At 39.1% G+C, this 55,184-nt stretch overlaps 4 protein-coding genes across 5 annotated transcripts; 3 read left to right on the top strand and 1 right to left on the bottom strand.

The window, feature by feature from the left end:
- The first annotated feature begins 2,013 nt into the window (after positions 1 to 2,013).
- On the top strand, positions 2,014 to 4,263 carry LOC132149790 (chymotrypsin-like protease CTRL-1). The gene is made up of 6 exons (XM_059559188.1): positions 2,014 to 2,068; positions 2,385 to 2,405; positions 2,504 to 2,669; positions 2,906 to 3,174; positions 3,256 to 3,386; positions 3,970 to 4,263. Exons 1-6 carry the CDS (start codon positions 2,014 to 2,016, stop codon positions 4,261 to 4,263), a joined length of 936 nt encoding a protein of 311 aa, XP_059415171.1.
- A 12,240-nt stretch (positions 4,264 to 16,503) lies between these two features.
- Positions 16,504 to 22,060, top strand: LOC132149789 (uncharacterized). Its single transcript, XM_059559187.1, has 5 exons — positions 16,504 to 17,308; positions 20,516 to 20,706; positions 21,174 to 21,436; positions 21,478 to 21,731; positions 21,839 to 22,060. The coding sequence occupies exons 1-5, from the start codon at positions 16,577 to 16,579 to the stop codon at positions 22,058 to 22,060; spliced, it is 1,662 nt and encodes a 553-aa protein (XP_059415170.1). The 5' UTR covers positions 16,504 to 16,576.
- A 1,746-nt stretch (positions 22,061 to 23,806) lies between these two features.
- LOC132149703 (zinc finger protein OZF-like) lies at positions 23,807 to 26,805 on the top strand. The gene is made up of 2 exons (XM_059559112.1): positions 23,807 to 24,193; positions 24,614 to 26,805. The coding sequence occupies exons 1-2, from the start codon at positions 23,965 to 23,967 to the stop codon at positions 25,999 to 26,001; spliced, it is 1,617 nt and encodes a 538-aa protein (XP_059415095.1). The 5' UTR covers positions 23,807 to 23,964; the 3' UTR covers positions 26,002 to 26,805.
- A 12,338-nt stretch (positions 26,806 to 39,143) lies between these two features.
- LOC132149708 (zinc finger protein 239-like) lies at positions 39,144 to 41,738 on the bottom strand. 2 transcript variants are annotated; one of them, XM_059559118.1, is made up of 3 exons: positions 41,403 to 41,738; positions 40,308 to 40,495; positions 39,144 to 40,223 (listed from the first exon to the last, which is right to left on the bottom strand). In XM_059559118.1, exons 1-3 carry the CDS (start codon positions 41,554 to 41,556, stop codon positions 39,504 to 39,506), a joined length of 1,062 nt encoding a protein of 353 aa, XP_059415101.1. In that variant the 5' UTR covers positions 41,557 to 41,738; the 3' UTR covers positions 39,144 to 39,503. The 2 variants fall into 2 exon arrangements, with proteins under 2 accessions (XP_059415101.1, XP_059415100.1); XM_059559117.1 differs by having other exon boundaries at positions 39,144 to 40,495.
- Between the last annotated feature and the right edge of the window lie 13,446 nt (positions 41,739 to 55,184).

The following is a 55,184-nucleotide window of genomic DNA, read 5'->3' as shown; positions in this document are numbered from 1 at the left end:
GAAAATGTAATGACTTGCAAAGTCCAGCAGATGTTGACTCTCCAAATATTTTTTTTCTTAGCAACTTGACCCAAGTAAAGCATCGGTACAAGTATAATATAATATCTATCCTCAAAAAGACCATATGCTGTGCCAAGTACAGTAGTATACATACATCAACCAAGTGTTCTATCAAAATATAATATACAACTTATTAACCAGCACATAAGAATCAAGCAGTTTAGTCCACATTTTCTGAAGAGAATCGATCACTTATGATGAACAGATTTAATTTGGTCTTTTAGTCGCATGTAAACATTGATCAGTGAACATAAGCAGAAGCTGAACTGAGTGTGAATCATGCACAACACACATCTTCTGGAAGCTCAGACATTGGCGTAATCACTGAGGTTCATTCTCGTGTGTTATGCAGCACATCTGTGCTTCCAGAAGAGCTTGGATCTTGTGTGTTATTCAAGTTAGGTTTAGCTTCTGATCAATGTTTACACGCGAGTAATGACTAAATTAAATCTGTTCTTATGGATTAGTTTTCTGATCGCTTCATGAACTTTTTGAAGCACAACATTCTGTCATCAAGAATATCTTAATTTGTCTTCTGAAGAACAAAGTATTATGGGTGTGGGACAACATGAGGAATTGGAAAAAAGAGTAATTAAGTATAATTTTCATTTTGGGGTGAACCCTTTAAGTGATTAATACAAAACTACTGAGCAGATACTCCTTGATTAGATGGTCCACATCTTCCCGAGGTACACCATAAGGGTATTTTAGGGACGCTCTCTTTTTTGATTCACCTCGAGGCTCTTGTTGAGGGCACAAACACACACAATTAATTATTATGAAGTCCAATTTTGCATTTTTATGTCATTTTGCATCTTAGCCATGATATAATGATTGTAATGTACTGAAACATTATTATAATAAACAAACAAATGAGGGGGGAGTAGTTTATTGCTTTTTCCAAAAATGTTTGACAACTTAGGATCTGCTGTAAAGATTTTAGTATAGAGATGTATTGAAAAGAGTTTCTGTTTTGGGAGTCGAGCACATATTCTTTTTTTTATTTATTTTTATTTTTTTTATTTAACAGACAGACATACAGATCAAAATAGTGCAGTAACAAGCAATCTAGTAATTCCAGAATTGAAATAAAGTGTATAAATGTATAGGTGTGTGTGTGTAAGTGTGGGTTGGTGTGTGTGTGTGTGTGTGTGTGTGTGTGTGTGTGTGTGCGTGCGTGTGTGTGAGTGCATGCGTGCGTGTGTGTATGTGAGTGCATGCGTGTGTGTGTGTGTGTGTGTGTGTGTGTGTGTGCGTGCGTGTGTGTGTGTGTGTGTGTGAGTGAGTGCATGCGTGTGTGTGTGTGTGTGTGTGTGTGTGTGCGTGCGTGTGTGTGTGTGCGTGCGTGTGTGTGTGTGTGTGAGTGCATGCGTGCGTGTGTGTGAGTGCATGCTTGTGTGTGTGAGTGCATGCGTGCGTGTGTGTGTGTGAGTGCATGCGTGTGTGTGTGTGTGTGTGTGAGTGCATGCGTGTGTGTGTGTGCGTGTGTGTGAGTGCATGCGTGCGTGTGTGTGAGTGCATGCGTGTGTGTGTGAGTGCATGCGTGCGTGTGTGTGAGTGCATGCGTGTGTGTGTGAGTGCATGCGTGCGTGTGTGTGTGTGAGTGCATGCGTGTGTGTGTGCGTGTGTGCGTGTGTGTGAGTGCATGCGTGCGTGTGTGTGAGTGCATGCGTGTGTGTGTGAGTGCATGCGTGCGTGTGTGTGTGTGTGAGTGCATGCGTGTGTGTGTGTGCTTCTGATTGGAACATGTCCCACCCACATCCACAAAAGACACAAAAGACACCTATGAAGAGTTCAAGATAAGCTTTTTTTCTGAAAAATAATATAATTCAGTGATGATGGGAGTGGTGTGGGCAGAGAACTCTTGATAAATGCAGTGGTTCTTGTTTTCCATCTGATCAGAAAGCTGAGAGTCAAGAACAGACCAGTCAGATCACAGAGCAGAGCAGAAGGATGAAGTTCAACAGCGCTTTGAGTATTACTGGAGTCACACTTCTCTACATTACAGGTGAGAGCTTAGAAAAACCTATTCAACATGACAAAATTAGATCTACATTTAATAATATGTTTCATTTGTTTATTACCTGACAAGCCATTTATTTCCTAAAGATCTTTTAAACACTTAACAGTTTTATATCTCTCATGACTGTAAAAACCATTTAGTTAACAGCCCCATTATTCAGCTGAAGGGTGTTATCTTGTTTTCATGCCGTTATGCACCTGTGCAGATGAACAGGTGAAATAGTGTGTGTGAGCTACACAAACCAGTTCATCAGCTCTGTCTGGATGATTGTCTGCTGACTTTGTCTGTGTCTTTCACACAGGTTCACTCAGCCAGTTAGATGGTAAGTCGTCTCATAATGACACTAAATCTCACAGAATGTGTCTTTTATGTATGTGGCACTATAAGAAGGAAATGTCATATCTGTCTTTCTGTCATCAGTATGTGGTCGAGCCCCTCTCAATAACAGGATTTTCGGAGGAGGGAATGCGACGGCAGGTTCTTGGCCGTGGCAGGTCAGCATACATGTCGTTGGGTTTGGACATAACTGTGGCGGGACTCTCATCAATAAAGACTGGGTGTTATCTGCAGCACACTGCTTCCAGAGGTATGAAGTTTAGTGCTTCAATAAAGATTAAAGTCCCCTGTAGGGAAATCAAGTTTTGTTTATGAATGAATGAATGAAAGAGGCAAAAAGAGGCATTTATTTATGAGGCATAAATTATTTTCATGACATTTAAATATGTAAGCTTTAAAATTATACAATTTTGACTACAGAGGGACTTTAATATACATTTGTAGATTGATAATAGTGGAATTAAAGCAGACTTTCTCTATTTACAGTGCCGGTGTGTCTAACACTGTGATGTACTTCGGTCGTCTGAGTCAATCTGGATCAAACCCTGATGAGACGTCCAGGACAGCAAGTCGAATCATCAACCATCCTGGCTATAGCGGTCCTCCTTTTGACAATGATATAGCTCTGGTCCAGCTCTCCTCCTCTGTGACTTTCTCTGATTACATCAGGCCGGTCTGTCTGGCAGCGGCTGGGAGTGTGTTTGGTGGAGGGACTGAGAGCTGGGTCACTGGATGGGGCAGACAACAGCAAGAAGGTGAGGGAACATTTACTTGCCAGTTGTACTAGAAGTCATTTTAATAAAGCCATTAAATGTGTCCTCTGGTCTGTGTCACAGGCTCAGGGTCAGATATGCTGCAGGAAGTGATGATGACAGTTGTGAACAACAGTGACAGTAATAATTCTTATGGAGGGAACATCACAAGCAATATGATTTGTGCTGGAAAGCAAGGGAAAAGTGCATGTCCGGTAAGACATCAGTCATTCGTTTGAACCATTTCAAATCCAAAGTGATTTACAAAACACCTGCAAACTTTACACTGCCAACCGTGTTGCTTCATTAAGCCCAGTCTTAGACTCATACACTATGATTAGGGATGCAACGAAATGTCGGCTGTTTGTAGTGATTTGACGTTTGCACGTATCGAGGCTTGGATTGCTTTAGAGAAATGACATCATTGATGACATCCGAAGCCTTGCATGGCAAGACTGGCTTTTTATGCTTTAATCAAGTCAAAATAATGAAATGTAGCATATTCAAACTGTATTATTCAGACTTTTCCAATCACAATGGTATTTCCCTTTCAAGAGAACTTCGAACTGCGTCCTCTAGGGGTCGCTATGGGGAACCTCTCGTTGTGTTGGAGCATACATTCAAAAACACCAACAGTACATTGGCTGGCAACAGCCCATGGCATCACTACCGTACTATAGTACAGTATACTACTAAAGGATAAATAGGCTCCGGGAGACACGTCATTTCTTTGAAGCATGCATTTCCATTTCACTGTATACTGTCACAGATATAAATGTTGAATGTGTCTCAATACAGGGAGACTCTGGAGGTCCGATGCTCATCAGGAACGGCCCCCTGTGGATTCAGTCTGGCATTGTGAGCTTTATAAGAGTCCCGTGTGATGACCCCAAACATCCCAATGGGTTCGCCAGAGTCTCTCAGTATCAGGACTGGATCAAGTCTTACACGGGCAGCAACCCGCCTGGGTTTGTTGCATTCAGTGCAGCATCCAACTCCAACTTCAGAAGTGTTTCCCACCTCCTCCTATTCCCTCTTTCTCTTACAGTCTCCATCTTTCCTTTCACCTTCTCCCTCTTTCTCACTTCCTAAGGATCTCTTGAACAGTAATCCTCAGGGTTGGCTGATGAAGGGGACAGTTCTGTTGTACATGCTCTTATAAATATGAGAAATGAGCAGTTATATTATTGTATTTGTCATTTGATCTTTATCACTCTAGAAATGTACTATTCTTCAAAAGCTCTGTTACTGACATTATGAAAGGAAACACTAATAAAGTTCAGTTAATCATGCTTCTCTGAGATTCAGGGTGTTTCTATATATATTAGAGATGGACTGATATGGATATATGCCTTGTGAATGTTTGATATTTAATGCATCCATTTCCTAACTAAATGAATGTTGACTCTGCATTATTGTCATAATCTAACTATTAACAAAATAAGCATTGTCGATCTTTAAAGCATTATGTTATGTCTACCTAGTGTAAAATTGTCCCTGGCATACTGGACATCAGTGAAGGGCCATGCTGGAGAACATATTTCTAAAGATGTATTGACTAATTTTTGGGAATATACAAAGGAAAAAGGGAGGTTTTTGGATAGAATATTAATCAATTAGCAGAAAGATATCTGACTGTGAATACTGAATGTAGTGTGTCTTCAGTATGGGACGAGATACCAGCCTTGGTTAATTCATTAAGGTAAAATTGATTTGGAAATACTAGATAAGAATAGGAACTGTGAGGAAATGGGTAATATTAAATACATGGTGAATAGAGATATACAGCAAAGATTTTATGTGAGGATGCTTATTTATACAGATGGATCAAAAGACCCAAATATAGGGCTTGCAGGAATATGAGTTTTTATCCCAGACTTGTGTCAATAACTAAAAGACTGACATCTAGGCTATCAATAAATGCTATTGAATTGGCCGCTATGATAATAGGATTGCTTCTGTGCTAACATCGTTGTCCACCCATCATTCATGTAGAGAAGACTTATTAAGTGAAATATTGACATTATTATGGCCAGTGTTGTGCAAGCTACTTCCAAACTGTAATACATTTTACAATTAAATAACTCAAACAAGTGATATAAAGGAATTAATTTGAATTAATAAATGAATAATTTAGGACAAGAAAATTCGGATTTGCCGACAACTGCTGCTGTGTCTTCTAGTGTTTGAGTCATGCGCAATTGCGCATACAGACACCTCGCGTGCATTGACTATTTGCGCCGGCGCGCAAGTGCGCATCACTGTAGAGACCTTCCGTCCCGCTTCCGCAAGATTTTGTCCCGCTTTCGCCCGCTCCCTCAAAAATATGTGTTATTTTCTCCCGCTCCCACCCGCAAACAGTCAAGTTGCGTCCCGCTCCCGCCCGCAAAATCCCGCGGGTAAACGTATAAATTATATATATATATATATATATATATATATATATATATATATATATATATATATACATTGCATATTCTGCCTGCTACTCTCTTATTTTTTCACTTGCTCCCCTGTTGAATATAAATTTAAAAAAAGAAACGGAAAATAAACAAATGTTTCGTTTTATTTGCGTTTAATTAAAAGTATGAACACGAACAAGGAACTTAGAACATAGAAATACAGTAAAAAAAGTAAGAAATATAAATAAAAATATACCTATAATAATTATATATATATATATATAGCCTATATAGCCTAATATATAATAATAATAAACCTGGATTTATTTAATGTTCAAAGGAAAAGTAGCTTATTGGGTCTGAGCAATTCCTTCAAACATTTAACCAAAAATATCATTATTCCTCAATAACAAAATAGACAATTTTTTAATCCTATTTAGCTAAATAAATAAATAAAAATAAACTGAATTGACTAAAACAAAACTGTACGACTACTTAATGTGCCAATGCAGGAATATCATGTCATTCACTGTTGAGAGCTTCAGTTTAATCCGTCTCTGCTCCAGTATGCGACCGCAAATAATCCATCCAATTTGACTTTTAAATACCTCGCTATCTCGGAATCGAATTACACATCGCTTTCTATGGTATCATCAGCATCCTCCCATTATTTTATTTTATTATAAATAAAGGTTTATTTGTTTCTAGTTATTTTATTTTTGTGAGATACTTCCACTTCGCGGGAGTCCCGCAAATAATTGTATTTTCCCGCAACCCGCACACAATAATATCTTGCCGCTCGTGCCCGCATTCACCCGTCAAATACTGCCCCGCCCCGCACTCGGTGCGCTGGGTCCCGCGGTACTCCTGCGGGAGTGCAGGTCTCTACATCACCCTAATAAATGATAAGCCATGTCACAAAAAAGGATGTATCCCTCTGGTGCTGAAAAGAGAAAGAAAAAAGGACAGAGGAGGAGAAAAAAGAACAAGTAAATGTGTCACAAAATCAGTTTTGGCTCGCGAGTAAAGCTGTTCTGAGCTCAGACACAGGGGCGCTGGACTGGGGGTAAAACCAGTACTGATTACCAGAGCCCCAAAGGAAGAGAGGGCCCTCGAAAAGTCTGGAATATATATTTTCAGGGGGGGGGGGGGGGGCGGGCATTAGGACTATGCATAGGGCCCGGGATCTTGTGCAGCGCCTCTGCTCGGACAGGTGTGTTTGCGTCGCGGATAAACGGTCCGCACTGCGCAGCTGAAACTCAGCGTGGTTTAGTTTCGCTTTCGTTTCGTTTGCCCTGTGATGTTCATCAAATGCAACAGAAGCTTCTAAGTTGAACAACGCGGTGGTCTCACCAGTGAATGTACAGTCTTCTGATATCTTCACTCATTAGCCTATTTTCCACTGGCCAGTGCGAGCCGAGGCTAATAATTAAATAAACAAAAATACCAACAACATAAACTGTGCATATTTTTACTTATTTCTTTTTTAAACAAGCTGTTTTTTCTTATTCTTCAAAATTCTATTGTACTATCTCCATATTTTACAAAAAAATATTGTTAACCACACACTCACACCCACATATATTATTTTATATGTCAAAATGGCGAGGGTGGAGTCGCGAGATGATTTCCAAAAAAAAAAAAAAAAAGTTATATATGGCATATTTTATCAATAATTGTAACAAAAGACTAAAAATAGTTGTTAAATTAAAAGCAAAAACCATGCCAAACCATCGCGAGTCGCGACCGTGCGTGCTGTGTTGTGATGGTGAATGGCACTGTGCGCAGCCGCAGACCGATCGGTATTGACATCATAACACCGCGTCCACACACCATCCCGATCGGCCTGCACACACTGCTAAAAACATTTAGTTTTTAGAAGCTATAAATATAATTAAGCAGCGATGCGGAAAATATCTGTAAATCGATCTATTGATACTGCAGCATCGATGTGCACATCCCTAGCATGAATGCTTTTTTCGATGTTTGTGATAATGCTGCTGTTACTGAATGTCTCGTGATTTGTGAGGGGAATGAATACGAACTGATATCAGTTTTGCTGCTGCGATTGTATTGATAATGTTTTTTTTTATCTTCTGCTGCAGAGATTATGGTCGTTTTTATAGCACGGTAAAGTAGGTTCGGTATTCGCTATATAATAGTTAATGTTGTTGAAGGGACATGTGTATATTCCAGCCACAGTGCAGAAAAGTAAACTATGGCCAATCATTCAAATGAATGATTTTTAAAATTGGTTGTGTATATTCATTTTATCTAAAGAAATTGTGTGCTTTATTGTAGCATACTTGTATAAAACGAGGCATTCTCGGTTCTAGGGTGAGTAGACATCCATGAATGTGTCAGAATACAGAGGATACACTTCTCTAAAGTGCCCCTTTTATGGATTTTTTTGGAAATCACCTTTCATGCAGTGTGTAATGTAGCTGTGTGTGAATGTAAACAGTCTGCAAAGTTGTACAGCTGAAAGTGCATCATAAATCAAGTTATTGGGATTTATCAATCTAACATAGAAATGATCACAGATCCTGAATATGAATGAATCAAGTTCAATCTTTGTGTATATAGCCATTTATATATAAATGCATTTCACTGTAATGTGTATTTGCCTGTGTGTACAGAACCCTGCATGAGAATGTAATGTGCATACATATGGTGAAGTTGATAATGTAATGTGCAGACATAAAGCTGCACATCCTGTCTTGACATGAGACAAAGAATATATGATGGGGCCTCTTCCTTTAAAGTATCATAAATTGATAAAATCCTGTCTGCTTGCAGGAAACAGATTGGAGGCATATACAAGCCAAAAAAAGTTAAACAATTACAGTGTGTAGGAAATGTGTGGAGCACGCACGCCTTAAAGGAAAAAAAAAACTGTATAAAAAGTAGGGGTGTCGAAATTAATAGTTGCATTGATGCATCGCAATGCGGACATGGACGATTCTGCATCGATGCAGTAATAGACCAGAAACAATTATAGCCTTCTGATGTCATTTCACATATGCACTTGTCACTCGAGTATTAAAAATACACACTCTATTTTAAAATCTGAGCTTAGCTTTTTCCTGTCGATGGCACGTGTGCACGCTAGAGACAATTGTGGCGGGGTTCATTGCACAGGATATGAGAGATAGCCAGTGTTTGGAATAACAGCGTTTAAAAGAACGGCGTTAGGTAACGACGTTATTTTTTCAGTAACGGGGTAATCTAACTAATTACTTTTCCCGTCGTTACAACGCAGTTAACGTTACTGAACGTTAAATGCGGTGCGTTACTATGCATTGATTTAATATGCAATCCGAGCGCACCCCTGACTCACACAGCGAGTGAGCAGGAGGGTTAATAACGAGATAAGCGTTATTATTATGATTGGCTAAGGCAGAGACATGTGTTTCATGGTAGCCAATCAGAGCCAGTGTTTTACACACATGCCGGCACACGCGCCAGCGGCGCCAAACACACACAGTCACACACACGCAACAGCTACACAGAGATTCGCAGCAGCAGGAGAAATGGCGAGTCAGGAGCAATCCGATGAAAAGTTGGCATTTTCAAGGTAGAGATATAAGCACTACTTCAAATTCATTGTAGTCAAAGGCAAGAACGTGCAAGTAATGTGTGACACACGCATCTACAAAGCTAGTGGCCAAAAACACTTTTCTTACAAAGATAATACTTGAAGTGCAGGATAAAACTCTGTTGACGTGCAATAAATATCGAAAGTTATGTACGAACACCTGTCTGTTCTACTTATTTCAACTGACTTGTGAAAACTGCTAAAAAAAAATACAAATTCTTTGACATATAGCAACCTTTTTTTTTTTTTTTTACAGTAACGCAAATAGTTACTTTCCCTGGTAACGAATTACTTTTATTATAGAGTAATTCAGTTACTAACTCAGTTACTTTTTGGAACAAGTAGTGAGTAACTATAACTAATTACTTTTTTAAAGTAACGTTTCCAACAGTGAAGATAGCACAACTAAACAGACTTACTTTGTGATAACTCCTTATCAATACAATATAATTCAGAAGAGGGGAACGAAGCACAAGAGAATTGAGAGACTAAATTTTTATTTTATATTTGATTTATAGGCTCTACTGTTATTGTTACCTGTATGCACCATGGGTCTGAGAGTAACATAATTTCAAATCTCTGTATCTATGTACTGTACATGTGGAAGAATTGACAATAAAGCAGACTTGACTTAAATTTAATCTATTTTTGAATAAGGCTGTAACAAAATGTAGAAAAAGTGAAATGCTGTGAATACTTTCTGGATGCACCTAAGAAGAAGGGCAGGGAAAACGAATATCTGACAAATTTTAATCCTAATACGAACTTTACTTGGAGGGGTTAAATGCAGATGGGACCCATACTTGGCCATGTCACTTTACTCACTTATTATAATGATTTGACAAAAAATGAGAAAAACTTTGTATTTGTAAGGCTCTGGTCTCTTCAAAGATAGAATTGGGAAGGGATCTGCTTCACTAACAATGTGTAAATTGGTTAAAACACTTTAGTAACTGTTTTTTTGATGTTGGATATTTTTGATAGAGTTGATTGAAGAATACAAGGAGAGTAAAGAACTGAGTGAAGTCGAGGAGAAAAATCACTTCAAAACTGGAGAAAACTCTTGAGTTGTTATCGAACCAAACAGGAAGATTTGAAAAAAGAAGAGTCATGAAATCTTGTGGAAAGAGTTTGTCATGCAAATCTACTCTTAATTTACACATGAGAGTTCACACTGGAGATAAACCGTAAAAGTGTTCACACTGTGACAAGAGATTCAGTCGTTCAGGACACCTGAAAACACACGAGAGGATCCACACTGGAGAGAAACCGTACAAGTGTTCACTCTGTGAAAAGAGATTCAATCAGTCAACAAATCTGAAAACACATGAGAGGATACACACTGGACAGAAACCTTACAAGTGTTAACACCGTGACAAGAGATTCAGTCGGTCAGGAATCATGAAAAAACATGAGAGGATCCACACTGGAGAAAAACTTACAATTGAGATCAGTGTGAAAAGAGATCTGCACTAAAAGGATAACTTACAGCACATTTGAGAGTTCATTCTGTAGAGAAACCATTCACCTGTTATCAATGGGGCAAGAGTTTCCCATGCTCAGCAAACCTTAAGGACCACATGGCCATCCACACTGGAGAGGAACAATACAAGTATTCACAATGTGGCAAGAGATCCAGTCGTTCAGGACACCTGAAAGCACACGAGAGGATCCACACTGGAGAGAAACCGTACACATGTGATCAATGTGGCAAAACATTTTTGTAGGCTTCAAACCTGAAAAAAAACACCTTGATATTCCTACAAAGGAGATGTCACATTCATGTTATTTGTGTGGAAAGAGTTTTTCAAGCCTACATAATTTGAATGAATGTAATGTTGTTACCTCATGTTTTTTTTTTTCTCTCGTAAAATTACTTTGGAAACATGTGACTTGATTTCTGATTTGATTGTAATAGTGAATGAAATGTAAATGTTAGGTTCTAGTCAAATGCTGCAACTTTCAGGATCCTGCCCACACGGTCTTGTTTCATGTTTCTGTTTATTTTGTGTCTGAGCTCAATCTGAGGCTTTGTCTTTGATGTTGTTTGCCATGTGCTTCTCTCATCCTGCCTCCCCGTTTCCCGTTACCACGCCCCGTGTTTATTCCTTGTTTGTCTGAATGTTCAAACCTGTTCCTCGTGTCTCTGATCATGTTTGTTTGAGTGTTCTCACCTGTTCCTCTTTTTTCTCTGCCTCTATATATTATTCTCATCCTCCCTCTTTCCTCTGGTGTCAGTTCATTGTGCTTACCTCTCCATGTTTGCTAGCTTGTCTAACCTTTTTGTGATGCTGAGTATTCCCTGCCTATTTGATTGATTTGTGCTGTTTTAGTCTTTTGTTTGTCACTAGACTAGTCCCGCCCTTTCGTGCAGTTTGTGCTCCTGGTCTGGTCCTTTTATCTGTCATACAGCTGGTCCTGTGCTGTTCCTGTGAGACCCTGAGTGTGGACTGACTTAGCCTCATGTTCCTGTCAGGTCATCGCTGCTAACCTCCGACCTCCATCTGTCCTTCCTTCACTGTTCACTGACTGACTGCAGTCCTGGACTGGACTCTACGAGTCTTTCCCTGCCTATTGTCTGGACCGTGTTCACTGCTCTCCTCACCTACTCTTGTCCTGTCTGCAGTTTGTCTAATAAATCTGTTAACACTCACTGTGCATTTGAGTCTTTCCTACAGATCCTTGACAGAATGAACAGACCAGCATTGGACTCATCAGAATGAGCATCAGAATCCTGCCACCTGTTAATTCCTGGGAGAGACTGGCTCGCCATCAAGGTCTGGCTAACCTTCGCCAACAGGTCTGGGAGATAGGTGCATTTACCCTGTTTTTCTGGACAATGTCAATGGGGCTTGATTATGATGATTACAACCCTTTGCTTGTGTTTTCCTGGAAATTCTGTGCATAAGATCTGTACTAGCGCCCTCTACTGTATAACAATGAAAACACAGATTCTAGGAGTATAGCTCAAATATATTTTGACTTTTTAGTATAAGTCAAGAATACTTAAATTTAATTTTAAGTATATTTCTGAGCAGTACATAAAGCCCATTTCTGAGAATTACATAAAAAGTAAACTAAAAGCATACTTTCCTATGTTTAGTTTAAATGTAGTATACTAATAGCAAACTTGAATAAACTTGTTTTTCATAAGGACTGTTATGGCCAAAGACGCCATCCACTAGCACCCCGCTCTCATGAAAACAAATTCCTCATATGTGTAAAAATGCCTATGGTTAATGTTTGTCAGTAAGGTGCATTCACTGATTCTACCTTCTCTGTTTTCTATCTCTTTTTTTTTTCAGTTGAACTGAGTTGGCTATACATGATTAGATTCATAAATAAAAAATGTATTTCTCATTTATTTCATAATTTTAACTTCATTAATTTTCACAATTATTTATTCATGTCACACACACATACCTACTAGTGCCCTTTGACTTAAATAGAAGACAAGATTGGTAATGTTATGGATATATTATCATGGAACTGTTCAGTCTATTATTGATTTCTATTTGTCTTTATCAATGGGACAATATTCATACAATACTTTAACCTAGCAATAATCTATCAGCATACTGTATATTGTAGCATGTAAATATGGAATGTACTATCGTGATAATGATATAATGACTACGTGATAATGATATAATGTAGCCTAATTAAAAAAAAAAAAAAAAAATATATATATATATATATATATATATATATATATATATATGTGTGTGTGTATGTGTGTGTGTGTGTGTGTGTGTGTGTATATATATATACTGTACAATGTTGTTTGATTACCAGTGAGAAATTTAACTTATACATCTTTTTTTTTTTCTTTCTTTCTTATAATTCTCACTCACAAAAATAATTCTCAAATACCATGCGAGTCTATAATCTCTTAAGGTCTTTTTTATTATTATTATTAGATCGGAGGAAAACAGCGCACCTGGTACACGCAGTAATGCCTCCACTCGCCGCTTCACTCCAGTCCAGCGGGTGGCGCTAAAACACATTCATTGTTCGACAAACACCATTAAACCACAGAGGAAGAACCTTAGTTTCTCCGTGGGCTTTCTGTTGTTTAGCCTTGATGCTGATTTAATACAAAAATCAGGTCAGTAAATGTTGTAATATTCTCATCCTCACAGTTGTGACTAAGTTTTGTAATAAGCAGGAATATCTGTAGGAGTATCATCTGAACTGAGATCTGCTGCTGTGGAGATGGAGTTTATTAAAGAGGAGAGCGAAGAGGACATCAGTGAACTAGAAACCTGCAGAATAAAACAAGAGGAACCAGAACCCTGCAGAATAAAACAAGAGGAACCAGAACCCTGCAGAATAAAACAAGAGGAACCAGAACCCTGCAGAATAAAACATGAAGAACCAGAACCCTGCAGAATAAAACATGAAGAACCAGAACCCTGCAGAATAAAACAAGAGGAACCAGAACCCTGCAGAATAAAACAAGAGGAACCAGAACCCTGCAGAATAAAACATGAAGAACCAGAACCCTGCAGAATAAAACATGAAGAACCAGAACCCTGCAGAATAAAACATGAAGAACCAGAAACATTGAGTATAAAACAGGAGGAACAAGGAGGTTGGTGTTTATTCTTTATAAATCTTTAACATTAGGCTAGCAAAGTTTTAATAATACTGACAGTTATAAAGTTTCAAGCAGATTTAGATTTAGTTTGATTTAATAGAAACAATCCTTAGAGATGATGAATAAGAATATAGATGGAGCAGCAAACAATAAATGTTTAATGGTTCTCTCTATTTGTTTATTTTGCCTTTATTTAACCAGGAGAGAACCTCACTGAGATTAAGAATCTCTTTTACAGGAGTGTCCTGGCTAAGATAGGCGGCCCAGTTATATTAAAACGCATATGACAAACAACAATACATCACAACAATAAGATATCAGTAAAATACAGCACTAGAAGCATTTGCAAATCATTAAATCATGTTCCACTGCGTGGAAAAGTGTTTTAAATTTACTAAAAGGCACCAACGGATTTAGCCGCAATTTCTATAAACATGGGATTTGTTTATATACTGTTTGAAAAATGATATTTTGCAGATAAATTTTCATGAAAAGTTTCAGTGATGTATAATTTATAAAACTGCATCAAAAGTAACACAATTTTGCACAGAAATTGTATTTACAGTTACACCAGGGTTCACTTTTATGTCCTTTCACATTTCTGTTTACCCCCTACAGTTACTGACAAATAAACTGATTTTGCTTTTATTTTAGAGTTTAATGAAGGAAATGAGGAGAATTTAGTAGAATTGAGTGAATCTGAGGTGAAAAAACAAATGAGTTGCTCTCAAACCAAACAAAAAGATTTGAAGAAAAGAAGAGCCAAGACATCTTTCACCTGCACTCAGTGTGGAAAGAGCTTTACAAACAAATATAAACTTAAAGTTCACAAGATAGTTCATTCAGGCAGAACAACTTAAAAGGCATGAGAAGATCCACACCGGAGAGAAACCGTATCACTGCACTGCATGTGGGAATCGTTATAATCAATCATCTGCTCTACACAGACATATAAAAAACAATCACAGAAAGTAGATCATCTTCAGATCAGCACTTTCACGTCTGATGCTGCATCCCCGTCAAATGAAACACAATAATGAATCAAGCAGTAAAACATCATCTGGATAAATCTGTCCTAACCAGACATTACAAGAGACATGACAAAGAAACATTATCTGAAGTTTCACAGTGAAGAAAGTTCATCTTCATCTTCAAATCCAGCAGATTCTACTGAGAGATTCAGATTAACTCAAAGATGGAGTTCCATCTATTGTATATATTTTTTTTCTTATAAGTTTCATATTATATTCAGTTGTCTTATAATGCATATAAGTCACTTGTAGTTTGCTTACTCTTTCATGAAGGATAGTAGAAGCTCTTTACAAACCGTTCTTGTTCAGGAAGCTGAAGAAGAGGCTGTAACACTTTTAAGCGAGACTGCTATTTATTTTTTACTTATTCTTTACTATTGTTTTTAAACAAAACTGAGTTAGTATTCCACTTAAGATGTATTTAGGAAATACAGATGCAAGAAATACTGTCATATAGCTTTGTGACTCATCTTTCCTTGCTTCTCTTGCAAGTTGGACTGAATACCTGAATCCAGTATTAAACGGGCCCTGGGGTTGAATTATGATAAACTGTAGTATTGATTAACTCTAATGTTAACAGTTCTGCTATTGGTGCTGGGGATAATTAAGGAAATACACTTACAATTTACTATTGCTACATAAAATTATGAAGCTAACTTTTTCTTGTCAACCATTTCTACATGTGATAATATCAAGACATTCATCACTGATGCATCTTTATTTTCCAATTTAGAAGCGAGATCTCTCCTGCACTTTAGGTCTGATTAATCCAATTTTATTTTCAATTGAGTTTGACATCAGAGGATTATGAAAACGAGATGTCTGAGGTAAATTATGGTGGTATTTTAGAGCAAATCTAGTGTCTTGAGGACGTGTGTGTATCTGTTAAATCCACGTGACCATAGTAATCCATTATTATAAGTTTACACCACTAATCTATATTAGAAAACTGGTATTGCTATTCCCTAGTATTCCCATACATTCAACTGAATTAAGAATACATTTTATGATTTTAATTAGAAAACCAACAAACAAGTCAGTGTTTTTATATCTGAAGTATTCCTTTACATTCTTACAGCGCAAATGTCCAGCATTTAAAAGGCTATTTGCTGAATATTGGGAATTTATCCTGCCTATTAAATAAAAATAAGTATCATATTACAGTAGCAAACATCATATTGTTATGTAAGGGAAACCGGTCAATTTAGCTCAAAGGTAAAGAGTAACAATTTTAAAGGAAATTTGGACAGAATCACTGAGACGGCCAGTGATTTACTGAATGAGCCATATAATATCAACTCTTCAATGGATATTAAGGTGAAGCACTCACCGGTCTCGAATCCCACGAAGGAGATTGGAAGGATACCAAAGAGGAGCGACAACAGTGAATGACGAGAGAGGACCAGGCCTGGGCTTTATTTTGTGTTTGGTTTTTGTTTGTGAGCGACAGTCATCCGCGAGGGACTGTCGTGCTGTTTTTTATTTTATTTTTATCATTTAAGTTTTCATTTAAATGTCCACCAATGTAACGCTTTAAAAAAACTTCATAGTATCGGGAATGAGGAGGCAGGAACTGGTGGACATTTAAATGAAAACTTAAATGATAAAAATAAAATAAAAAACAGCACGACAGTCATTCGTGCTGTATCACGGCAATTTTGCTCCGGCCGAAACCAATTACCAAACTGGTTCCGCCCGGAGCAAAATTGCCGTGATACAGAGGTGACGCGGGCGGCGGGCATTTTGTACAGCGGTGGACGAGGTCTGAGGAAAAATGGGAAAGTGCAAATTCCAACTGAAGTGGCTGGAAAACGAAAATTTCAAGACATGGTTGCAGCCTGTTAGTGGTAAAAATGATGAAGGATTTTGCGGTGTTTGCAGAAAAGCATTTAAGTTGGGGACAATGGGAATCGGCGCCGTAAAATCCCATATGCAGGGTGACGGCCACAAATCCGCGGTAAGAGCAAAACAGCAAACTACTATGTCTAGTTACTTTGGCGTGACCGACAAATCTACAAGTAATAACGTTACGACGACAACTGATGCTGTCACCACCGTTTGTGGAGCAGCTAACATTACCACAGCAAAATCGAGCGACATTCGATCAACGTTTGGCTCGAATGCGACTTTGCAGGCGGAGGTGCTCTGGTGTCTGAACACAGCTGTCCATCACCACTCTTACGCGTCCAATGAAGGTGTTTCTGAGTTGTTTCAGGCAATGTTTCCTGATTCTGAAATAGTCAAATCTTTCTCTTGTGGCAAGGACAAAACCAGCTACATTTTAAAATTTGGACTTGCCCCATACTTCAAAAATCAACTGATTACTGCAGTTAACAATGCAGGACCATTTGTCTTGATGTTTGATGAGAGTTTAAACCACTCAACAAAAAATAAACAACTAGATGTTCATGTTCGATTTTGGGAGGCTGGTTGTGTCCAGTCCCGTTATCTGGGATCACAGTTCATGGGACATTCAAAGAGTGAGGATCTACTGCACCATTTCAAAGTAAGTATAATTGTTTTTTTTATTCTTGCATTTGTCATTCTAACTGTACGTTCACACCGCCGCCGACTTGAGCTGCAAAGAAGCTCTGGCCAACAAGGACGCTTGTCAAAAAGTACGGGGAAGCTTTCGATCATGGGAGAAGAGAAGTGTCACATCATGAAATGTAAATAGAAAAAACAAGCAATGCATTCGGTAATTTAGGATATCGCACAAGATTTGTCAACACAGAAAACATTTCATCCCTGGAGTGTTTTTTTTTTTCGACATCATCGTATCGATTGATTTTGATTAATATGCGCGTGGGAGAGAGAGAGCAAGAGTCTTGCATTCAAGACGGCACTTGGGTGAGTGTGCGCGCGGCCGGCTCTCTTCCTCTCTCTCTCTCTCTCTCTCTGCTCGTTCTTATGCCCTGTCAAGCGCGCCCTGTTAAACTGACAGGATTTAAAAACACATGCAAATGATACACTTTTACTCCATGATGGTTAAACTCTGCAATTAATATTTTTTTCTCGGAAATAATGTTTTGGTAGGAACGAAAGTTTACATCGTATGTTTCTCCGGAATCCGCCAGCACGAAGGACGAATTGTTTGCTGACGTTTGCCACTGAAATGCGTCATAACTCATTACCATAAAGTTGAGCTACTTTAAACTTTCTGATTGACGCTCAAAAGGCGACGCCAATGGATTTGACGCTCCTTGCAACTGAGAGAAGCCAGCTTCCATTGAAAATGAATGACTTCCGGTAACTTTGGAAGCTCAAGTCGGCGACGGTGTGAACGTACAGTAACTCACTAGAAACTGAAAGAAAAAGATTTATGCTTCATTTTGTCATATAATTGTTTATCATTCATTTGTTTATCAATCATTTTGTCATTATAATGGTTTATAATTTGCTGTTAGGCCACAAAGCATCATCAATTCCTTAAATTAAGCATGTTTCCTCAGAATAACTTATTCTCCATACGTAAAATAAAAAAATTGGAGTTTGGACAATGCACTCTACAGGGTTAGTTCACCCAAAATGAGTCGTTATTACTCACCCTAATGTCATTCCAAACCGTATTATACATTGAAACACTTTTTTTTTCTCCGTTGTTTTTATTTGGGCATAATTTATTACTGACTATTTATTGTCTTTAATAATGTTTAAAATTTATTTTAATTTTTGAAAGTGTTGTCCAGAGGTGGAAAGAGTACAAAAATATTCAACTCAAGTAAAAGTATCATTACATTAATGAAATTTTACTTAAGTACAAGTAAAAGTACCAGTCTAAAAATCCACTCAAGTAAAAGTAAAAAGTAGCTCATTTAAAATTTACTCAGAGTAAAAATTACTTAGTTACATTTTAACAGTGGGAGGGAGTCAAAAATGGGACAGGCCAAGGGTGTCAAACTCAGTTCCTGGAGGGCCACAGTCCTGCACAGTTTAGATATAACCCTAATTAAACACACCTGATCCAGCTAATCTAATCATTTAGGTTTATTTGAAAACTACATGATATGTGTGCTGGAGCAGGGTTAGAACTAAACTCTGCAGGGCTATGGCCCTCCAGGAACTGAGTTTGACACCCCTGGGATAGGTCTATTAATCTCAAACTAGTTGTTTTTAATTAAAGGAATCCGTTATTTAGAATAATAAAACATTTGGGCTGTTACCAGGCAAATCAGTATCAACAAACTCATATTTTAATGCAGAGGAAATGCAGAAGATTCATTGGAAGTGGCATTTAGATGTATTACACTGTTTAGTGCAGGACAAGAATGCATTTAACCTGCAGTTACAAATGCATGAATAATGTTTTGATATACAAGACATAAAATGTTGAATACTCATTTGAAATGATAAGAAATTCATTATTTAAAAAAAATCAAAAGATACTTTAAATGTGAAATTAAAATGGCCAGTATGTGTCAGCAAGTCACTGTTAATAAGTGAGTCATTGCGACTGAACCGAATCATTTAAACGGTTGATTCATTCAGGAACGAAACACTGTCACGTTGCTCAGAGATGCAAAACTGTGCTTTGGTGACTGTGTTTGGAATAATTTTCTGTTGTAGAAATAGAGCTAAAAAGGCAATATGGTGTCTAAAACGCAAGTCTCTTAATTAACTTGTTTACTGAACTGATATATGTATGTATGTATGTATATATTCATGATGATTTTTGGAGGAAAAGACGGCATTCTTTGTGTGATTTTGATTTAATATATGAAATTATATAAATATGTGAATTTTCTGCCCCTATATCTTCAATTTTGTGATCATTCTAAATGCATTTTAGGAGACTGAATCACACAGTGAAAGAACGCACTATAAATGCGCGCGCACATCATTAAAACAAAAAATATGATATTATCGCAGATGATATATATATAGCACACTCCTCACCACTGTCTTTTTGGCTAATTTGTGCAAAACATCTTGCTAAAATGTCAAAGCTTCATTTTAACCACCAATGCAACGATGCAATTATTTAGCTTACCTCTACATTTTGCGAAGGGTTGATGTCTTGTCGAGATTTTATAAGCTGCTAGTTTGGTCTTCCTAGGCAAGTACAGCTTACACTGCATAATAGAGCATACATATGGCCAGGGGTTCACTTCATTTCCTTCGAGTTCAACTTCAGAATATGACGGGGTTTCGTTTTCAGCGGTGTCTGCACCACTAACGCCTGTTTTGACCGTCTGCATCTTTCTTGTGATTTTAGCGCCAGTTTGCCCTCCTGCCCATTATTTACTGCTGTAGTTTCCAGGGAGAGATTTTTTTTTTTTTTTACTCAGTAATTAATGTGTTTTAAAATGTAGCGAAGTACAATACTTTAAACAAAATATACTTAAGTAAAAGTAAAATTACAGATTTAAAAAATTACTTTAAAAAGTATTAGTACACAAAAAAGCTACTCAATTACAGTAACGCGAGTAAATGTAATTCGTTACTTTCCACCTCTGGTGTTGTCCAAGTAATAAATGGAAAGCTAAGTTGTTGTTTTTGCGCTGATCCAATCTGATTCATGACTCACAAACTGTATTATCTGAACTGTTATTTATATTTATTATATAATTATTTATATATATATATATATATATATATTTATATTTATATTTTCTTTTAATTAAAGAACATTTTCAATTACCAAACATGTCTGTAACATCTTTTCAGCATTTTTGTTGTTGGTGTCTCATCATTTATTTATTTCTGTTCTCAGAAATGTGTGCACCTACTAGACCTGAAACATCTAATTTCAATTAGTATGGATGGCCCTAACGTGAACTTTAAGTTCCTCAATAATCTCCAGCAAGAACATGGTGAACTACATGGAGGTCGGCAGCTAATTTTGGTTGGGAGCTGTGGACTGCACACGGTACACAATTCATTCAAGACTGGCTTAGGTCACTTGTGAACCAGGGAGCCAAGCGTGAGAACGAAATTGCTTTAACTTTAATGGGTCCATAATGATCCAAGATGTTGCTCAGAGTGTCATTGTATAATCTCACAGATTCAGTGACCGATGATATATTTGCAAATTTTAGGTTTTGGTTTGGTATAGGAACACAGAAAAGGCAGCTCCACGGAAATGACCTCATGGTCAGATACGCCCAGATCATACAAAGTCAGTGAACCTAGAGAGGCAGATTCAGTAATCACCAAATCGAGAGTGTTCCCCTTATTATGTGTAGGGCCATTGACATGTTGTCTAAGGTTAAGGCATTCCAGTAACTGCAGAAATTCTGGCAAAGTTAAAAGTGGGGTTGTTGACATGTATATTAAAATCTTCAAGTATTAATATATTTGATGAAGTTGTACAAAAAGTTAAAAGAAAGTTGTATAACTCTGAGATTAAACCTGTGTTTTTGCTTCTCCAGGTATCTTGGTCATCACATCCAGTGGGGAATGCCTCCACTACTTAAGCCAGCATGCAATGTCCACACTGCCCCACTTTCCTTTCAAGTTAATACTGCCCTGACTCCTATTCAGAAGCAAAGAACAAGAGGGAAGAGGGCACTTCAGTATGCTGTGTCCATTTATGACTCCGATACCTTCCCAGTCACCCCTGTGTCTACTGAAATCGCTCATGCTTCCCCTCAAACAGTCAAGTCAACTGATGTCATCCTACCCAGACATACAAGTCTTACCCAGTTAATTTTGAGTCTGTTGAATCAACGTCAGCTTCCCCAGAGAAAATTAAGAGCGCTGCTGATATCTCAATTCCAGTCAAGTCCACTCCAGTCACTCCAGAGCCAGTCAATCCTGCTCCAGTCATTCTTGCCCCAGTTAAATCCGTTCCTGTCGTTCCAAAGCCAGTCAACCCTGCTCCTTACTTTCCCAATGTGGCCAAGTTGGCCGCTGTCCAGTCAGTTCTTGTAATTCTAAATTCTGTCATCCCTGAAACAGTCACCTTCACTACCATTATCCAGGAGCAAGTTGTCAACCACAGTCATCGCTTAGTCAAGGAAGTTTGCAAAAGGCATTGTAAAAAAGAAAATGGCCTGTGCTATGTAGTCTAAAGCCTTTCCTGTTATGTCCACAGAATCTGTTTCTGCCTGCCATGTCCAGGTCCACAGAGGTGCTTCCTAGGCTGGTAGCTTCTCCTGTTGTGGCCACGGAGGCTGAGGCGTTCATTTTGCCTGTTCCAGCCAGGCAGGCCATTTCCAAGCTGCTTGCTTCCCTAATAGCCTTTACAGATGCTTTTCCTGCAAGTCCTGTGAAGTCAACAGATGATCCTGTTAATCAAGTCATGTCCACAAAATAAAGAAATAACATTTTGAACACAAAGCTGAAAAAAATATGAATTGGATTCAGAATGATAATCAAAACGTAGATGGAGTCGATCAACACCCCAAAGCTCGACTGTAATTATTACCTCTTCATGGGTCGACATTTTATCCCATAACGTTACAGTTTTGATGCTGTTTCTTGTCTGTGCATGACTGTGTTAGATTACATGTTTTAGTATCTGTTGTTTTTTCTTCTTCTTTGCTTGTGTTTTCCTGGAAATTCTCTGCATAAGATGTTTACTAGCGCCCTCTACTGTATAACAATGAAAACACAGATTCTAGGAGTATAGCTCAAATATATTTAGTCTTTTTGTACGTATAAGTCAAGTATACTTAAATGTAATTTTAAGTATATTTCTGAGAAGCACATTAAGCCCATTTCTGAGAAGTAAACTAAAAGCATACTTTCCTATGTTTAGTTTAAATTTAGTATACTAATAGCAAACTTGAATAAACTTCTTTTTCATAAGGACTTTTTCATAGAACCCCGCTCTCACTAAAATAAATTCCTTGTATCTGTAAACATGCTGCCTGGCAATAAAAGCTGATTCTGATTCCAAATATATGTTGGCTTTCTCAAGCACAACAAAGAAGACTAAGAAGAGAAACATCAACCAATTTAGCATGTAATAAAAATAATACAATTCTAAGCCATGAAAAATGGTTAAAGTTTGTCAGTAAGGTACGTTCACCTTCTCTGTTTTCTATGTCATTATTTTCAGTTGAACTGAGTTGGCTATACATGCTTACATTCATAAATAAAAAAAATAATTCTCATTTATTTCATAATTTTAACTTTATTAATTTTCTCAATTATTTATTAATGTCACACACACATACCTAGTGCCTTATGACTTAAAAGACGAAAGTAATAAATGTTACAGACATATTATCATGGAACTCTTCAGTCTATTATTGAGTTTTATTTCCACTTCAATTTTATCCAAAGAGAGGAACTATTTGCACTCTATTTATCAATGGGACAATATTCATACAATATTATAACCTAGCAATAATCTGTCAGCATACTGTAACTCATCAAAGTGATCACCTGCGAGACGCAGCAGCACAAATCATGTGGGCAGCAACATCTGATTCAAATATTATGCTTATTAACAGTGAGTGGTGTTTTCAGACATTATATTGGCACACTCGTACTGACTCTTATTCTGATAAACTGATTTGCTAATTTGATAGGAAAAATGCACACAAAAATGTCCTTATCAAAATACTTGTAAACACACTAGTTTATAAACCTGTCAAAATTAGCTTTTTTCTTTCTTTCTTTTATTGTATATATATATATATATATATATATATATATATATATATATATATATATACATTTTTTTTTTACTTAGGCTACATTGTATCATTATTACGTATTTTCATTGATAGTACAGTACATTCCATATTTACATGCTACAATGTTGTGTGCTTACCAGTGAGAAATTTAACTTAAAAATCTTTTTTTTTTCTCTCTCTCTCTCTCTCTCATAATTCTCACTCACAAAAACTGTTGATGTTTCTCAAATACCATGCGAGTCTATAATCTCTTAAGGTCTTTTTTATTATTATTATTAGATCGGAGGAAAACAGCGCACCTGGTACACGCAGTAATGCCTCCACTCGCCGCTTCACTCCAGTCCAGCGGGTGGCGCTAAAACACATACATTGTTCGACAAACACCATTAAACCACAGAGGAAGAACCTTAGTTTCTCCGTGGGCTTTCTGTTGTTTAGCCTTGATGCTGATTTAATACAAAAATCAGGTCAGTAAATGTTGTAATATTCTCATCCTCACAGTTGTGACTAAGTTTTGTAATAAGCAGGAATATCTGTAGGAGTATCATCTGAACTGAGATCTGCTGCTGTGGAGATGGAGTTTATTAAAGAGGAGAGTGAAGAGGACATCAGTGAACTAGAAACCTGCAGAATAAAACAAGAGGAACCAGAACCCTGCAGAATAAAACAAGAGGAACCAGAACCCTGCAGAATAAAACAAGAGGAACCAGAACCCTGCAGAATAAAACATGAAGAACCAGAACCCTGCAGAATAAAACATGAAGAACCAGAAACATTGAGTATAACACAGGAGGAACAAGGAGGTTGGTGTTTATTCTTTATAAATCTCTAATGACTCTTTGTGGCACATTAGGCTAGCAAAGCTTTAATAATACTGACAGTTATAAAGTTTCAAGCAGATTTAGATTTAGTTTGGTTTAATAGAAACAATCCTTAGAGATGATGAATAAGAATATAGATGGAGCAGCAAACAATAAATGTTTAATGGTTCTCTCTATAAACATGGGATTTGTTTCTATACTGTTTGAAAAATTATATTTTATAGATCAATTTTCATGAAATGTTTCGGTGATGTATAATTTATAAAACTGCATCAAAAGTAACACAATTTTGCACAGAAATTGTATTTACAGTTACACCAGGGTTCACTTTTATGTCCTTTCACATTTATGTTTACCCCCCTACAGTTACTGACAAATAAACTGATTTTGCTTTTATTTTAGAGTTTAATGAAGGAAATGAGGAGAATTTAGTAGAATTGAGTGAATCTGAGGTGAAAAAACAAATGAGTTGCTCTCAAACCAAACAAAAAGATTTGAAGAAAAGAAGAGCCAAGACATCTTTCACCTGCACTCAGTGTGGAAAGAGATTTACAAACAAATATAAACTTAAAGTTCACATGAGAGGTCATACTGGAGAGAAACCATTCAAATGTTTACACTGTGACAAGAGATTCATTTATTCAGGAGACCTTAAAACACATGAGAGGATCCACACTGGAGAAAAACCACACGCATGTGATCAGTGCGGGAAGAGTTTCACAACAAAAGGACACCTTAATAGGCATATGAGAGTTCATACTGGAGAGAAACCATTCACTTGTGATCAGTGCGGGAAGAGTTTCACACAATTATCACATCTTAAGGATCACATGAACATCCACACTGGCGAGAAGTGGTACACGTGTGATCAATGTGGCAAAACATTTTTGAGGGCATCAGACCTGATGAAACACAAGATAGTTCATACAAAGGAGAAACCACATTCATGTCATTTGTGTGGAAAGAGTTATTCATGTCTCCAAAGCTTGAAAGAACATCAGAAAATACACACTGCTGTGAAAGAGTATGTGTGCTTTGTGTGTGAGAAGACTTTTACTTTATCTAAATATTTAAAACAGCATGAGAGGATTCACTGTGGAGAAACACCTTACAAGTGTTCACACTGTAACAAGAGATTCAGTCAGGCACCACTTCTGAAACGACACGAGAAGATTCACTCTGGAGAGAAACCTTACAAGTGTTCACACTGTGAACAGAGATTCAGCCAGTCAGGAAATCTGAAAAGACACGAGAGAATCCACTCTGGAGAGAAACCTTACACATGTGATCAGTGCGGGAAGAGTTTCATTCAACCATCATGCCTTAAGGAACACATGACAAGCCACACTGGAGAGAAACCATACAAGTGTTCACTCTGTGAAAAGGGATTCTTTTGGGCAGGACAACTGAAAAAACACATGATGATCCACACTGGAGAGAAACCTTACCTATGTGATCAGTGCGACAAAACATTTCTGAGGGTTTCAGACCTGAACAAACACCTTAAAGTTCATACAAGGGAGAAACCACATTCATGTAATTTGTGTGAAAAGAGTTTTTCACGTCTACAAAATTTGAAAATACATCAGAAACTACATACTGGTGTGAGAGAGTACATGTGCTTTGTGTGTGAAAAGACTTTTGCTACAGCAAATTGTTTAAAAACGCATGAGAGGATACACACTGGAGAGAAACCTTACAAGTGTTCACACTGTGACAAGAGATTCAGTCAGTCAACAAATCTGAAAAGACACGAGAGAATCCACACTGGAGAAAAACCACGCTTGTGATCAGTGAGAAAATAGTTTTGCACGCAAAAGTATCCTTAAAGCATATTTGAGAGTTCATTCTGGAAAGAAACCGTTGATCAATGTGTCAAGAGTTTCACACAATCAGCAAACCTTAAGGACCACATGAACATCCACTCTGGAGAGAAACCTTACAAGTGTTCACATTGTGACAAGAGATTCAGTCAGTCAGGAGACCTGAAAACACACAAGAGGATCCACTCTGGAGAGAAACCGTATCACTGCACTGCATGTGGGAATCGTTATAATCAATCATCTGCTCTACACAGACATATAAAAAGCAACCACAGCAAGTAGATCATCTTCAGATCAGCACTTTCACGTCTGATGCTGCATCCCCGTCAAATGAAACACAAATGAATCAAGCAGTAAAACATCATCTGGATAAATCTGTCCTAACCAGACATTACAAGAGACATGACAAAGAAACATTATCTGAAGTTTCGCAGTGAAAAAAGTTCATCTTCATCTTCAAAACCAGAGAAAAATGTCAGAAAGATGTATTCTTGTATATCATTGTGTTTTCTTAAAAGTTTCATATTATGTTCAGTTGTCTTATAATGCATATGTTTCACCTGTAGTTTGCTTAGTTTGCTTTTGATGTTTGATGTAAATTTCAGTGGTATATTAAGAAATGTAGTGTCTTGAGGACGTATGTGTCTGTTAAGTCAACGTGACCATAGTAAAACATTATTATAAGTTTATACCACTAATTTATAATAGAAAACTGGTATTGCTATTCCCTAGTATTCCCATACATTCAAATTAATTAAGAATAAATCGTATGAGTTTAATGAGAAAACATTACCAAACGAGTCAGTGTTTTTATATCTGAAGTATTCCTTTACATTCTTACAGCGCATTGTCACGAATGCACACACGAAACGAGAGATCAAATAGCAGTGTTTAATGGGAAATCCAAAATCAATATCTAAAACAGGGAGGAAGTCAAAAACCATGAAAGCAGTCCAAAAAACAAGAAACGTGAAAACACAAGGGAACACGAGAAAGCCGGGTGACGGAAAACAAGGACTCCATGAAACAGATAGAAAACAGACCGGTTTATACAGATAGGTGAAGACAATGAAAGTGGAGACAGCTGAGTGCAATTAACAGGTGTGCAATTAACCGTGATGAAGGCACAAGGCTTGTGGAAATGTAGTGCCTGCAGTGGGGTGCCTATGGGGAAGTGAGACCACTAGTGGACACCCAGGGAAACACAGACCAGACACTGTGACATTCCCCCTCCCCCCTCTAAGGAGCAGCTACCAGAAGCTCCACCGAACACAATAACAAACCAAGGAACACAGAGACCAGGAGGGAGGTGGACTGGTGGATGATAAGGGGGAGGGACGGAGGGCCAGGTCCATAGAGGGAAACAGAAACAGTAGGTGAAAAAAACAAAAACAATGAGGCCAGGAGGGAACACAAAGTTCAGGGTCCCAGGGCAGAGCCGGCAGGGCAGGAATCCAGGGTGGAGCAGGTGGAACTGGAGCCCACTGGGATGGCGCAGATGGAACTGGAGCCCACCAGGGCGGCGCAGAAGACCACCACAGCCGTGCGGTCGAGACAGAACCCCCCAAGGCAGCGCAGAAGACCACCACAGCCGTGTGGTCAAGACAGAAGCCCACCAGGGTGCTGCAGAAGACCACCTTAGCATGAGTGTTAATGGTGACTTGACCTGACTCTGGAGGGTCAACGGGGACCTGGCTCGACTCTGGAGGGTCAATGGGGACCTGGCTCGACTCTGGAGGGTCAATGGGGACCTGACTCGACTCTGGAGGGCCAACAGGGACCTGACTCGACTCTGGAGGGCCAACGGGGACCTGACTCGACTCTGGAGGGTCACCTCTGGTTGTCTTCTTGTGCAGTGGTGCTGGGCCGGCAGCCATCTTGTGCTGTGGCTTAGGGCTAGCAGAGACATGGAGAGGCTCTGTTAGTTCAGCAGAGACGTGGAGATGCTCTGTTAGTTCAGCAGGGACATAGAGAGGCTCTGTTAGTTCAGCAGAGACGTGAAGAGGCTCTAGGAAGATCCGTGGTGATTTAACTGGGTTCAGGAAGATCATCTGTGGCTTGACTTCGTTAAGGAAGATCAATGGTGACTTGACTTGACTCAGGAAGATCAACGGTGACTTGACTTGACTCAGGAAGATCAACGGTGACTTGACTTTGCTCAGGAAGATCAACGGTGACTTGCCCTTGCTAATGAAGATCAACGGTGACTTGCCCTTGCTCATGAAGATCATCAGTGACTTGCCCTTGCTCATGAAGATCATTGGTGATTTGCCTTTGCTCATGAAGATCATTGGTGATTTGCCTTTGCTCATGAAGATCATTGGTGATTTGCCTTTGCTCATGAAGATCATTGGTGACTTGACCTTGCCCACGAAGATCATTGGTGACTTGACTTGACTCCCGAGGTCTAACTGTGGTAGTGCTTGACTCATGAATGTTAATGGTGACTTGACCTGACTCTGTCACCTTGTGATGTGGCGCAGGGCTGGCGGCCATCTTGCGCAGAGGTGCTGGGCTGGCGGCCATCTTGCGCAGTGGTGCTGGGCCGCTGGCCATCTTGTGCAGTGGTGCTGGGCTGGCGGCCATCGTGTCTGGAGAGACTGGTGTTGTCTGTGTATCCCATTGACTACGATGTTGAAGGTAACTGTTGAACCCCCAAAAGTCCAGGATCTGATGATGATCTTCAACATGAAAACACAAGGGAACACAAGAAAACCGAGTGAAGGAAAACAAGGACTCCATTAAACAGATAGAAAACAGACCGGTTTATATAGATAGGTGAAGACGATGAAAGTGGAGACAGCTGAGGGCAATTAACAGGTGTGCAATTAAACGTGATGCAGGGTCAAGGCTTGTGGAAATGTAGTGCCTGCAGTGGGGTGCCTATGGGGAAGTGAGACCACTAGTGGACACCCAGGGAAACACAGACCAGAGACTGAGATACGCATATGTCCAGCATTTAGAAGGTGATTTGTTGAATATTAGGAATTTATCCTGCCTATTAAATAAAAAGAAGTATAATATTCATTACAGTAGAAAACAACATATTGTTATGTATCTGTGTAAGGGAAACAGGTCAATTTAGCTCAAAGGGAATAATTTAAGATTTGAAAGGAAATTTGGACAGCATCACTCTTTTATGGCTGATCACTGAGACGGCAGGCAATTTACTGTATAACATCAACTATGCAATGAATATAAAACACAAACTATAGTGAAAACACTATATGATGTTTTGTAAACATGGTTTGGGATGAACACGGTCAGATAATCAACCAATTTGACACAGGTCAAATTAGCTAACCATCTTGCAAAACCACATATGCTATCCCACTTCAACCCAAATTTTTCACCGCGGCTCTTCCGGCCACAGCGCCGCATGTAGCCAGACATCCAGCTCTTGTAGCCATAGACATGGATACTATTATTCTTCTTGTCTATGCTTGTAGCAGTCGTTAGCGCAAGGCGGCCTCCACTGATAGCATAGGTCGTTTTGCAAATTAAGTTTTTAGGTAAAGATGCTAAAGGTTGGTTGTTTTTTGCTAAAAGTTTTTAAATAACATAACATAATGGATGTCATTTTTGTAACCATGACACAAAACTGCGTAGAACACAATGAAATAACTCACATTTTCTGTATTAATTTTCACTAGCATTTTACCTGTGTTTTAAATCCCACATTGTACTCGGAGAGATAAGATGGAAATTGATTTGATAAATTAAGTTCAAAGCTTTACCTAAATAGTTTAGTTATAGGTGCAAACAAATGACTAAGGTGTATCATAAAGAAACAATCACAATTATTGAACAAGTACATCTGGCAACCTAATTTGCATCCGTTGTGCATACTGGTAGGCACATCTCTCCATGTCTCTTCCAGCTGATGTGCTGCTTGGCTGGGTAGCCATCTCAATACTTACTGCTGTTTGTGTGGTTAAGAGGAAAAATATGTATTTTCGTTATTTTATTTTATGTTGTCAAAGACGTATTTTTTTCTGCTACATCTAACCTATCTAAAAAAAAAATTCAGTGGTCTCCAGCTCACATAACACATGCTAGCATGAGGCTGTTTCTGCTAGCTGTGCAGGCTGCACAGGCTTTTCAGCATTTTCCCTCAAATATCACAAGCCCCCATGGACTACAGCTACAGCAACTGAAGGCTAGTACAGAGCTGCTTATACTGGCAATGCTAGCCCTCACATCTCAGTCTTTTCCTCCTGCTACTTCTAATCCTTTTCCTTTTCAGCTGCCTTCAGCTCCCATAGCAGACGCTAGGATTTCCTCTGCTAGCCATGCAGGCTGCATAGGCTCTTCAGGATGTCACAAACCCCACCCCACCCCTACACCAGCTGAAGGAAGCGTGAGGCAGTCTCCACTTGCAACTCAGGCCAGCACATCTCAGGCTTTTCCTCTCGTTACTCAAAGCTCCCTACTTCATTTAAAATTATTGTAGTACATTGTCTTCCAGATCAAGTTCCGGCTCTCCTTGAGCTTCAAGACGCAGCAAGTGTGGCGTAACCTAGATTCAGACGCTTCTCACAATGCAGTGCATCCCTCCTCCTCTCAGCCAGTCACTGCAGCACCTTCAGGTGCCTGTCGTAGTTTTTTCTTAAATCTAACTAAGTCCTATCTCATCTAACCTAAATCTACCGGGGCCGTCTCCAATCGACGATCTCCCTGAGCCGTCTCCAATCGACGATCCCTAACGTCTCCAATCAACACTTGATAAATACCTATTTATCTAAACTATCTCACCTGCTGCGCAGCAGAAAATGACAGACAGACTTCAGCAAATGTCCTTTGAGTTCTTTATTTACGGCCGGGAGAGTACTCGAGCAATTTTCAGAGAATCTCTCTCCAGAAAAAGAATACATCAGGTTTTATAGGACAAATACAGACACATCAAAATAAACTCAGCATGACTAAAATCACTAACATAACGTCACCTTTTATCAATATGATTGGTTCAATTTATAAAGCAAGCCCCTCCCTTCTTTACCCTCTGTTACTGGCATATGCAAAATCATCAAAAAACATTGTACAGGGTTAACAGTCAGTTGATTAAGGGGAAGTCGTGGCCTAATGGTTAGAGAGTCGGACTCCCAATCGAAAGGTTGTGAGTCCGAGTCTCGGGTCGGCAGGAATTGTAGGTGGGGGGAGTGCATGTACAGTTCTCTCTCCACCTTCAATACCACGACTTAGGTGCCCTTGAGCAAGGCATCGAACCCCCAACTGCTCCCCGGGCGCCGCAGCATAAATGATGACCACTGCTCCGGGTGTGTGCTCACAGTGTGTGTGTGTGTGTTCACTGCTCTGTGTGTGTGCACTTCGGATGGGTTAAATGCAGAGCACAAATTCTGAGTATGGGTCACCATACATGGCTGAATGTCACTTCACTTTCACTTGATTACTCAATATATATCATGACATAATGCAGGCTAAAAACGAAAGGTTAGTAAGACCTGTTCCGAAAAGAAGAAGTAGAATTTAGTTTGTTATTTTTGTTAGACCTAGAGGAGGAAGTTAGGTAAGTGTTTGTCATAATGTTAGACTCAAAAGAGAAGTCAGGTTAAAAGTTTAACAAGTTGAATTAAGGTTAGAAGTTTAACACAGGTTAGATTCAGAAAAAACAGTTTACTATCTTATTTATTAAAAGTCCACCACAGATTCCCCACTATGGTCGTAATTTCCACAACGACCAATATCTGGATTGTTTAATGAAAAAGAACATTATGGTATTGGTTCTCTGATTGGCCGCTCGGCTACAGCTGCATTTGGCTGATCAGGTGCAACAAGAATATTACGGTACTGACTCTGGTCGCTCGATTGGACGCAGCCTGTAGGCCACAGGCAACCACAATCTGATCTGGTGCAACCGCTCATAGTGGGATTCTTCTTCTTCTTCCTCATTATTTTCTCTCCCAATGCCTCCCCAGACAATGCTCAAGATCCAGATCCCAGTGTGCGTGTGTGTGGTTCACCTTCATCCTCTGACGTCTTCACCCAGCCTGCACGGATCCATCCTCTCACTCATCCTACACTACCTGCTCCTCTGCTTGTGTCTCTTCAATAAACCATTCTATCTGTTACTCCTCAGCCTCCTGAGTGATCCGTAACAGTGTCTTGATTTCTTATTTGATTGTAACAGGGAATGAGATGTAAATGTTAAATTATAGTCAAATGCTGCAAGTAATGGTATTGCTGTAAACGACTTGTTATCACTAGCCCATATTTTATTGCATTATAACTTTCAGGATCCTGCCCACACGGTCTTGTTTCATGTTTCTGTTTATTTTGTGTCTGAGCTCAATCTGAGGCTTTGTCTTTGATGTTGTTTGCCATGTGCTTCTCTCATCCTGCCTCCCCGTTTCCCATTACCACGCCCCGTGTTTATTCCTTGTTTGTCTGAATGTTCAAACCTGTTCCTCGTGTCTCTGATCATGTTTGTTTGAGTGTTCTCACCTGTTCCTCTTTTTTCTCTGCCTCTATATATTATTCTCATCCTCCCTCTTTCCTCTGGTGTCAGTTCATTGTGCTTACCTCTCCATGTTTGCTAGCTTGTCTAACCTTTTTGTGATGCTGAGTATTCCCTGCCTATTTGATTGATTTGTGCTGTTTTAGTCTTTTGTTTGTCACTAGACTAGTCCCGCCCTTTCGTGCAGTTTGTGCTCCTGGTCTGGTCCTTTTATCTGTCATACAGCTGGTCCTGTGCTGTTCCTGTGAGACCCTGAGTGTGGACTGACTTAGCCTCATGTTCCTGTCAGGTCATCGCTGCTAACCTCCGACCTCCATCTGTCCTGCCTTCACTGTTCACTGACTGACTGCAGTCCTGGACTGGACTCTACGAGTCTTTCCCTGCCTATTGTCTGGACCGTGTTCACTGCTCTCCTCACCTACTCTTGTCCTGTCTGCAGTTTGTCTAATAAATCTGTTAACACTCACTGTGCATTTGAGTCTTTCCTACAGATCCTTGACAGAATGAACAGACCAGCATTGGACTCATCAGAATGAGCATCAGAATCCTGCCACCTGTTAATTCCTGGGAGAGACTGGCTCGCCATCAAGGTCTGGCTAACCTTCGCCAACAGGTCTGGGAGATAGGTGCATTTACCCTGTTTTTCTGGACAATGTCAATGGGGCTTGATTATGATGATTACCACCCTAATTTTTTGGGGACTTCTCCAGGTATCTTGTTCATCACATCCAGTGGGGAATGCCTCCACCACTTAAGCCAGCATGCAATGTCCACACTGCCCCACTTCCCTATTCAAGTTAATACTGCTCTGACTCCTATTCAGAAGCAAAGAACAAGAGGGAAGAGGGCACTTTAGTATGCTGTATCCATTTATGGCTCCGATACCTTCCCAGTCACCCCTGTGTCTACTGAAATCGCTCATGCTTCCCCTCAAACAGTCAAGTCAACTGATGTCATCCTACCCAGACATACAAAAGTCAGTCCCATTTTATTTTTATTTTTTTCCTAAGCTGGCTGCTTCTCCTATTGTGGCCACGGAGGCTGAGGCGTTCATTTTGCCTGTTCCAGCCAGGCAGGCCATTTCCAAGCTGCTTGCTTCCCTAGTTGCCATTACAGATGATTTTCTTCAAGTCCTGTGAAGTGAACAGCTGATCCTGTTAATCAAGTCATATCCACAGAGACCCTTCCTGAACAGCCCACTTTCTCTGTATTGGTCACGAAGGCCATTCCAGCGACTCTCATTCAGCCTATTATGGTCAAGGAAGCCATATCAGAGTTTCCTGCTGTCCCTCTTGTGCCCCAAGAGGCTGTTCCTGAGTGGCCTGCTCTCAGTGTTTTGGTCATGGAGGCCATTCAAGTGGCTCTGATTCAGCCTGTTATGGCCACAGAGGCCATCCCCTAGCGCCCGCTCTCAAAAAAAATAATTCCTTGTATGTGTAAACATGCCTGGCAATAAAAACTCATCTGATTCTAAATACATGCTTGCTTTCTCAATCCCAACAAAGAAGGCTAAGAAGAGAAACATCAACCAATTTAGTATGTAATAAAAATAATAAAGTTCTAAGGCATGAAAATAGGGATTTTATTTGCCCTTAACCCTGTTATTTTTTACGATTGTAGAATTATTCACTGATTCTACCTTCTCTGTTTTCTATCTCATTCTTTTCAGTTGAACTGAGTTGGCTATACATGCTTAGATTCATAAATTAATTTATTTCATAAATGTAACTTTATTCCTTAAAATTATTAACTTTATAATAATTGTTTTCACAATTATTACTATAAATGTCACACACACACATACCCTAGTGCCTTTTGACTTGTAGAGGACATAAATGTAACGGACATTTAAATGTAAATGTAATGCATATTATCATGGAATTGTTCAGTCTATTACTATTTTTTATTTCCACTTTTATCCAGAGAGACGGAAATATTGGCACTCTATTTATCAATGGGACAATATTCGTACAATACTATAACCTAGCAATAATCTGTCAGCATACTGTAACTCATTAAAGGGGTCATCTGATTCAAATATTATGCTTATTAACAGTGAGTGGTGGTTTCAGAAATTATAGTGGCACACTCGTACTGACTCTTATTCTGCCTGAAAGAATGAAAAGGCCGTGCTGAAGGTGATTCAGCCAATCAGATGAAAGGAGCATTTCAGTTCCACCCACAAGTGCAAAAGGAAATATTGAAGCCATTAACTGATTTGTAAAATCAAGCCAAAATCTCATTTTCCGACTAAAACGAATAAACTTTAATTTATATTTAATTTTTTTTTTATTGCATTCCAAATAGGAAATTAAATTGTCAAAACGCACATGGACCCAGCACTGTTGAGTTTCGGTTTCTGGGTCTGGACACTCGCACTCCAGGTTCTGTCTTGTCACATAATTACCTTCCAGTCTCGTCTGTGGCTTTGTCTCCCTTCCAGTGCTGTTTAGTCAACCAGCCACCATTATCCCCCTCCCAATATGAATCTCTATAAGAGATCGCTAATGTGTCGTCATCATGACGTATTCCCAGTGGTGAACGCAAAGCATTTTGGGAATCCGCGGCACAACCATTAGGCGCCAGACTTCTTTGCATGGAGGGAAGAACGTAGTGTTAAAGATGCCGTCTACCTGCTGTGTTATAAACTGCAATAGTCGTTCTCACAATAGAAGTGGCATAAAGCTTAAGAACGGAATATCCTTTTATCGTTTTCCAGCGTGGAAAAATAATAGTACAAGCCATGTTTCAGAGGTGACAAAAAGGCGACGAATGGCATGGATAGCAGCGGTAAAGGAGGCCGAGATTACCTTAGATAACACTCCACCACACATGATGGTGTGTTCAAAGCATTTTCACAAAGGTAAGTTACAATTACTCTCTGTAAATGTTAACTGTTAACTAGCATGACATGGCTAGAAAATGAGCTTAAGTTACCAATGTACTAAAGCGTAACGTTAATCAGTTTCAAATGTTGTACATCTAGGCTACATTGCAATTTATTTGGTGACTGTGTTTGCAGGCAAACCTGCCTATGAAATGTTGGAGTGTGATCCTGCTTTGATTACAGGAATAAATTAGTTTAAAATATATTAAAATAGAAAAGTCATTTTAAATTGTCATAATATTTCAGAATATTGCTGTTTTTATTATTACAACCCGAATTCCGGAAAAGTTGGGACGTTTTTTAAATTTTAATAAAATGAAAACTAAAAGACTTTCTAATCACATGAGCCAATATTTTATTCACAATAGAACATAGATAACATAGCAAACGTTTAAACTGAGAAAGTTTACAATTTTATGCACAAAATGAGCTCATTTCAATTTTGATTTCTGCTACAGGTCTCAAAATAGTTGGGACGGGGCATGTTTACCATGGTGTAGCATCTCCTTTTCTTTTCAAAACAGTTTGAAGGCGTCTGGGCATTGAGGCTATGAGTTGCTGGAGTTTTGCTGTTGGAATTTGGTCCCATTCTTGCCTTATATAGATTTCCAGCTGCTGAAGAGTTCGTGGTCGTCTTTGACGTATTTTTCGTTTAATGATGCGCCAAATGTTCTCTATAGGTGAAAGATCTGGACTGCAGGCAGGCCAGGTTAGCACCCGGACTCTTCTACGACGAAGCCATGCTGTTGTTATAGCTGCAGTATGTGGTTTTGCATTGTCCTGCTGAAATAAACAAGGCCTTCCCTGAAATAGACGTTGTTTGGAGGGAAGCATATGTTGCTCTAAAACCTTTATATACCTTTCAGCATTCACAGAGCCTTCCAAAACATGCAAGCTGCCCATACCGTATGCACTTATGCACCCCCATACCATCAGAGATGCTGGCTTTTGAACTGAACGCTGATAACATGCTGGAAGGTCTCCCTCCTCTTTAGCCCGGAGGACACGGCGTCCGTGATTTCCAACAAGAATGTCAAATTTGGACTCGTCTGACCATAAAACACTATTCCACTTTGAAATAGTCCATTTTAAATGAGCCTTGGCCCACAGGACACGACGGCGCTTCTGGACCATGTTCACATATGGCTTCCTTTTTGCATGATAGAGCTTTAGTTGGCATCTGCTGATGGCACGGCGGATTGTGTTTACCGACAGTGGTTTCTGAAAGTATTCCTGGGCCCATTTAGTAATGTCATTGACACAATCATGCCGATGAGTGATGCAGTGTCGTCTGAGAGCCCGAAGACCACGGGCATCCAATAAAGGTCTCCGGCCTTGTCCCTTACGCACAGAGATTTCTCCAGTTTCTCTGAATCTTTTGATGATGTTATGCACTGTAGATGATGAGATTTGCAAAGCCTTTGCAATTTGACGTTGAGGAACATTGTTTTTAAAGTTTTCCACAATTTTTTTACGCAGTCTTTCACAGATTGGAGAGCCTCTGCCCATCTTTACTTCTGAGAGACTCTGCTTCTCTAAGACAAAGCTTTTATAGCTAATCATGTTACAGACCTGATATCAATTAACTTAATTAATCACTAGATGTTCTCCCAGCTGAATCTTTTCAAAACTGCTTGCTTTTTTAGCCATTTGTTGCCCCCGTGCCAACTTTTTTGAGACCTGTAGCAGGCATTAAATTTTAAATGAGCTAATTAAGTGGATAAAAGTGTAAAATTTCTCAGTTTAAACATTTGCTACGTTATCTATGTTCTATTGTGAATAAAATATTGGCTCATGTGATTTGGAATTCCTTTAGTTATCATTTTATTAAAATTTAAAAAACGTCCCAACTTTTCCGGAATTCGGGTTGTATTATTTTTATCAAATAAATGCAGCCTTGGTGAGCAGAAGATGCTTCTTTTAAAAACATTTAATAATCTTACTGACCCCAAACTTTTGAAGGGTAGTGTATGTTGCCCCTTGTGTATAGCTAATCTGGATTCTTTAGGAATAGAGGTTGTGATATGACACAATTTCTTTATATTGTTACTGTCAGACACTACACCTGCACCTGAGATGGAAGGTCCTGTGAATCGGGCACGGTCCACACCACTCATGAGACTGAGCTGAAGACTTTGCTGGATATAATTGTGGTTGTGTGCTGTGTTTTGACCAATATGTGTCCAAGTATTGTTGTGAAGGCGTCAAGTTAGAATTATACACCATGCTCACATCTAATATGTAAATGTTTTTCCAAAATATTTTGTAATGTCTCTTCTCACATGTAATGTTTTTTAGCCGTGTCTGTAAATAAAATACACAAAGATTGAATGAAATTCTGCCTCCTTTATCTGTATTAAGGAAGAATTGTGCAAAATCAGTGTTCTTTGGTTGCAAACACAATTACATAACTTAAATAGTAGTAACAACCAAACTAATTATTATCTCATTTTTATCTCATTTTGCTTTAAGCTATGACACAAAGACTTTATATTACCAATCAAATTTGTCAGGATCAGAAAAGGTAGGAATTGGACACCTCCTCTACGTCCTCTACGGGATCACATGATGCGGCTGAGATGACGTCAAACCGAAGTCAAAGTAAAGTTGAAAGACGTTGCTCGATTCCTGGTGATATTATATTGCCCGTGAAAATGCCAGTTTTCATGTTTTTCATGCTTCATGGGTTCGTTGTGATCAGATTTAGTGAAAATAGCGAACAGATCCGAAACACTTTCCTGACGAACAACCTAAATGATTCCCCTTTGTTAGGCCATATTGAACAAAATAATGTAGTGTCAGGGAATGCCTTTAGACTCTAATCAAGGAAATGTCATACTTTGTTGTCTACTTAAAACCCTTTCCAAGTCACATTTGAACCATTTTACTTGCGATCGTGAGCAGCCTTTTACAAAATTGAGTTCTGATTGGCCAATAATTGCTTTAATTTAACTTGTAATTTATAATAGCTATAGAACTTTTATATTTTGTTAGCATGATACGTTTTACATAATACACAACCTTATTAATCTAAACGGGATGGCAAGGGGATGGAGGTTTCATGGAGAAGATGCTTGTGTAATTTTTTTTTGTCTTTATAACAGTAGACCTGATTTTTATGAAGTGGCATGTACAAGAAAAAAAGAACACACATACTTGGACAAGAGAGAGACAGAAATATTTCCTATTAATCCAGTATGATGTATGGGGATACTGGGGAATAGCAATATGGCAGTTCAGTAGCTTCACTTTTATGATGTCATGAGCAAACCATTTTCTCTAATATATTGCTTTATTATCCCATATAAAAATGGTTGGTAAGACACAGTTAGCTTGATAACAGTTATGTAGTAATAATACATTGTAAGTGTATTTCCTTCATTTCTCCAGTAGCGAAAACAACCGATAATATCAGAACTTATCAATACTTTGGTCTTTCATAATTCAGTCCCAGGGATCATTTAATACCGGGTTCAGGTACTCAATCTTACTTACAAGAGAAGCACAGAAAGATCAGTTTCAATGCTACATGACAGTTTATTCTGAATCGGCATTTTCTAAACACATAAGTGGAAGACTAACTAGTCATTATAAAAACAAAAATTAAGAACAAATCAACAATAAATATCTGTCTTTTTTAAAAGTGTTGCAGGCTCTTCAACAGTTTGTAAAAATCGTCTATATTCCTTCATGTAAGAGTAAGCAAACTACAAGTGACACATATGCATTAATACAATTGAACATATGAAATCACAATTATATTTATTTAATGAAGCAAAATAATGTACAAAAATAAACCTTTCTGACACTGTTCTCTGTGGAGGAACTCCATCTTTGAGTTAATCTGAATCTCTCAGTAGAATCTGCTGGTTTTGAAGATGAAGATGAACTTTCTTCACTGTGAAACTTCAGATAATGTTTCTTTGTCATGTCTCTTGTAATGTCTGGTCAGGACAGATTTATCCAGATGATGTTTTACTGCTTGATGCATTATTGTGTCTCAGTTGGTGAGGACGCAGCAGTGTTGTAGTCGAGACTAGCTCATTCGAGTCCGCGTCAAGCCCGAGACCAGAGAGATTGGGTCTGAGACAAGACCTAAAGAAATCTTCAAGAGTATGAAAGTATTTGGTGGTGATTGCTTTTTGTATGTCTGTGTAGAGCAGATGAACGATTGAAACACTTCCCACATGCAGTGCAGTGATACGGTTTCTCTCCAGAGTGGATCCTCTGGTGAGTTTTCAGAGTCCCTGACCGAGTGAATCTCTTGTCACAGTGTGAACACGTGTACGGTTTCTCTCCAGCGTGGATCCTCTGGTGTCGTTTCAAATGTTCAGCTGAAGTAAAAGTCTTTTCACAGTTGAAGCACATGTACTCTTCTCTCACGGCAGAGTGTGTTTTCTGATGTACTTTAAAATAATGTAGATGTGAAAAACTCTGTCCGCACAAATGACACGAATGTGGTTTCTCCTTTGAATGAACTCTCAGGTGATTCTTTACGTGCGATGCCCTCAGAAAGGTTTTGTCACATTGATCACATGAGTACAGCTTCTCTCTCGTGTGGATGTTCATATGATTCTTAAGATTAGCTGCGTGTCCAAAGCTCTTCCCGCACTGATCACAAGAGAATGGTTTCTCTCCGGTGTGAATCCTCATGTGTGTTTTAAGGTGTTCTTTTTGTTTGAAACTCTTCCCGCACTGATCACATGTGTACGGTTTCTCTCCGGTGTGGATCCTCTCGTGTGTTTTCAGGATTCCTGACTGACTGAATCTCCTGTCACAGTGTGAACACTTGTACGGTTTCTCTCCAGTGTGGATGTTCATGTGATCCTTGAGAGTTGATGATTGAGTGAAGCTCTTCCCGCATTGATCACATGTGAAGAGTTTCTCTCCAGTGTGAACTCTCATGTGAACAGCACATTTATATTTGCTTGTCAATCTCTTTCCACACTGAGTGCAGGTAAAAGAGTTCATGACTCTTCTCTTCTTCAAATCTTTCGGTTTGGTTTGAGAGCAACTCAATGGTTTTTCTCCAGTTTCAGCATGATTTTTCTCCTCAACTTCACTCAATTCTTCGCTCTTCTCATTTTTTTCAATCAACTCTGCAAATAAAAGTAAAAGAGGTTCATTTTCAGTAACTCTCATTAATCCTGATGAGACCAGATGTAACAGTGTAAAGCAGACAATTTTTATACAAAAGACTCCTGCAAATAGTTTTCTGAGACTATGTCTAGTCCCCCCCGACCCCCCAAATATAAAAAGATATTTACCAACTCTATTGAAGGCTTCTTCAAACTACTTCAGTCATTAAACATCCCACTGCATAGTTTTTTAATACTTTTTAATACCTTTTCAAACCATCTTCACTAAAAATAAAATAACAAAAACAACAATAATGATAACTGAAACATGATATATGAGTCATAATAGATTATGATCATGCATAAACATCTAATTTTTAGCAAGACTCCATCAACTTCTATGCAACACAAAATCACTTTCTCATGTAGATATATGAATGAACAACGGACCTTTTCACATTTCTGACACGAAGAAAGCAATAGCAGGCATTGTAGACGTATCTATGTATGGGAGACCATTAGAAAATATATTTTTGGTCCAAAAGAGAAAGAAAAATCCAGACAGAAGAGGTAAAACATGTATTTTTTTTTCTTTGGGCCAGGGTAACATAACACCAAGTACAGTGTCATAAATGTACATTAGTTATTAAGCAGAAAACAAACCTTTGCCCACAAAATGTTGCACTTATTACAATAATGTACAAACAGTGAATCCGATGTGTCTCACAAGCTCTGAGCTAAACACTTTTACGATTCTAAAAAATATATATATCTTCACACTTTTAAAAGTGGATTTAAGACATTTTAAGGATAGTTAAGCCCTTATGTTTTACATTAAGGAATGTAGATTTTTAAGGATCTGAAGGAAATCTTTGTTAGCTTACTGTACCACAAACTCATTAAAAATGAATGAAGGATAATGACCAACCTCCCTGTTCCTCCTCCTTAATTCTCCAGGTTTCTGTTTCCTCCTGTTTAATTATCAAGGGTTCTGGTTCCTTGTGTGTTTTTCTCAATGTTTCTGGTTCCTCTTGTTTTATTCTCCAGGTTTCCAGTTCACTGATGTCTTTCATAAACTCCATCTCCACAGCAGCAGATCTCAGTTCAGATGGTAGTCCTCCAGATATTCCTGTTTATTACAAAACTTAGTCACGACTGTGAGAATGGGAATATTACAAGTATTTATTGACCTGATTCAAAAACTCTATTTTTCTATTAACAGAAGGTGCATTTCTAACAGTTTTTATTAAAACAGCATCGAGAGGAAACTCATCTTCTTCTTCTGTGGTTTAATGTTGTTTGGTGAAGAAGCGTTGGTGTTTTAGCGCCCCCCGCTGGACCGGAGTGAAGCGGCGAGTGGTGATGCGCAAACCTTTGATTACTTTCCCTCTGACTGCTGATGCTTTGGGATGTTTCTAATGGTATTTGTAGTGGAAACCATTCGAATTTCTGGGACGGTTCCTATTGTTTTTATTATTATTATTATTTTATTTTAGCAGGGATATATACATTGAATATGCAATATGCAGTATGCATTTCTCCCTGAAAAAAAAATTATTATTCATATTCATTGTGTGACTGTGTATTTAAGAGTGTAAATGAATAAGTAAGAGTGAAAACTTGATCGTAAAGTAATGTTGCCAGCACAATGCTATCGTGAATGTATTTTATCCCACTGTTATTCTGCAGTTGTGTAATCTGAGATATACTGATTTGCTTGATAATAGTCTCCTGTAAGTGAGAGAGAGAGAAAGAGAGATGATTTTTAACCCATACTTTTATTAAATCAAAATAAATAAATAAATAAATAAAAATCAAACCATTATCACAAAACCAATCAATACAATAAAAGACTAAAAATTAAACCACAAACACAGTACAAAAAAAAAACTCATTAAAACACCACTGCAATACAAAGCTATCCAAATCCTGCATCTCTTTATAATATTTAAACTCAACCGAGATCCTGGACCTAATAAAATGCCTTAAACTACAGTACACCATCTTGGCCATATATAATATTATTAATCCTGTTTTCTCTTGAAATATATATATATATGATATATATATATATATATATATATATAAATTTAACATTATACCAGACATCTCCTTTAAATCTGGTGTAATGCAGTGCTCGGGAAAAGGGTCTCTCATATCAGGAAGCAGATTTCCTGCCTCAAAACTCTTAAGAAATGTCAATTCCTCTGCTGTCAGTATCTTTCTCCATAACTCCGTGATGGTTGAGGTTTGTCGCATGGATTTTTGTGCCAATAAAGATGCCACGACCACGATGTCTTTCAATTCAGATCTGGTTACTTTAATCATGTGACCAAGCTTTACAGTCTGAGTCTCTCACAGTCTCTGAGACCGATTCGGAACTTGATCCGTAATGTCCAAACGAGCCTCCTTAACTAGAGTCTCATCTAACACCCAGAGAAGTAGCATTTTCTGGTCTTTTAATAATGAAACATCCCAACACTTTAAACAATCCTTGGTAGAATGAAGATATTGTGATCTGGAATTGTAGAATATATTTTAATACATGCATTTGAGAGACATTCTGAAATCTAATACATACATGCATGCAGTTTGCAGCTTTTATCTCCTTTTTGGTAATTTCATGACTTAACTGAGGACAGAACTACGTTGTAATGCTCATAGTTTCTAGGGCACATATTTAGGGTGACACATTCAGAGTGTGCACCTCATATTTGCGTACAGATGAAGAGTGTGTGCTGTGAGCACAGTAAGATGGTGACAGGACCGGAAAGTTTGTTTTACTGACATAGAGTCTAACAGCATCTCATCAGACCGCAGGTCACTGTTGTTCTACTGAAGCTGATTTGGCTGCTGTACCTTTTCTGCGCTCATTTGGCTTGCGTCTGTCACTGAGGCGAAGCTGAAGCGTGCGTCTGAAAAGTCTCCTGTTTGATATGGACGCAAAGATACGCTGGTTCCACGTCTTAATAAATTCATTTCTTGTCAAGAAAAAGGGGGCACAAACTGCAGTGGCCACCCTTGGCACCATGTGGCGCCGGCCCTGCCTCCAAGTTAATGTTAGATCTGCTCCAACTACTGGTTAATGAGGAGATAGAAGTAACAGAAATAAGACTGACATTTGAAGTTATGGTAGGAATGTATAGCTAATATGGGGTAATGTGAAGTAATCAGCAATCGTAGGATTTATTCCTGCCTTTTTTAATGCCAGGTTGGAGTTATACACTGATTTTCTGTCATGGTCTGTGGACCCCCAGGATTAGCCTTGGCCTCCCCATGTGTAAAACTCTAGCTCCGCCACTGTCTTTTCTGCTGCTCTTCGGTTTTACTTTCACTTTCACAGGAGATGTGCTGACTGGTTCCTGCTGCTGTCGATCGTCTGAGAGGGATGGGTTAAAAATCAAAACAGAAAATCAGATTTAAAACCAGATTTGGTAAAACAAACATGTATTTAAAGGTGCCATAAAATGCAACAATCCCTTTTATAAGGTGTTTAAACACTAGCAGTTCCAGGTTTCTCACTGCTGTGGCGTCATACTCAGGGAAAGTCCCACCCATTTGTGACCTGTGTCCTATTAGCATAGACTCCTCCCTGAGTGAGATGCAGCGGTCCATCATTACTGTTCTCTTGCTGTAGCTACAATGTCAGCACCAAAGAACCATTTAAAGTGTCATGTGTCTGGATGCACCAACGCACAGGACACAGTGGTTAACTTTCATTTTCTAAGGAAATGTCCCGAAAAAAAAAAAAAAAAACAGAAAAGTCTTATACCATGTGCTTATATTTCACACCTGACTGCTTTACAAACGAGTGTCAGTTCAGGGCTAGAGTTGTGCAAAGATTGTTTCTGAAAGAGGAATCAATACCAACGCTTCGTGCTCAAACGTCCGGACTCCAGACAGAGGAAGCATCACGCAGCATATGTTGTTTTCCTCAAGAGCTTTGGCTCTCTTTAAGGCTAATGTTGCTAAAGCTACCATTGTCTCTGCCTGTTTTCATTAATGCTGCCTTCACATGCTACCAGAATGATCGTGTATAGGAATGCGGTAGTTAAAAAAAACTGTGTTTGGAAGCAATGTGAGGATCAGTAACACAGTCACCATCAGTTAAACCATAACACCTGTATATCAAGATCCCACGAGCATGAGCTCTTGAAGCCCTGCACTCTCTTGAGAAGGGAGGCGGGAGCACCAGCTTATTTTCATTTAAAGGGGACCAACACACACACACACACACACACACACAAACAGCACATTTTGGCTCATGCCCTAAAATTGGCAATTTTAACCAGCTATAAAAAAAATTATCTGTGAGGTATTTAGAGATAAAACTTCACATACACACTCTGGGGACATCAGAGAACAATTTAAGATATTGTAATAAATGCATTCTAGACACCTTTAATGCATTATTTGCTCTATAAGTTTTCTTTATGTAAAAAAATAAAAATAGACCTTTAAACAGTTTAAATGATTTATAATCTTTTGGCATAACTATTGGTAGATTTTACCATGACTCCAAAGGGTGTTTACTTTTTTTTTTTTTTTTTTTTACAAAATCGTCTTAAATTGAATAATTAAGCACACACATGAGCACACATGAAAGAGGAGAAATTCATGATTGCAATGGACGGGGATACTCTCGGGGCAGCGAGTATCTGAGTGCACACATCCAGTTTAGTTCGAGAGTTTTCAGTGTTTTCAGTTATATATATATATATATTTTTTTTTTTTCATGAAAACACACTTCATATTAGCTACACATTCAATGGCATTCTCCTCTAAGCCAGTGAATTTACAATTATATGACGGTTACAGTTAAATTCATTGTCTGCAACTTCATTAAACCATAGAATATAATGATGTTATGACAAATAACAGCAGAGGAGAGATTCACGCTCACGCATCATATTAATGCACTTTCCTGCTACAACAGTGCACTCTCAACATTCGTCAGTTAAATAAATGCTAATATAAAATACCTACACCAGAAATTGAAACCACAGGAGGATGCGATAGTTTCTGTTGAGCACGCAAAAGTCTGTGTACTTTTTATTTTTGCATTAATTTGGTTTTCTTTGCTTACAAAATGTTTCCCCATCACTTCATATAACCCAGATTGCACGTCTGATGGCAGATGAACTATTCTGATGATGACTTTCGTACCTTTTCTGGAGCTTGACTCTGTTTTTTACTTGGCAGTCTATGGGACAGTCTCAAGCCTCCAGGTTTCATCCACAATATCTTCAATTGTGTTCTGAAGGTGAACAGAGCTTTTACAGGTTTGGAATGACATGGGGGTAAGTGAATAGAAATTTGCGTCTCACTGCAAAAAAAAAAAAAAAACACACATTCTGTCTGATCGAGCCTAAGAGTGAATGAATCATAACACTTGTCCTGTTGATCAAACACACACTCCTGACTTCAGTTCAACTGGCGTTTCATCCTCTAGTGACACCAGCTGATCTGGACGACATCACACCTCTTATGAACACTATCACTTAGGAATAATATCTCGCTGCGCTGCAATCACCAGACAGACTCCAAACAATGCCTCTGATAATGCTTTAATCACAGCCAGGAGGATCTCAAATCAACCACAGAGAATCCTCACAATGAAAATATTACAAGAGTTGATATAGAATTCATGCACAGGCAAAAAATAACACAATTCAATTACATCATTTTTATCTGATATGATTGGCACTTCATATTTCCAATTCAGGGAACCCTCCTCTGTTACTAGGCAGAAGCAAATTTGATAAAAAAAAAAAGACTTGTCATCTCAGCTTGTTGTGGTCTAGTTTTGTCATCTGCATCCATTATTACAACACTTTGGCTAGTGCTAGAACATTTTGTTTTTAAATGCATTCAAATGTTAATCCTCCAAAAGAAGGAATATTAATGAATTAATATTCAGTAAATATTGACTTCATAACAGTGTATGTGACTGAGCTCTTGACTTGATCTCTGTGAGTAACTTCACATCTCCACTCTCTGTTGTGATCTTCATTCAGGAGTGTTGTATTCAGAGAGATGATACAGTGATCTGATGAGGATGATATCTGATATAATGTGCTCATCTCAGGCCGCAGGGTCTTAAGGGGTTAACTTTAACTGTGTGTGTAGACCGTGCCACAGCCAGACTGACAAACACACACAGAGCACAAGATAACTTATGAAACACTCGATGAAGCCGTCTACAAATGTACTTTTATCTGTCCTCTTAAACTTCACTCTAACTGTATATTGTTATGTGTTCAGTTTTCAATCCCTCTCTTTATTATTTCACATATCCCTGCTGGTTCATTTGTGTGTGAGGTGCTACAGGTTCATGTTGATCACTTTCAGTTGTTTAAATCTGTCTCTAAAACACTTAACTTTACAATATTATATTGAATATTTGCAAAACTTTATCAGAAGTGAAGTGTTTGTTCTTGTAGTAAAAGACTTCATCGTGGATCTCGGACACTCACGTGAGGATTATTCTATGAGAGGCATAAAATAAAAAAACTTCTTTCAAAGAAGTCTCTTCTGCTCATCGGTTTTTAGAAATATTTAGAAATATAAATATTTACAAATATATTATACTGTATTTTCGAAATATTTGGAAAGAGATTTCTTTAAAAAAACTCTTTTAGTTTAGTGACTTTAAGTGTTTGTATTGAGCGAACCGAACGAAATAGTTTGTCATTTGTTAATAGTTATGAACTGTATGATAAGAGAAGTTTCTTCTTCTCTACTCTTATACACACACACTGTGTCCGTGGCGTTTGGTCAAGCTGTATAAATGATGTCTAAATGAGATCCCTATAAGATCCTGAAAATACATCCACGAGGACGACATCTGAACTCAATTTTAATCTTTTAATCTTCAGCTCTATCTTGTTTCCCTCGACCTCGTTCCATCTTCTTTAGTTTTTTAACTTTGCGGCTCCCTCGGACGAGATGGAGGGATATAAAACAGGAGCGACGACAGAGACGGACCAGAGAGGACCAGGCCTGGGCTTTACTTGTGTTTGGATTTTATTTGTGCGCGTCAGTCGTCCGTGAGGGGCTGATGCGCTGTTTTATGTTTATTTTGACAATTAATAAAAAGATGAAATATTTTATGTTTACCTGCAGGCCATAAGATCATTAACCAATGTCAGAGAACCGGACTTAAACTGATTATGATGAAAAACCTCTGCAGTTACGACGCTCAAAGTTCAGTGAAAAATAAATTACAAATAAATATATTACAGGAATGAGGCTAAGATGACAAAAAGTTTGAGAATGTCTACAAATAAGAAATAATGAGAATTTGTGCATTTTAATGAGTTTGAAAGACAAAAGCCTTTCAATAATACATAATAATACATGATTGAAACAAACCTACTGAGAGATCATTCAAATAAAAACGAAGTGGCGCTGTACATTTCTATTGTTATGCGCCAAAAAAAAAAAAATAATAATAATAATAATTATTTAAAGAAGAGGAAGAAGTTTGTCTGAAATGATTCTCGGAGGAACCGTGAACAAACACCGCATGCGCGACTGAATGAATCACTCCCGAGACGACTCGTTCTTCCCGAGTCACTTCAAAGATTCGTTCAAAGTGAATGAATCGTTCAAGAGCGACCCATCAGTGCGCGTGAACAAAAGCTATCTGTAAAGTGACGAGGAGCGAGTCATAAAGCTTCAGAGCAGAGCAGCAGAGTCTTCTGAGGAGAGGTGAGAAACTCACACTGTTTCACATATTCACATGAACATATGAGACACATTTACACAGCTTCTTCATGCAACAATGATGAGATCGATTCTGCCTTGTTTAATCGAGTACAGCGCTCTGTGTGTGTTTGCTGGCTTAAATACTTCATTTTGCATGTTTATACTTGTAGTATTTGCATATGAGCAAACACACAATATGTCTTGCAGATGTAATGCAGACGTCAAACGCACGTCTACTATCAGGGTAATGATGAGAAAGATTGTTGTAAAAGTGAATTCGGTTTAAACGCAATATTAGCGAGCGTGTGTGAACCGGGCTGAATGATTGAAACATGGGCAACACTTAAAAAGAAATGAAAATGATAAACTAAAGAGACGATGCACCACTGCCTCGACTGTGATGCAGACGCCATGTGCTGATCTGAAGCCATTTTCACAAATACATCTCACAGAAAGTTTCCAAATCAGGACTGAGCGATCGAATCTATATTCTACCGACAATTCCATTAGTGATCGGGAAAAAAACAAACTTATTTTTGATTGATTAAAGAGTTATACTAAATATACAAGAGAAAAAAAGACACGCAGGTCTCTTAAAATGAAGAGATTTCGTTTTTTAGAAAAATCATCAATTTTATTTTATTTTTTAAACGCAAAGCACAACAATATTTTCTATCAAAATAAACATTTAGTTATTACCTATTGTTTTACTGTCTGTAACTGTACGGTGAGCAATGACAATAAAATTGACCTGAAGAATTAAATTAGTAGCCTACTTATCGAAAACAAAAAAATATTTTATTATAATCATAATCCGTATAGATGCATGTCTTGAAGGAGCGTGTGATGAGGAGCTGGTGATCACTGCACATGACCAGATGGCTCGTTGTTTGTCGTGGTTATCAAATCAAAACTCTTTCACAATGCAGCTTTTCCCGAAGCATTGGGAACTTTTGATAACTCCCCAAGCTCCAGCTTCTCCTGATGCGCGTGCTCGGCAGTCACCTGTGTGCTAATGCGCGTGCGTTGCTATTGCGTAATATATATATATATATATATATATATATATATATATATATATAAGAGCTTATAATCATTATAACAGTATTTCATACAGGAGCCTATGTGTGCTCTGCGCGTATATTGGCACAATAAAAGGAGAGATGATCCCGAGCCCGATTGAAAATAAAATGGCTCAAATGTCTCTAGTACTCCCAAGATCGTGAAAGTGAAAGTGAACCTTTGGGCAATGGTCAGAAATTCAGCGAGAGCAGAACTACAAAACCTTCTCTGCACAGCATAACTACAATTATTTAGGAAATGTGATCATATATATATATATATATATATATATATATATATATAGTGTGTGTGTGTGTATTGTTTTATACATTTGCAAAGATAAAAAAAAAACTCCTTTCACGTTGTCATTATGGTGTGTTGTTTGTAGAATTTTGAGGAAAAGTATGAATTTAATCTATTTTCGAAAAAGGCTGTAACACAACAAAACTGTGGAAAAAGTGAAGCTCTGTGAATTCCGGTTGCACCTTAGAACAAGGGCAGGGGAGGAGAATATCTGATTTATATTAATCCTAAAATGAACTTTACTTGGAGGGGTTAAATCCAGATGGGGCCACGTCACTTTCACTCACTAATGATATTTTCTTATCAATCTTATTATAATGATTTACAAATCATGACTTGTATTTGTAAAGCTCTGATCTCTTCAAAGATAGAACTGTAAATCGGTTAAAACAAACACTTTAGTAACTGATTTGTTGACGTTCGCAAATCTGCTTCCACACAGAACTTTAAGTGAAGCTCCTCCCACAGCAAGCACGTAATAACAAGCTCCTCCCACAGCACGCACACTTTGAGTGAAGCTCCTCCCACAAACCCTGCAGAATCAAACACACTGAAGATACTCAAGAAAAAAGAGGTTGGTGCTTCTACTTCATTCTTTATTAATAATGCTGACGGATTTAAAGATTTGTTGTGTTGAGCTGTGCAATAATATTGATAGAGCATCGAATAAAAAGGGACACTTTCTAAGAACTGGGTCCTTTTTTCAATAACATTTTTTAGATAATTGTGTAGTTGATCAAACATATTTAATAGTTCTCACTATAGAAACATCGGATTTTTGCTTTATTTATTTATTATTATTAATATTGTTATTTTAAATAATTTGAAGATCAGCTTACCTCATTGATTATATATATATATATATATATATATATATATATATATATATATATATATATAAAATTCAGCAAAATTACCAAAATTTTAATATACACTTTAAAAAACACTGGGTTTAAAACAACCCAAGGGCTGGGTGAATATAGGACAGAACACATTTTGGGTTAATTTTACCCAGCAGATTGGGTTGATTAGGGCTGGGCGATACATCTAAAAATGTATCAACTATATAATGTTTCATATCGTAAGGTATCGATAATTATAGACTTTTTTTAAAACAAAGCAATAGGAAAAAATTATAATTTAACCACTGTATTTATAATTAACACAGTTTGAGACACACAAATATCTAATTTTGTATGTTTTATATGCAGATTAAATAGCTCTTTATTGTATAGGTCTCATTGTCTCCCGAGGCAACAGGAGGACGCAGTGAACAAAATAATGCAGCACATTTAAATTGTCAACACAAGGAAGTAACTCTATAAAAAAGTGCATTACGTCTAAATGAACTTCCCGATCTCCTCGTCACAGGCCCAGAACTGATTTCAGCATGCGTTTGTGTGTGCTGTCTGTGTCACTCATAGTATGTGCTCAAATATATTGACCTTATCAGCAAAACTGCATAAATTAAATTATTTGGCCATCGTAAAAGAATCAGATCGACTCTATTCAAAAATATTTTATCTGAGAACTATTTTAATCAGTTTTGTTTTTATGGATTTTATTTGTATATATTTGTGTTAAAACATAACAAGATTGGTATTTGGCATATCTTTGTATTTATTTGAACATTGAAATGCCGCGAAACAGAACAGATTTCTGAACTTGAATGTAGACAGGCATCAGCGCGTGAGTGTAGGGCTCCATTTTCTTTCTGTCGTATTGCACTTTTAAAGTATCAATCAAGCACGTCCCGTTCTTCAGTCTCCAATCCATCCGTCATCACTCGAACGCGTCACTGTATGTGTGTGTGAGTGTGACAAGGCCAATGCGTTTAAACTTAAGTATTGAAAGTAAAAGTACAAGTAAATGCAAAATTTCTTTAAAAAAAGGTGAAGTTGTTGCCTAATTGTTATAGAGTTTGACTCCTAACCCTAAGGTTGTGGGTTCGAGTCTTGGGCCGGCAATAACACGACTGATCTGCTCTTGAGCAAGACACTGAACCTGTCTGCTAGGGTGCCTGTCTGTCTGTCTGCGTGCGTGCGTGTCTGTCTGCATGCGTGGGTGCCTGTCTATCTGCGTGGGTGCGTGCCTGTCTGTCTGTCTGGCTGCGTGTGTGGGTGTCTGTCTGTCTGCATGCGTGCCTGTCTGCGTGCGTGCCTGTCTGCGTGCGTGCCTCTCTGTCTGCGTGCGTGCGTGCCTGTCTGTCTGCATGCGTGTCTGTCTGCATGCGTGTCTGTCTGTCTGCATGCGTGTCTGTCTGCGTGCGTGCCTCTCTGTCTGCGTGCGTGCGTGCCTGTCTGTCTGCATGCGTGTCTGTCTGCATGCGTGTCTGTCTGTGTGAGTGCCTGTCTGTGTGAGTGCCTGTCTGTCTGTGCGTGTGTGTGTCTGTCTGTCTGCATGCCTGTCTGTCTGTCTGTGCGTGTGTGTGTGTGTCTGTCTGCATGCATGCCTGTCTGTCCCTGTGTGCGTGCGTGTATGAGCCAGACTAGACCAGGGAAAGTAGAAATGAGAAAGCCATGTTTACTCACCTTTGAACAAAACTCCAGAGTTGAAGCCAGCTCAGATGGATAATGGATATTAAAACAGTAGTAGCTCCCGAACATGAGGCACGATGCAGAAATGAATTAGATGTTTGTGTTGATTAGGTTCTGATCCAGACTCAATGCGTTTAAACTTAAGTATTGAAAGTAAAAGTACAAGTAAATGCAAAATTTCTTTAAAAAAGGTAAAGTTGTTGACTAATGGTTAGAGAGTTTGACTCCTAACCCTAAGGTTGTGGGTTCGAGTCTTGGGCCGGCAATAACACGACTGATCTGCTCTTGAGCAAGACAGTGAACCTCCACTGAACCTGTCTGCGTGGGTGCCTGTCTGTCTGTCTGCGTGCGTGCGTGTCTGTCTGCATGCGTGGGTGCCTGTCTATCTGCGTGGGTGCGTGCCTGTCTGTCTGTCTGCGTGCGTGGGTGCCTGTCTGTCTGCGTGGGTGCGTGCCTGTCTGTCTGTCTGCATGCGTGCCTGTCTGCGTGCGTGCGTGCATGCCTGTCTGTCTGTCTGCGTGCGTGCCTTTCTGCATGCGTGGGTGCCTGTCTGTCTGCGTGGGTGCGTGCCTGTCTGTCTGTCTGTCTGTCTGCGTGCGTGCGTGCATGCCTGTCTGTCTGTCTGCGTGCATGCGTGCCTGTCTGTCTGCGTGCATGCGTGCCTGTCTGTCTGTCTGCGTGCGTGCGTGCCTTGTCTGTCTGTCTGCGTGCGTGCGTGCCTTGTCTGTCTGTCTGCGTGCGTGCGTGCATGCCTGTCTATCTGTCTGCGTGCATGCCTGTCTGTCTGTCTGTCTGTGTGCGTGCGTGCGTGCGTGCCTGTCTGTCTGTCTGTCTGCGTGCGTGCCTGTCTGTCTGTCTGTCTGTCTGCGTGGGTGCGTGTCTGTCTGCGTGCGTGCGTGCATGCCTGTCTGTCTGTCTGTGTGCGTGCGTGTCTGTCTGTCTGTCTGCGTGCGTGCCTGTCTGTCTGGCTGGCTGCGTGTGTGGGTGTCTGTCTGTCTGCGTGCGTGCCGGTCTGTCTGCGTGTGTGGGTGTCTGTCTGTCTATCTGTGTGCATGCCTGTCTGTCTGTCTGCCTGCGTGCGTGCCTGTGTGTCTGCGTGAGTGCCTGTCTGTGTGAGTGCCTGTCTGTCTGAGTGTCTGTCTGTCTGTCTGTCTGTCTGTGCGTGTGTGTGTCTGTCTGTCTGCATGCCTGTCTGTCTGTCTGTGCGTGTGTGTGTGTGTGTGTGTCTGTCTGCATGCATGCCTGTCTGTCTCTGTGTGTGTGCGTGTATGAGCCAGACCAGGGAAAGTAGAAATGAGAAAGCCATGTTTACTCACCTTTGAACAAAACTCCAGAGTTGAAGCCAGCTCAGATGGATAATGGATATTAAAACAGTAGTAGCTTCTGAACATGAGGCACGATGCAGAAATGAATGAGATGTTTGTGTTGATTAGGTTCTGATCCAGACTCAGCATGTACCTTGTTGAGGAATAGCAGGACTGTCATAAGAACAAATTATTTAACAGGTTATATCAATAAGCTCTGCACTCACATGATGGATTCTATAAACAGAGCAATAAAATAAGATTGAAAAAAATAAAAACAAACTTACCAGACAATAACAGTGGGTGTCAGAAGCACCATCTGAGCAGCCACTCTGCAGATGTCCCTGATGACAGGCAGAGAACAAATCTGACTCTTTAATGCGGTCACAGATTTTAGTGACTGTTTCATCGGCTCATATCATTTTTTTATTTTTTTTAAAGAACTTCTTTAGTTATTGTAATGGCTTGACCTAACTCCTGCACATTTTGCATTTCCTCAACAATAGTCTGTATGGTAGAGTCAGGAATCAGCAGCTGTCCTTGCAGTTTAAGTTAAAAGAGACAAATGTTTCTGAGATAATATTGACTATCATTCTCTGGCATATCAATGGCTGCACTAGCTGTTGGCATGGACTCATGTGTGTTTTCTGAATCATCTGTAACGTACTGGCAATGACAAATGGGGGCTGAGGGCGAGTTTCCCTGTAACGTACATGTTATCAATAACATCTAGGTAGCATGCTTTATGCTTCCTACACATGTGAGAAGTAAATTATTTCTTTTTTTGTAAACACGATCGTACAACCACTTACTTGACATGACTCAAAATATGATCGTTTGAGACAATAGTTCTTTCTCCATGTGAAAATGGCGGGAACATAATGAAATGGCGCATTTTGAAAAAACAAGATGGCGCCATTGTGCGTGGCTTGCCGTCTGTCACTGTCATTGCTGTGTGTGTTTTTGCTGTTTGTTTTATTTTTTGACTGGGATGTCGACTCTCTACTGGTGTACGATCGCCAAACACTGCTGGATCTGCGATTTTCTGCTGGAAATATAGTAAAATTGGATGATGGTGGACATGAAACTTTGCCCCCCCTCCTGGCGAGGCTCCCGGCTCACTTTTGGTGTGCCCCGGCTCCACCTTCTCGAAGTAAGCGCCGAAGAAAGCGCACCCACGCCGGGGAAAACGCAGCGGCCGGCTGGTGAGGTTGAAGGCCCATCTTGCATGTTGTTCTACGCCATTTTGGACTGAGTTTGGAGTCGTGCCTATACCTTGACGCTCACTGGACCCTCTCGACGCCTGGCTGTTACCTGTCATCGGCCTGGAAAAGGTTTTCCAGCCCCGTGGCCCCAGCTCTCCTCGTCTCCGCTGGCGCGGAGTGAATCACAGCAACTTGCGCTCTCTGTGTCGGGTTTCACGAACATCCAGTGCCACGGACCCGCCGGTTCCTGTCATGTTTGGGCTGGTAAATGCTAGATCTCTAGCAAATAAGACTTTTGTATTAAAGGATTTTATCACGTCCCGAGGATTGGATTTCCTCTGTGTAACTGAGACATGGCTGAGCGATGGTGAGTCTAGCTCTTTCACTGAATTTGTACACCAAGATCGCCGCTACTTTAACTCCCCGCGAACATCTGGCCGAGGAGGAATAGCGACTGTATATAAGAGTCATTATAAATGTAAACAGATTTTGTTGTCCTCCGCTTTCAGCAGCTTTGAACTGAGTTTATTTGAGATGGGTCGCCCCCACACAGTGTTGTGTGCTGTGGTCTATCGGCCCCCTAAGTACA

The sequence above is a fragment of the Carassius carassius genome, chromosome 9, assembly GCF_963082965.1.
Source record: "Carassius carassius chromosome 9, fCarCar2.1, whole genome shotgun sequence".
Classification (NCBI taxonomy): Eukaryota; Metazoa; Chordata; class Actinopteri; order Cypriniformes; family Cyprinidae; genus Carassius; species Carassius carassius.
This window is presented reverse-complemented; position numbering and strand designations above follow the sequence as displayed.

Excerpts from the sequence above, each read along its gene's own strand:
- LOC132149703 (XM_059559112.1), top strand. The coding sequence starts at position 23,965 with ATGGAGTTTATTAAAGAGGAGAGTGAAGAGGACATCAGTGAACTAGAA. Across the intron at positions 24,194-24,613 it reads AACACAGGAGGAACAAGGAG|AGTTTAATGAAGGAAATGAG; the intron begins GTTGGTGTTTAT and ends CTTTTATTTTAG.
- LOC132149790 (XM_059559188.1), top strand. The coding sequence starts at position 2,014 with ATGAAGTTCAACAGCGCTTTGAGTATTACTGGAGTCACACTTCTCTAC. Across the intron at positions 2,406-2,503 it reads TTCACTCAGCCAGTTAGATG|TATGTGGTCGAGCCCCTCTC; the intron begins GTAAGTCGTCTC and ends TTCTGTCATCAG. Across the intron at positions 3,175-3,255 it reads GGGCAGACAACAGCAAGAAG|GCTCAGGGTCAGATATGCTG; the intron begins GTGAGGGAACAT and ends TCTGTGTCACAG.
- LOC132149708 (XM_059559117.1), bottom strand. The coding sequence starts at position 41,556 with ATGGAGTTTATGAAAGACATCAGTGAACTGGAAACCTGGAGAATAAAA. Across the intron at positions 40,496-41,402 it reads TAAGGAGGAGGAACAGGGAG|AGTTGATTGAAAAAAATGAG; the intron begins GTTGGTCATTAT and ends TTTTATTTGCAG.
- LOC132149789 (XM_059559187.1), top strand. The coding sequence starts at position 16,577 with ATGGGAAAGTGCAAATTCCAACTGAAGTGGCTGGAAAACGAAAATTTC. Across the intron at positions 20,707-21,173 it reads AAGACTGGCTTAGGTCACTT|GTATCTTGGTCATCACATCC; the intron begins GTGAACCAGGGA and ends TTGCTTCTCCAG. Across the intron at positions 21,437-21,477 it reads CATCCTACCCAGACATACAA|CTTCCCCAGAGAAAATTAAG; the intron begins GTCTTACCCAGT and ends AATCAACGTCAG.